Source organism: Chiloscyllium punctatum, chromosome 10 (genome assembly GCF_047496795.1).
Source record: "Chiloscyllium punctatum isolate Juve2018m chromosome 10, sChiPun1.3, whole genome shotgun sequence".
NCBI lineage: Eukaryota > Metazoa > Chordata > Chondrichthyes > Orectolobiformes > Hemiscylliidae > Chiloscyllium > Chiloscyllium punctatum.
Genome location: NC_092748.1, coordinates 5872746 through 5944834, shown reverse-complemented (window position 1 = coordinate 5944834; position 72089 = coordinate 5872746). Strand labels below are relative to the sequence as shown.

General features: G+C 41.1%; 1 protein-coding gene and 1 long non-coding RNA gene across 11 annotated transcripts in view; one reads left to right on the top strand and one right to left on the bottom strand.

The window, feature by feature from the left end:
* hdac4 (histone deacetylase 4) overlaps positions 1-6829 on the bottom strand; it is a 497199-nt gene extending 490370 nt beyond the window's left edge. For 8 of the 10 annotated variants that reach the window (XM_072578377.1, XM_072578374.1, XM_072578379.1 and 5 more), the window contains exon 1: positions 6619-6829. The gene's annotated coding sequence lies outside the window, so the exon portion shown is untranslated. Of the gene's footprint in view, positions 1-5983; positions 6167-6238; positions 6326-6618 lie in introns of those variants that run through there. The other 2 variants (XM_072578375.1, XM_072578376.1) reach the window with 2 other exon arrangements.
* Positions 6830-41800: 34971 nt separating this feature from the next.
* LOC140481839 (uncharacterized) lies at positions 41801-69131 on the top strand. The gene is made up of 3 exons (XR_011961616.1): positions 41801-41905; positions 56589-56837; positions 68545-69131. It is a non-coding gene; the product is annotated as an uncharacterized lncRNA (long non-coding RNA).
* Positions 69132-72089: the final 2958 nt, after the last annotated feature.

Below are 72089 nucleotides of genomic sequence, written 5' to 3'. Positions count from 1 at the left end.
AGATTCAAGAAAACTGAAAACTGCACTGCAACCTAAGCTTCAACTAATGATTTTTTTTAAAAAACAAATCAGTTTACATTTAAATTTAGTTTCAGTTTGTGTACCTCTGTAACAAATGTAACTATATTAAACAATTTACTTTGAAACAGCAGTAAGTTTTTAAATGATCTCATGCTTTCAACTGCACATCTCAAGACCTGCATCAGCAGTACTCCTAAGGAAGAAGCAAATGATAAGAAGCCTGACCCTTAAGACAAGTGTTAGGTCTCAGACCCCTAAGGGAATGTAATGAAGTGGAGGATCATAAAGGAAGACGGCTAGCAGATGGTGATAACTGTGAATGAGACAGAAAGGCTGGCTTGAGACCAGACGATGTGGATTGCTGCTGTGCAAAGGCTGTCAGGGCAAAAACATTCATATTAGAGGCATTAATTGAATTACAGCCATTAACCACTTTAGTTTATCTTCCAATCCTCCCCCTAATAATTTCTTACACTAATATTTAACAGCTGTCAATGTTATGCCACTGTAAATCACAGGTAGGCTCCAGACAAAATTATTTTCATAACAAATAGGACATATTCTAATAAAGTGACCGTTGCCAAAGAAAATAAAGAGGCTCGGGGCACTTACAATTGTTCAATCACTATTATTAATACAGGATCGTCATGCATAAACTAGGTAAGATTATTGACAAGCTGTTAAAACCCAATGAAATTCTGGGCATATTTACTGAAAAAGGATGTATTGTCTTAGCAAGAGGGTGCAGCATAGAATCACCAGAATAATACCAACTGAACGATTAAATTATGAGGACAGGTTGCACGGACGAGGCTTGCATTCCACAGAATACAAAAGATTACAGGGTGATAATTTTGAAGTTGATATGTTAGATAGAGTAAAACTATTTCTCCCAGTAGGTGAGCCCAGATCAACAGGTCATAAACGCAAATAAGAGCTAGGGCATATAGGGATGCTGCCCACATAAAACAATAGTAGAAAGCTGGAACTCTTCAATAAAGCTTTGAATAACATCCTTTTTTTTGATGTGTGCAGACCAACTTGGTTAAGTGTGTAGCCTCTAGACTTTTTTTTTTGCGCTGCTATGCATACTAAGTATCTTCATGGGGCCAAACTTTGTCTGATCTTCTCAAGAACTTGAGTGTGACTAAGAGGTAGCACAGCTTAGAGGAAATATTGCTGTTGACGCAAAGTCAACTGAAATTTTTTTTAAAATTTTTAACAGGATGTAGGTTTGCTCGCTGAGTTGGAAGGTTCATTTTCAGACGTTTCATCACCATACTAGGTAACATCTTCAGTGAGCCACCAGATAAAGCATTGCTGATGATCCCTGCTTTCTATTTATGTTTGGGCTTCTTTAGGTTGGTGATGTCATTTCCTGTTCTTTTTCTCAGGGGGTGGCAAATCGGGTCCAAGTCAACGTGTTTATTGATAGAGTTTCGGTTGGAATGCCATACTTCTAGGAATTCCCGTGCGTGTCTCGGTTTGGCTTATCCTAGTATGGATGTGTTGTCCCAGTCAAAGTGGTGTTCTTCCTCATCTCTATGTAAGGATATTAGTGATCCAGAACCTCAACCCAAGCTACAAATCTTCTCAAAACTCGCTAACATTTTTGATAGATTTATATACTAGAATAAATTCTAAGAAGGCAAGAATATTGAGTGTTATGGAAACAACGTGGGTGTATAATTAAGTTTAGATCAACTATAATCTAAATGCATAGAGGAACAGACTTGAGGTGCTTGACTTGTCTCCTTAACTGAACGTGGTGCATTTAACACCAGTGTTAGAACACATTCAAATTTTGAAATGCTTTAAAGTGTTAACAAGTGTACATATTAAATTTTTGTCACAATCACCAGTAATGTCCCTTGTCAAACTCAAGCCTGAATATTGTATTTTCATAAGTCAGCACTGACCAGTCTTAATTTACATCATGTTCAAATATCTTGAAAAACATCTATGTTAGAGGTAGCAGCACTGGACATATTAAAACACAAAAGGTGGATAAATCCCCAGGACCTGATCATGTATACCCTAGAATTCAAAGTTTGGGAGAAGATTTGTAGCTCGGGTGCTCGTTGTTGTGGTTCTGTTCGCCGAGCTGGGAACTTGTCTTGCAAACGTTTCGTCCCCTGTCTAGGTGACATCCTCAGTGTATATTGGGTCCAGGTCGATGTGTTTGTTGATAGATATGGCACTCATCCACAAACTCTATCAACAAACACATCGACCTGGACCCAACAGACCGGCCACTACAGCGGACAGCTCAAACTGACAACCGGAAGCGGCAGAGACAAGCCACTATAAATGCCGGAGGAAACAGCACAGAAGCGCTTCACAGGAGGCTCCCAAGCACTGAGGATGTCACCTAGACAGGGGACGAAACGTTTGCAAGACAAATTCCCAGCTCGGCGAACAGAACCACAACATACCCTATAATTCCAGGGGAAGCTAGGGAAGTGATTGCTGAGCCCCTTGCTGAGATATTTGTATCACTGATAGTCATAGGTGTGGTGCTGGAAGACTGGAGGTTGGCTAACGTGGTACCACTATTTAACAAAGGTTATAAGGAAAGGCTGGAGAACTTGACATCAGTGGTGAGCAAGTTGTTGGAGGGACAGGATTTTCATGTATTTGGAAAGGCAAGGACTGATTAGGGATATTCAACAGAGCTTTATGTGGGGGAAATCATGTCTCATTAACAATTGAATTTTTTGAAGAAGTAACAAAGAGGATTGAGGAGGGTAGAGCAGTGGACATGATCTATATGGACTTCAGTCAGGCGTTTGACAAGATTCCTCATGGAAAACTGGTTAGAAAGGCTAGATCACATGGAATATAGGGAGAACGAGCCATTGGGATACAGAACTGGGATACAGGTAGAGGACAGAGGGTGGTGGTGGAGGGTTGTTTTTCAGACTGGAGGCCTGTGGCCAGCAATCTGCCACACAGATTGGTACTGGGTCCACTGCTTTTCATCATTTATATAAATGATTTAGATGTGAACAAACTAAGTAAGGTAGGTTAGTAAGTTTGCAGATGACACCAAAATTGGAGGTGGAGTGGACAGTGAAGAAGTTTACCTCAGGAGGAGCTTGATCAGATGAGCTGAGGGGTGGCAGATAGAGTTTAACTTAGATAAATTTGATGTGCTGCATTTTGGAAAGGCAAATCAGGGCAGGGCCTGCAGGGCAGGGCTTATACACTTAACAGTAAGGTCCTGGGAAATGTTGCTGAACAAAGAGACCTTGGAATGCAGGTTCATAGTTCCTTGAAAGTGGAATTCTAGGTAGACAATAGTGAAGGCAGCATTTAATATGCTTGTGTTTATTGGTCAGTGCATTGAGTATAGCATTTAGGAGGTCACGTTGCAGCTGTACAGGATACAGGTTAGGCCACTATTGGAATACTGCATGCAATTCTGGTCTCCCTGCTAATATGAAGGATGTTATGAAGCTTGAAAGTGTTCAGAAAACATTTACAAGTGTGTCACTAGGATTAGAGGGTTTTAGCTACAGGGAGAGGCTGAACAGGCTGGGGTTAGTCTCCGATGCTCCAGGGAAAACGAGAGGTGACCTTAAAGAGGTTTACAAAATCATAAGGGGCATGGATAGGGTAAGTAGTCCTTTTCCCAGAGACGGGGACTCCAAAACTAGAGGGCTTAGGTTTAAGGTGAAAGGGGAAAGATTTAATTGAGAGCTAAGTGGCAAACGTTTCACACAGACGGTAATGTGTATATGGAATGAGCTGTCAGAGGAAGTGGTGAAGGCTGGTAACATAACATTTAAAAGGCATCTGGATGGGTATATGAATAGGAAGGGTTTAAGAGGGATATGGGCCAAATGCTGACAAATGGAACTAGATTGATTTTGGACATGTGGCCGGCATGGATGAGTTGGATTGAAGGGTCTGTTTCCATGCTGTACAACTCTGTGGCTCTATAACCTCTTTGTGCTTTAAAAACTAAAGAACAAGTACTTTTCACCAGCCAGATAGAGGTTGCCTGTTTGCAATCCAAACTCTGGTGCCACATCTAAATGGCGAAACTAAGGGCATAATAATGTGCAGTTTTCCATTGTTACACTTTACATTGTACTTACAGTAGAAGAGAAAATGTGATCTACCTGGGCAAAACCCCTCTCACGTTATTCTTGTGGAGGCTAAGCAATGCAATAGATCCACCGCCACTGAAATCTCTCCCAATGGAGAAATAAATCACATTTTTCATGGGGAAATATAGAATCACTCCAATGCAACATAATATTCCTTATATCTGCCAATGTGTAATTGCACATATTTTGACAATTTGTTCTGCTCAAAATCTATTAATAAAACACCACTGAAGGTACCAAAACATAATACAAACAAAACTGAGCTATAAGAAGATACTTTAAAACAAAATAATCAAGGCAAGCAAGATGATGGAGGGAGTGAAGTTCATTCAAAGATATTTTCACTTATCACAAATTATTTTTCAGAAAACTTTTGAGGGCTGCTTTCCCCAAGTGCGCTTTTTCAGATCTATTGGCTTTTACTGTTACACTCGGTAAAAAAAAGTCTTCCGATTAAGAATTAATTTGATTCCAATGTACATTCAGTTGGAATAACGAAATTAGTAACTTGTTATTGTTTAATTGACTTTACCAGTTCTATTACTCGCACTGGTGCTTCCACCGATAATAGAAGTTTTCAAAATGTAACAATTTTAAATCTTCACATCACGTCCCACGTCTCACAGAGTCTGAACAAAAGCAGTCCGAAACCAAATGAAAGCTAACTATCGCAATAAGCTGATAACTTTGCATTTAAAATTAATTATTTTCACATCTTCAACACAATTAGCGCAAACCTTTCGATGTTGAACTTTAATTACCGAACGTCTTTTAGCAAAGAAGAAAGGCCTTTTTAAAAAAAAGGCTTCGTCTCTTCCCGCTCAAATTAACAAAACGTGCATAAATGAAGATCGAGTAATATACATTACGCTTAACCAATCGGTCATTTTTGCAGATGTACTTTGTTAGCTCAAAGAACGTTATTGAGAAACTCTCTTGTACAATCACTTCGCCCTTACTCCTTATTTAAGTAAATTCGGTAAGACTCAAATGAACATTAATTATTCTCATAGACCAGTTTTACTGACGCTTAATCTGTAAGAAGTTCTCTAGGGCTTTAGAAGGTCCATTTAGTTAGGTCCTATGGGCACACCTAAATAATAAAACAGACATACTCAATCATCCGCTCGCTACGAAAAGAACGCTCAACCGTTATCATTTTCAATCGTCCACTGTGCATCTCAAGTCATCGGTTCCTCCAATCATTCTAGAAGTGTGACACACTGCAAATACCAAGAAACTTTCCATTAGTTTCCATAATCTCCATTAATTTGGAAAGTGTCAGAGCAGGAAGGATCCTGCTATTTAAGCCAACCTTCAAAAAATGTAATGGGCTAAATGTCTCAGGTTTGACTGCTAATCAAAAACGGTTGGAAGCGTACTTGTATGGACACTGATGAGAGAAAACAAGATCAGTGCAGTTGTGGTAGCATGCTCTTAATTAGCATCTAGGGTCACAGAGAACAAAGATACCATAGCGTAACCAAGATCAATATAATGAGAGCTCAAATCAGGAAAGGAGAAAACTAAGCGAGAAACTAAATGCACCTGATTTGTTTTTCCCATTTTTGTTGTCAGTCGTCTTCTATTTACAAGTTCATGTCTAAGTCGAAAAAAAATCGTTCCCTTAATTCCTCCCCACCCACTCCTCAAAATAAAACTCTTTTTCAGTTTGGCTTAATCTCTCGAGTTAGATCCCACATACAGTCTACCAATTGGTTGGATTCGTCCAGCTCACCAAAATTAATTTCTAGAAAAAAGGGTCACTAATTCACATACACAACATTCCATTCCACGCTTTGTTTATTTGTGCTTGCTCAACTTGGAAATAGAAATAGCTGATTCACCAATTTGTGTGGGGCTGCTCGCTTCCAGCTCTCAACCGATTCTGGTTTAATTGGCTCTATTTGCATCCGTCCAAGGCTCTGAGGTTTGGCCTCGCTTTTGGACGACCGGGTGAGGCAAGTTTATTTAATGTGATTTGATGAGGCCGATCCACACTGCTTCAAGCAGCCAGGTTTAAGCCAACACGGTACACAGTAAGAGGTGTGTATATGTCGAAGATCCACGGTTTGGCGTTCAGCCACTCCGTCTCAACCTACCTTGACCTGCCGGAAGCCCCACCCTCACGAGACGTTGATTGGGTACTGCCCGTTAGCAACGTCCTAAACAAACGAACAGCGGGGCTTCTGATTGGTGAAGAGAGCCATCCATCAGTCAGGCATTTCCGTTCATAAAGTTTAGTTGCTGTTAACAGTAAATACTTCAATCGGTAAGCGAGAGGTTAGGAGGAGGGGAGTGAGGGGTAACAAAAAAATGCTCAAACCCAACCACCGACCAAAGACCGTTCATTTCAGAAATCAAGCCGTTGTGAAATACTGTGAGCAGAACCACTTTGCACTATCCGTTTAAAGTCAGGAAAGGGAGGTGGAAGGACAATTGGAGTCGGAGGAGGGGAGCCATTAAAATCACCGTGCCTTACCCGAGCGCTGCAACCAGTGAGCGGTAGATGAGAGCTTGTTGTTTGATGGGGAAGGGATTTATGGGTCGAGTAGATCAGATTTTACCGACGGAAAAAGGGGACGTCCACCGACGTGCTGGAGAGAATCAATGCGGCTCGCCAAGGGGTTCCGCCATGTTTGCTCGCCTCACTGACACTCAGTGAACAACAAGCTTGCGAGACGACGGCAGCTTTGGGGGGGAGGGGGGGCGGGGAAAGAGTGCGGAGACTTGGCTGTTGAGCACGTGACAGATTCCCGCCAATCGCAGCCCTATCCGATCCAACTGTTTGAGCTATTTTTAGAATCTTGTTTTTTCTCTCTTCGATTTGAAAGGAGCGCGAGCCCCCGCCCGCAAGCCCGGTGCCGCCACAATGCGCAGGCGCCCCTTCCTTCGGGAGCTCTCTGCCCCTCCCTGGAACCTCATCACCCACCCCAGCCCTCAACATTCCGACAGGCGATGATTTTCTACAACTCTTGGTATAATTTTCTCACGCCAGCTCGTTATCCATCGCTTTAATATCATGCGTTGTTCCCTGTCTACTGACTTTTCATTACACACTACCTCCTCTCGCAAAAGGGTCGTGCTTTTCTTTATTTTCGTTATCGATGAACGTTTTAGATAATAACCAACAAATTACCACGCCATGAAAGGACTGACAAATCCTTAAATCTCTGTCTCCAACGGTACACATTTTAAGAATGCAAGCTACAATCACGAGTTGCTCCAAGATCTTGTCCCTGCAGAACTGGGCTAATCCAGTATTAAATTCCGCATGTTAATTCACCAACTCATTTGCTTTCACTTTTCCCCTCTTGGGGTTTCCTTTTTCCTTATAGCAAATTACCTTGTTTTCATTTGTCAGTTTTTTTCTGCATTTTGGGAATTTCGAATCGTTTTTCTTTAGAGTCCATTGCCAAAAGTACATATTTTTATATTTTCGACATGTACAGAGAGAGTGGGCTGTGTTTGACAAGTGGTCTCACGTGTACCATCCTTGGTCTGTATTTTAAATGGAGGCATGCACATTTCATTCGCCCAGTGCCTCAGGTGATTATAAAGGTTACTATATTGAGATCCAGACTAACTTTTGTTGCAAAGTGTGCATTCGGTAACTGCTTTAAGAGCTGTTTTTGACATTTGTAGAATACACAGCAGCCAATGAATATATTCGTTGTGCTATTTAGTTCCAAAAGCAAAGGTATTAGAAAAGGGTGATTCGAAGAGTCAAAGGGAGTTGGAGAAGCAAAGTAGTTTAAAGTGTAAATTCCACAACATTTGACTGTTTTTATTTAGATTGGTAGAATCAACCTGGTGGAAACCAAACAGTAATAATTTTAGTATGTGCCCTATGGCACCACTAATATAACTAAATGCAATTTAATGAAAATACTAGAATTTATAATTCAACATGTCAGGAGAGGGAGAATGTTTGAGAGAGCTGTACTATAGTGTTGTGTAATGTGACAAGTACTTGAGAGGCCTGTTCAGCCCCTTGCTTCCAGATCAGTGAGAGCTATCCATGTCAGGAGAGGCCAGCAGTGGGTCATGGACCTGCTATTTGAAGAACAGGTTTTTTAGTTGCACTGCAATAGAGTCACAGCATCACTTCCCATTAAAATGAGGGTCGGAATGGACTTCCTCTGCAAATGTCAGGGACAAAGTTTGAGTGATGGCATTTCAATGTAATGGTGTTCTGTGGTTCTTGGATGCATCACTGGCCACCATGGTACAGCTTAAAGGATCAACAGAGATATTCTGTTCTAAAAAGATGGGAGGAAGAAGTTTGCCTTGGAGACTTATGTGGGTGGAAGGGGCAGAGGGGATGATCAGCAAGAATGTGGAGCCTGGATACAAGCTACAATAAATATAATGATCTTATCAGTGTTTCCAACACCTCCCCCCCCCCCCCAACCATCTGTCATTCTGACTTACCAAACTTTCTGCACAATCCACCTGAGACTGTTACACCTTTGCAGGCCCATCCATCTCTCTCACAATCCTACCTTCTCATGTTCCCATCTGGCCACTGATAGTTTCATCTTATTGGCATATCAAACATATCTTTCATCTTCTCAATATGTTTCTTTTCTTATACTCTGCACACTTCTTGCAAAGAAGGGAGTGTAGAAGAACAAGGAAGAGGCTCTCCAGTGATTGGCCTGACCACTGCAGATTGATAAGCTCTTAAGAAAAACACTGGTATGTGTTGTTGTTGATAATGGAGAAACAGAGGCTGAGCTATCTTTTTCCTGGGGCATGGACAGCACTGGCTGGGCCAACTTTATTGTATCTTGCTAGTTGCCCTTGAGAAAGTGGTTATGAGTTGCTATTTTGAACTGCTGCATTCCATTTGTTGTTGGCACACTGACAATACTGATTGAGAGCGAGTTGTAGGATGTTGACCTGACAATATTGAAGGAACAGCAATATATTTTCAAGTCAGAACGGTGTGTGGCTTGGAGCGGAACCTGTAGGTAGTGGTGTTCCTTTAAATCTGCTGCTCTTGTCCTAGTTGGTAGTGGTTGTGAGCTTGGAAGGTTCTGTCTAAGGAGTCTTGATGAACTTCTATGTGCATCTCATAAATGGTATGCACAATTACCATTGTGTGTCAGTGTCATGTTTGAATGTGGTGCCAATCAGGAGGCTACATTGTCCAAGATGGTAAGACCATAAGATATATGAGCTGAAATTAGGCCATTCAGCCCATCGAGTCTGCTTTTTAGATGAGATTAGATTCCCTACAGTGTGGAAACAGGCTCTTCGGCCCAACAAGTTCACACCGACCCGCCAAAGAGTAACCCACCCAGACCCATTTCCCTCTGACTAATGCACATAACCTACGGGCAATTTAGCATGGCCAATTCACCTGACCAGCACATCTTTGGACTGTGGGAGGAAACTGGACAACCCGAAGGAAACCCACGCAGACACTTGGAGAATGTGCAAACTCCACACAGACAGTCGCCCGAGGCTGGAATCAAACCTGGGACCCTGGTGCTGTGAGGCAGCAGTGCTAATCACTTTGCCATTCAATCATGGTTGATAGGTTTTTCAACACCATTTTCCCACTTTCTCCCCATAATCTTTGATCCCCTTGGCAAGCAAGAACTTATCTGTCTCTGTTTTAAATATATTCAGTGACCTGACTTCCACAGCCTTCTGTGCCAATGAATTCCACAGATTCACCACTCTTTGGCTAAAGAAGTTTCTCCTTATCTCCGTTCAAAAAGGTCTTCCCATTCCTTTAAAGCTGAGCTCTCAGGTCCTCGACTCTCCTGCAAATGGAACATCTTCCTAACATCCACTCTGTCCAGGCCATTCAGTATTCTGGAAGTTTCAATCAGATCCCCCCCTCATCCTTCTAAATTCTATTGAGTATTGTCCCAGAGTCCCCAAATGTTCCTCATATGTTAAACCTTTCATACCTGGGATCACTGTCATAGACCTGCTCCAGGAACAATACAATTTTCCTGAGGTTTAGGGACCAGAATTGCTCACAATGCTCTAAATGAGGTCTGACTAGAGCTTTAAAAAGCCTCAAGAGTACATCCATGCTTTTACAGGAAAACTGTGGACTACAGATGCTGGAGATCCCTGCTTTTCTATTCTAGTCCTCAAGATGAATGACAACATTGTATTTGCCTTCCTAACTACCAACTCAACCTGCAAGTTTACCTTAAGATAAACCTGGACTATGATTCCCAAAGTCACTTTGCACTTCCATTTTCTGAATTCTCTCCCCATTTAGAAAATAGTCCATGCCTCTTTTCTTCCTACGAAAGTGCATGACCTCACACTTTCCCACATTGTATTTTATCTGCCACTTCTTTGCCCACACTCATAACCGGTCTAAATCTTTCTGCAGCCTTACTGTTGCCTGTCTCTGCACCTGTCTTTGTATCAGACTTCTTTTGAATGTTGTTGGAGCTGCACTTATCCAGATGAGTAGGAGTTTCTATCACATTCTTAGCATACCTTGAAGATAATAGACAGGCTTTGGGGACTCAGGAGGTGTGTTTGTCATTACAAGATTCCTCTGAGCTGACCTTGTTACTACTGTATTTATATTGTTGGTCCATTTCAGTATTTGGTAATCTCCAAGATGTTGATAATGGGAGTTTCAGTGGTGGTATGCTTTTGAATGTCAAGGGATGATGGTTAGATTCTTTCACTTTGGAGATGGTAAAAACCTGGCACTTAAGTGGTGCAATTTTTTAAAATTAATTCATAAGATGTGGGTGGCACTAGCCCATCTTGAATTGCCCGGAGGGCAGTTAAGAGTCAACTACATTGCTACCGGTCTGGAGCCACATATAGGCCAGACCAGATAAGGACAAGAGAGACAAAAAAACTACAGATGCTGAAATCCAAAATAGACAGTCAGGAGGCTGGAAGAACACAGCAAGCCAGGCACCATCAGGAGGTGGAGAAGTTGACATTTTGGGTGTAACCCTTCTTCACTGATAAGGACGACAGATAAGGATGACAATTTCAACAACAGTTTCATGGTTCGACTCTTAATTCCAATTTTCATAGAATTTGAATTCTATCTGCCATGGCAGTACTTGAACCCATAAGACCATAAAACATTGGAGCAGAAATTAAGCCATTCAGCCCATCAAGTCTGCTCTGCCCTTCAATCATGTCTGATAAGTTTCTCAACCCCATTCTCCTGCTTTCTCCCTGTAACTCTTGATCCCCTTGACATTCAAGAATCTATCTATTTCCTTCTTAAACAGACTCAATGACCTGGTCTCCACAGTCTTCTGAGCAGTGAATTCTATAGATTCACCACTCTCTAGCTGAAGAAGTTTATCTCCATTCCATGTCTGGGCTTCGGTATTAATAGTCTAGTGAAAATATCACTAGGCCATTGCTCCCCTGCCACCCCCCCAAACCTTGTCAGCTCAAACCTGGATATTGTTCGGGTCTTGCTTCTTTTGGATATAGACTGCTTCAGTATCTGAGGAGTTATGAATTATGCTGAACATTGCACAATTATCAGTGAACATTCCCACTTCTGACCTTATGATGGACGGCAGTTTGTTGATGAAGCACCTGAAGATTGTTGGGCCTAGGACACTACCCTAAGTAACTCCTGAGGCTGAGATGACTTTAATCACAACTATCTTACCTTGTGCTAGATATGAGTGCAATCAAGGTCGAGCTTTCCCCCGATTCCCAAAGATGCTAGTTTTGTTAGAGTGCCTTGATGCCATACTCGTTCAGATGTAGCCTTGATGTCAAGGGCAGTTGCCCTCACCTCCCCAGGTGACAGGCACAACCACATGATATACAGCACTCACTTGTGTTGACATAATGTCAACAGGCATTGAAAAATAAAGAACCCTTTCACCTTGTCAATTTTCGTGCACCTTCCCAGATCCTGACGCTTACCTCATGAGCTGATGCAGGATGAGCATGAAGACACCTCAGGAGATTGCTGATTTTGAGGGAATGCTGTCACAGAACTGATGCAACCTTCTACAAGCTTGGGTATGCATCTTAATAGGACATCTAATATAAGTCATTGGGTTATCACAGGGTTTGGAACACATGATAAGTAAGCAGGAGCAAGTTTTAGAGACAGGAAGAACAATTGAGAGCTTTTAAAATTATTTTTGTGGGATATAGCCAAGAAAGGCAAAACCAGCTGTTCTTGCAGGTCGCTAATTGCTCATGAACTGTGTGGCTTGCTAGGCCATATCCAAGGACAGATAACAACTAACTGCATTGCTATGGGTCTATAGTTACATGTGGACCAGACCACGTGAATAAGGCAGATTTCCTTGCCTAAGGGGCATGAGTGAACCAGATAGGTTTTCATAACAATATCTGATGGGTTTTTTTAACCATCATTATCAAGATAAACTTCCCTTTCAAATGTTTACTAATTAATCAAACATAAATTTTGTGCTGATATGGTAGGATTTACATTCATGTCCCTCAGTATAGTATTTTGGGCCTCTGGATTACTAATCCATTTCTCATGACAATGGATCATAACCTGATAAAGAAGCGTCGCTCTGAAAGCTAGTGTGCTTCCAATTAAACCTGTTGGACTATAACCTGGTGTTGTGTAATTTTTAACTTTGTACACCCCAGTCCAACACCGGCATCTCCAAATCATGATCATACCCCTGGTTTACTTACAGGCACATTGAATCATTATTTAAAGATACAGCTGAAAGATGACTGCAGGTGTAAATTCAGTGTCTATTTGGCAAAGCTGTGAGACGAACCATGGAATATCTGACCTGAAAAGGTATCAAGGGATCTTCAAACAGCAACCCTTTAAAGGGAGAGATTCAATTCAAAACAGGCTGGTCTATGATCTCTTCTGACTATAAAGATAAGGATGAGTTGACTATTGTTCCCAGTAGAAAGCCATCTGCTATGGATTATGTCCCAAACTGAAGACATGGTTCTGTTTTACTCTTCCAGAAATAATTAAATCAAGGAGTTAAACAGCCAACAGCAATCTGTTGACTGTGTGTGTTATAGAGGGTTGATTGCTAATGGGCTGTGAAAATCATTAGACTCTCCTGTGCTGCAAGAACCACTCTAATTTTGAATTCTGGAAGCCAAGTAAACCAGTGAAGTCACCATTGAAAAGAAAGAGGACAGTAGCCTATTCCTGATGAAGGGCTTTTGCCCGAAACGTCGATTTTCCTGCTCCTTGGATGCTGCCTCACCTGCTGTGCTTTTCCAGCACCAGTCTAATCTAGAATCTGGTTTCCAGCATCTGCAGTCCTTGTTTTTACCTGTCAGTTAACTTACAAAGCCAAGACTTTCAAAATCAACTGCTTCACACCAACATAAGCACTGCTTGCATTATCCAACGATCTTGCTTTGATTAGCAAATAAACTTGTGACCAACAGAGAGAGGTGGAACTAAATTAAAGAGAGGGACCAGTTCAGCTCTTCGCGCTTGGCAACAAAACCATTTGGGGGAATACCAACCAGGATCATAAATTGGGGGTCCATTGCCCAGGGACTGGCTGTAACATGTTATCACCTGCATCACTGTTTCCCCATGCAGGACCCTCCATGCTCTTCTCAGCTGAACATAGATGCTGAGCGTCAGATGGTCAAGAAAGGGGAATGTTGTAGAGCAGCAATAGATTTGATTGCATTAGCTTCTGTCAGCATTTCTAAAGACACTGCGTGATTTTAACAACATTAAATGAGTCCATGTCTTTTAAAAAGAGTTCATGATGTTTCAGAACTTTGCATTAATGCTGCCTCCATGGAAAGAATAGCTATCTGCATTGAACATTTAGTCATGGCACACAACCAATGCATGCATAACCGACCACTGGTCTACACATTCAGCCTGTTACATGGAGTGGAGGAAAACCTCATCTTAGCCTTTCAGTACTTCATTGAAATGTAAATAGAGTCATAAAGATGTAGAGCACAGAAACAGAGGTCCAACCTGTCCATGCCGACCAGATATCCCAACTCAATCTCGTCCCACCTGCCAGCATCCGGCCATATCACTCCAAACCTTTCCTATTCATATACCCATCCAAATGCCTTTTAAATGTTGCAATTGTACTAGCTACCACTACTTCCTCTGGCAGCTCATTCCATACACGTACAACCCTCTGTGTGAAAAAGTTGCCTCTTAGGTCTCTTTTATATCTTTCCCATGTTACCCTAAACCTATGCCCTCTAGTTCTGGACTCCCCAACCCCAGGGAAAAGACTTTGTCTATTTATCCTATCCATGCCCCTCATGACTTTATAAACCTCTATAAGGTCGCCCCTCAGCCTCCGACGCTCCAGGGAAAACAGCCCCAGCCTGTTCAGCCTCTCCCATAGCTCAAATCCTCCAACACTGGCAACATCCTTATAAATCTTTTCTGAACCCTTTCAAATTTCACAACATCCTTCTGATAGGAAGGAGACCAGAACTGCACACAATATTCCAAAAGTGGCCTAACCAATGTCCTGTACAGCTGCAACATGACCTCCCAACTCCTGTACTTAGTATTCTGTCCGATAAAGGAAAGCATACCAAACGCCTTCTTCACTATCCCATCTACCTGCGATTCCACTTTCAAAGAGCTATGAACCTGTACTCCAAGGTCTCTCTGTTCAACAACACTCCCAAGGACTTTATCATTAAGTGTATAAGTCCTGCTAAGATTTGCTTTCCCAAAATGCAGCACCTCGCATTTATCTGAATTAAACGCCATCTGCCACTTCTCAGCCCATTGGCCCATCTGATCAAGATCCTGTTGTAATCTGAGGTAACCTTCTTCGCTGTCCACTACAACTCCAATTTTGGTGTCATCTGCAAACTTACTCACTATACCTCTTATGCTCACATCCAAATCATTTATATAAATGACAAAAGTAGTTATTGAACTGGAAGCCAAGCTGCAAACACTGTAGCACATCATGGAAAGGGAACGGCTACTTTATTCTACGATAACTCACGTCCCATAGCATAGGGCTTTCTGAATTGGCCAGTGATCTGGAACAAGGTGTGACTACAAACAGCTGGTGCAGAGGAGAAGGATTCACATTCTTGGATCATTGGAATCTCTTCTGGTGTAGATGTGACCTATACAAGAAGGATGGATTTCACCTGAATTGGAAGGGGACTAATATACTGGCAGGGAGATTTGTTAGAGCTGCCCGGGAGGATTTAAACTAGTATACTGAGGAAAGATAGCAGTCTGACTCAGATACAATTGGGAAAAGGAGTAAGTCAAATCAGGGCAGACAGGTACAAAGCAAACAATGAGATAGGACTGATAAATTAAACTGTATTTATTTAAATGCATGAGGCTAACAGGTCAGGCAGATAAACTGCGGGCATGGTTAGGTTTGTGGGACTGGATTATCATAGCAATTACAAAGATGTGGCTCAGGGATGGACAGGACTGGCAACTTAATGTTACAGGGTATAGATGCTATAGGAACAATAGAAATGGGAGCAAGAGAGGAGAGGAAGTGGTGTTTTTGATTAAGGATAACATTACTGCTGAACTTGTGGAGCACATTCCTGGGAATACATCCAGGGAAGTTATTTGGGTGTAACTAAGAAATGAGAAAGGGATGATCACTTTACTGGGATTGTATTATAGACCTAGGAGAAAGTGAAAACTGCAGATGCTGGTGATCAGAGTCAAAGTGTGCGATGCTGGAAAAGCACAGTGGTTAGGCAGCATCGAAGGTGCAGGAAAGTCGACACCCCGAGCACAAGATCCCCGTCATTCCTGATGAAGAGCCCAGGCTCAAAATGTCAACTCCCCTGCCCCTTGAATGCTGCACAACCAGTTGTGCTTCTCCAGCACCACACCTTCTGACCCTTGTATTCTTGATCCAACAATAGTCAGTAGGAAATTGAGAAACAAATTTGTAAAGACACCTCAGTTATCTGTAAGAATAATAGAATGATGAGAATAGGGGATTTTAATTTTCCAAACATAGATTGGGACTGCCATAGTGTTAAGGGCTTGGATGGAGAGGAATTTGTAAAATGTATACAGGAAAAAGTTTCTGATTCAGAATGCGATGCACCTACTAGAGAAGGTGCAAAACTTGACCTACACTTGGGAAATAAGGCAGGGCAGATGACTCAGGTGTCAGTGGGGGAACACTTTGGGGCCAGTGGCCATAATTCTATCAGTTTTAAAATAGTGATGGATAAAGATAGACCGGATCTAAAGGTTAAAGTTCTAAACCGGAAGGAGGCCAAATTTGATGATATTAGGCAAGAAGTTTCACAAGTTGACTGGGGGCGATGTCCACAGGTAAAGGCATGGCTGGAAATTGGGAAGAATTCAATAATGAGATAACGAGAGTCCAGATACAGACCCTTTGAGTGAAGGGCAAGGCTGTTAGGTGTAAGGAATGTTGAATGATCGGAGAAATTGAGGTTTTGGTCAAGAAAAGAAAGAAGCATATGTCGGGTAAAGATATCAGGGATTGAGTGAATCTCTAGAAGAGTATAAAGGCAGCAGGGATATACTTAAGAAGAAAATCAGCAGGGCAAAAAGGGGACTTGAAATAGCTTTGGCAAATAGGGTTAAGGAGAATCCAAAGGGATTCTACAAATACATTAAGGACAAAAGGATAACTAGGGTCCCTTCAAGGTTAAGAAGGCTGCCTAAGTGTGCAACTACAGAAGATGGATGAGATACTAAACAGGTATTTCGTATCTGTTAACTGTGGAGAAGGATATGGAAGAAAGACAACGTGGGGAAATAAACAGCGACGTCTTGAAAAATGCCATTATTATAGACATGGTGGTGCTGGGCATCTTAAAACACATAAAATTGGATAAATCCTCAGGACCTGATCAGGTACACCCTCGAACTCTGTGGGAAGCGAGGGGAGAGGTGGCTGAGCCCCTTGCTGAGGTACTGGAGGTGACGTGTTGGAAGACTGGAGGTTGGCTAACGTAGTGCCACTGTTTAAGAAAGGTGGTAAGGAAAAGCCAGGGAACTATAGACTGGTGAGCCTGACATCAGTGGTGGGCAAGTTTTTGGAGGAAATGCTCAGGGACAGGATTTACATGTGTTTGGAAAGATAAGGACTGATGAGAGATAGTTAAAATGTCTGTGCATGGGAAATCCTGGCTCACTAACTTGATTGAAATTTTTTGAAAAAGTAATGAAAAGGGTTGATGAGGACAGAGTGGTGGATGTGATCCATATGGACTTCAGTAAGGTGTTTAACAAGGTTCATCATAATAGACTAGTTAGCAAGGTTAGATCACATGGAATACAGAGACAACTAGCCATTTGGATACAGAACTGGCTCAAAGGTAGAAGACTGGGGATGGTGGTGAAGGGTTATTTTTCAGACTGGACGCCTCTGACCAGTAGTGTGCCACAAGAATCAATGCTGTGTCCACTGCTTTTCCTCACAGATGGAAATGATTTGGATGTGAACATGGGAGGTATGGTTAGTAAATTTGCAGGTGACATTAAAATCGGAGGTGTAGTGGACAGCGAATGTCTCTCAGAGTACAACAGGATCTTGATCAGATGGAGTTTAATTTAGATAAATGTGAGGTGCTGCATTTTGGAAAGGCAAATCAGAGCAGGACTTATACACTTAATGGTAAGGTCCTAGGGAGTGTTGCTGAACAAAGAGTCCTTGGAGTGCAGGTTCATAATTCCTTGAAAGTGGAGTTGCAGGTAAATAGGATAGTGAAGAAGGCATTTGGCATTTTGTATGCTTGTCTATATTGGTTAGTGCATTGAGTATACAAGTTGGGAGGTCATGTTGCAGCTGTACAGGATATTGATTAAACCACTTTTGTAGTATTGTGAGCAATTCTGGTCTCTCTCCTACAGGAAGGATGTTGTGGAACTTGGAAGGGTTCAGAAAAGATTAACAAGAATGTTGCCGGGGTTGGAGGGTTTGAGCTAAAGGGAGAAGCTAAATAGGCTGGGGCTGTTTTCCCTAGTGTGTCAGAGGCTGAGGGGCAACCTTACAAAGCATGGATTGGGTGAATAGTCAGTCATTTCCCTGGGTAGGTGAGTCCAAAACTAGAAGGCATAGGTTTAAAGTGAGAGGGGAAAGATATAAAAGGGACCTACAGGGCAGCTTATTCAAGCAGAGAGTGGTGCATGTATGGAATGAGTTGCCAGAGGAAGTGGTAGAGGCTGTACAATTATAATGTTTAAAAAAGATAATGTTTCACTTCTTATGGGAAATTCATGTGTAGTATGAGAGGGCGGATGGAAAAACAGATATGCTCCAGAAATGTTCTTTCAAAATTCCATTACCTTTTCTTCCTCTTTGTTACTTTTCACCTGCTTTTCGGCCAATGGCCTTGTGAAAAATGGTACGGGTGCAGAGGATAGGTGTCTGCGAAAGATATGATTTGTTGACTCTTTGAACTGTTTTGTGCTGAGGGTAGAAGGATTATCAGGGGTTCACTACTGGTCAGTCAGATGGCTGAATTGCCTCAGATTAGCTGAAACATGTCTGAATAAGTCCATAGAAGGTATACTTGGCAGTTAAGGAAATGGCTACAGGTACTCTGACAATGTCAGGTTCCAGTTGTTTTCTTATGAAGATACAAGTGGTCATCATGTTTACCTTTCTGCACCTCTAGTCCTCAACATTGGCTTGTGTTAACACCATTATTCTGGACTTATACCCTTGAAAATGTACTCAAGCTGCAGAATTACATTTTTAGATTTCCAGTTGCTTTCTCAATGATTTCCAGTTGCTTTCTCAATTACTACTCTTGTGTTCATGTGTTTTCTCTTTGATCTTTCCTGTGTAGAATCCACATAAATGATATTGTAGAATGCAATCCTTGTCACCAAGGAGCCATTCACTCTGTCTCTTTGGAACTACAAAATCTAGAAAAGATATAACTGGTACAAAATTAAGGCATTGTTGTGTATACATGCACAATCTTTTGGTGGTAATATACAACTTGAATGTTGAGGGATTGGATACCTTTTGTTTATGAATATTGCTGGTTGTTTTGAGTGTGCCTTGATTGCCACATTTACAATCTATGAATCCCTGCTGGATCCAGCCTGAACAGCAAATTCAAGGACTCTTTTCAGAAGCCTTATAGCAAAGTGGGCATAGTTGCTGTCCTGACAAATGTGTATCTGTTACCTGGGAGACACACGTGTGCATAGCAAATTGTGTGATCTTGCAGATGTCACCAGCAGATCCCTGGAAGGAGCCAAAGATAAAGACATGCCTGTATTGACTTTGATCTCCTCTGGTAATATGGCCCATCAGGTTCTCTTGGTTGGAGGTTTTCTTATAGGGGCTGAAAATGTTTACAACAACCTGACATAAGACTCTAAGCTTCCTGAAGCACTGATATTCAATCATGCCATGAATTTAGAGGACTACGGAGTTAGGACTGAAGAATGGGACCAGCTGGGTAGCTCTTTTAGGAGCTGGTACAGACAAGACGGGTTGAATGGCCTTCTTCTATCCTGCAAAATTCTATGATTCTAAAATCAGAAATCTATTCCTCTACCTGTATACTCTGGACACAGTGTATTATCTTCTGTGAAATGAAGCTGTATGTTCATCCTCTTTCTTCACTGGGCTGACAGGTGGTTGAGGGAAGTATACTGCTCCTTTGTTTTACATTAGATGTCTAAACTAGAACTTCCATAAGCTGCCATGAGTGCTGACAGCTGGGTGTTGTATATCAAAGTCAACATTTTTGAAGAAAGTAGCAATGCCTTCAGTGTCATAGAAATTGCCTCCAAGGCAGTGAAACCACACACTCAGAACCAGTCGTGGGAGTAAATACTATTAAAGGTAAAGAAGTAGCTGTCATATGTCTGGATTTAAAGACTTTCAATTCAGCCCATCAATAATTCAGTCCTGTCAATCTTCACTGTCCTTTCATCTTGTTCAATCTAGTGAAATCTAGGGAACCAAGGACAGTTAAAGCCAGTATCTTGATTTTGATACAGTTCATTGTCCAATGGGGTTTGTTCGTGTGTTCAAAAATGTGCTTACATTAAATGCAAAAGTTGACGAATTTCTTCCAGCTTCCCTCCACAAGTGAAAAAATGTTTTAACTTTCTCAATGCACTGACATCCATCCATGCATTTGACAGATTTCATTTCCATCCATCAGTTCAAATTTCATCACAGCAGCTAAGGAAACAAAATTGTGTTAGATAAATTTTGAATAGAAAGATAGTCTTAGTAATGGTGACCATTGACTTTTGGATCATCATAAAAACACACCTGATTGATTGATGTCCTTTAGGGAAAGAAATCTATTCTCCTTGCCCACATTGAATTATATTAGTGAATACCTACATGAAGAGCCAAAGTGGGCCATTCAGCCTCTCAAACCTGCTCAGCTATTCAATAAGATGATGGCTGATGTGTTTACAACCTCAAATCCCCAGTCTCACCTGCCCTGATAACCTTTCACCTCATTGCTTACTAAGAAATGTTTAATCTCTGCCTTGAGAATATTCAGTCAGAACTCACATGACACCCCTGATGAAGGAGCAGTGCTCCAAAAGCTTGTGGTTTCAAATAAACCTGTTGGACTATAACCTGGTGTTGTGTGACTTCTGACTTTGAGCACCCCAGTCCAATACCAGTAGTTCCACATTTTAAAAATATTTGTAGACTCTGCTTCCATTGTTATTTTGGAAAGAAAATAATTTGCTTCATCTCTGTTATAAATGGGTAACCCTTTATTCTTAAACAGTTCCCCTGTAGCTCGAGGCTCTCCCATAAAAGAAAGCAACTTTTCCACATCTCAAGATGCATCAGGAAAGTATATGTTTCAATCAAGTCGTTGCTTATTTTCCAGACTCTAGTAGCTACAAGTCTAGCCTGTCCAACATTTCCTTGTATGACAACATATCTGTTATAGTTATTAGCCTGGGATACCTTCTCTAAACTGATTCCAATACGCTTACATCCTTCCTTAACTAAGGTGATCTATACTATGAACAGTATTGTGTATAATTGAAGTGTAACCTCCTGACGTTTATATTCAATTCCCCTCAATAAATGATATTCTGTCAGGTTTACTGACATTTGGCCCAAGACAACCAACAATGTGGTTCATATTCAGTTCTCCTCTTTTGCCAGTAAGCCATGCATCTTCTCAAGGAAATTGGGGAAGGTTGATAAGTATTGGCCTTGACAAAGTCGCCTGTATTTCACAAATGGATAAATAAAAATGAACTACAAATTATTCAGTAATTAAGTTATAATAAAAGCCTGGAAAATATTTCTGTATCCTGTGATGTCGATTGCACATGAAAGTCTTCAAGCACACAAACATGTTCTCACTTCAAGGCATTCTGGACATGGGGCAATTAGAGCAGATATCCAGAGCAACTCCCTACCCAAAATGGACTCTGTCCATCCTGGACTTAAACTTTGCAAAGAGTAGGACCTTGGTTTAAAAACACATCTCCTTGTGGTGAAGTGAAGGAAGATGGAGATACACTCAAGGTTAGAATGAAATGATTGGAAAGTTCATGGGGTTGATGAATTGGAGGAAGAGTGGACCATGAAAATTCTGAGTTTGATGCACTAAGATCACTGGAACCTATAGACATTGACAAGTTTGGGATTAATTAGGTTGTGGAGCCGCAGGAGTTGGGGGAGATACTAAACAAGTATTTTGCATCAGTATTTACTGTGAAAAAGGACATAGAAGATATAGAATGTTGGGAAATAGATGGTGACATCTTGAAAAATGTCCATATTACAAAGGAGGAAGTTTTGGATGTCTTGAAACACATAAAAGTGGATAAATCCCCAGGACCTGATCAAATGTACCCTAGAACTCTGTGGGAAGCTAGAGAAGCGATTGCTGGGCCTTTTGCTGAGATATTTGCATCATCGATAGTCACAGATGAGGTGCCGGAAGACTGGAGGTTAGCTAACGTGGTGCCACTGTTTAAGAAAGGTGGTAAGGACAAACCAGGGAACTATAGACCAGTGAGCCTGACGTGGGTGGTGGGCAAGTTGTTGGAGGGAATCCTGAGTGACAGGATGTACATGTATTTGGAAAGGCAAGGACTGATTAGGGATAATCAACATGGCTTTGTATGTGGGAAATCATGTCTTACAAACTTGCTTGAGTTTTTTGAAGAAGTAACAAAGAGGATTGATGAAGGCAGAGCAGTCGACGTGATCCATATGGACTTCAGTAAGGCATTTGACAAGGTTCCCCGTGGGAGACTGGTTAGCAAGGTTAGATCTCATGGAATACAGGGAGAACTAGCGATTTGGATACAGAGCTGGCTCAAAGGTAGAAGACAGAGGGTGGTGGTGGAGGGTTGTTTTTCAGACTGGAGGCCTCTGACCAGTGGAGTGCCACAAGGATCAGTGCTGGGTCCACTGCTTTTACTCATTGATGTAAATGATTTGGATGTGAACATGGGAGATATAGTGAATAAGTTTGTAGATGACACCAAAATTGGAGGTGTAGTGGACAGCAAAGAAGGTTACCTCAGATTACAATGGGATCTTGATCAGCTGGGCCAATGGGCTGAGAAGTGGCAGATGGAGGTTAATTCAGATAAATGTGAGGTGCTGCATTTTGGGAAAGCAAATCTCAGCAGGACTTATACACTTAATGGTAAAGTCCTAGGGAGTGTTGCTGAACAAAGAGACCTTGGAGTGCAGGTTCATAATTCCTTGAAAGTGGAGTCGCAGGTAGATAGGATAGTGAAGAAGGCGTTTTGTATGTTTTCCTTTATTGGTCAGAGTATTGAGTACAGGAGTTGGGAGGTCATGTTGCAGCTGTACAGGACATTGGTTAGGCCACTGTTGGAATATTGCATGCAATTCTGGTCTCCTTCCTATTGGAAAGATGTTGTTAAACTAGAAAGCGTTCAGAAAACATTTAAAAGGATGTTACCAAGGTTGGAGGATTTGAGCTATAGGGAGAGGCTGAACAGGCTGGGGCTGTTTTCCCTGGAGCGACGGAGGCTGAGGGGTGACCTTATAGAGGTTTACAAAATCATGAGGGGCATGGATAAGATAAATAGACAAAGTCTTTTCCCTGGGATGGGAGAGTCCAGAACTAGAGCGTATAGATTTAGGGTAAGAGGGGAAAGATATAAAAGAGACTTAAGGGGCACCTTTTCACGGAGAGGGTGGTACGTGTATGCAATGAGCTGCTCGTGGAAGTGGTGGAGGCTAATACAATTGCAACATTTAAAAGGCATCTGGATGGGTATATGAATAGGGAGGGTTTGGAGGTATATGGATCGGGAGCTGACAGGTAGGACCATTAGGCTATCTGGTTGGCATGGATAAATTGGACCAAAGGTTCTGTTTCTGTACTGTACATCTCTATGAGCAGCACGGAGGCACAGTGGTTAGCACTGCTGCCTCACAGCGCCTGAGACCCGGGTTCAATTCCCACCTCAGGCGACTGACTTGTGTGGAGTTTGCACGTTCTCCCCATGTCTGCGTGGGTTTCCTCTGGGTGCTCCGGTTTCCTCCCACAGTCCAAAGATGTGCAGGTCAGGTGAATTGGCCATGCTAAATTGCCTGTAGTGTTAGGTAAGGGGTAAATATAGGGGCATGGGTGGCTTGCGCTTCGGCGGGTCAGTGTAGACTTGTTGGGCTGAAGGGCCTGTTTCCTCGCTGTAATCTAATCTATGTCTATGACTCTATGACTCAGAGTATGTTAAAATGCAGGTAACAGAATTTTGGATGAAGGCCAGTCAAGAGCAAGTGAGGATTGCAGACCCTGGAGGTTAGAGCCGAAGGTGGTGCTGGAAAAGCACAGCAGGTCAGCCAGCATCTGAGGAGCAGGAGAATCGGCATTTCAGCCATAAGCTCTTCATCAGGATTCCTGATGAAGGCTTTATGCCCAAAATGTCGTCTGTCTTCCTTGGAAGAAATCTGACTACACTAATCTCACTTTGCAGCTTTTGATGTATAGCCCTGGAGGCCATCGCAATGCAAGTGAATAAGTACTTCTTGAATGTTATGAGAGTTTCTGACTGAACAACCCAATGAGATCCAGACTCCCACCATCCTGTGGGTGAACAATATTCTCCACAACTCCCTCTTATCCTTCTACCTCTTACCTTAAGTCCATGTCCCTTGATTATTGATCTCTCTACTAATGAAAAACACATTTTCCTATCAACTCTCATAACATTACACACCCTTATCAGGTCCCTACTCAATCATTGCCTCTCCAAAGAAAACAACCCCAACCTTTCCTCAGGTCTGACTCTTCAGCCCAACAACATCCTGGTAAATCTCTGCACTCTCTCATGCCATTACTTCCTTCTTATAACATGGTGACCAGAACCAGTTACAGTTTTTGTCGCCTAACGAGTGTTTTATATCGTTTCTGCATAACTTTACTGCTCTTGTATCCTGTGCCTTAATAATAAAAGAATACTTTTGCCTCCTTAACAATGTTATATATGTGTCCTGCTATCTGCAAAAATCTGTGGGTATGCACACCAAGGTCCCTCTAATCTACAGTACTTTCCAGGTCCTACCATTTATAATGCAATCCTCTGCTGTGCTAGCCCTTCACAAGTGCATTACCTCGCAACTTTCCGGATTGAATTCCATTTGGTACTTCTCTCCCCTGTTTACTAATCCATTGACATCCACCAGCTGTGCATGGCTCTGCATGCATAAAAATATTGAAATGACAAGTTTTCATTTATCCGTGCAGATATTCTTTATTAAATGTTGCATAAAACAATTATTAGGATTGGAGTTTCCTAATAGATCTATTCTACCAGATAGATCTTCCTGTGCCCAACACAAAAAAATCAGACACCATACAGGACCACACATGTAACGCACAAGTATTCTGGTTACTATTTCCTAAGCAAGTTGTGGACCCATTTATTGTTTAGGAACATTTGGCTTTAACATGCCACTCCAGAAAACAATATCAGACACACCATACAGTTTTGTATGAGACAAAAATAACAAATAGATTACATAGTTTGAATAACAGGTGAAGTCAAAGCCTTAACTCACAGGTCTTTAAAAGTGCCCAATCCTTACATTCAGAAACTCTTTGAGATATAATCCAACTTTTGACAAGCCTATAAATCAGCAGCAGTTTTCTTGTCTATTGCAAAAATATACTTTGTACATAAAAATAATTTTTTACATAAACAGGTACTAAAGCAGTTCTGTACAGTCTTTGCATATAAAGAACAAATAAACATTGGAACTTGACATTCCCTGCAGTTGCAAAAGACCAAAGGTATTTCCTACTCATGCAGGACACTATTTACATATATTGAGGCAAAGAGAAGGTCTGATACAATGGGCCCTTGTTGTATTTTGGTAGAAAGATCTTAAATGATGGTTTTCCCCACTGTGCCTTCCCCAAACTTTAGTCAGTCCCTTAGCACATCCTGGACCTTGGAACGTGCAAGTCTGCAACACTCAGTCGAGGTCAATGTTTAACACTGTTTCAGGCAGACCAAAGAGCATCATTCACCGAGTTGATGGTCCTCCAAACGCAGTTGATGTTTGTCTTGGTGTGCATCCCAGGGAACAGACCATGAAGCACACAGTCCTACATCAGAGCTGCTCGGGTCAAACCTTAACAAAAACTACTACATCTCTCTCCACACCTTCTCTGCAAAGGCACATTCCAGAAGGAGATGAGTGACAGTCTTTTGACCAACACAGCCACTTTGACTTTAGCATGCATTGGCACACAGAAACTAGACATGCGTGAAGGATCTGATGGGCAGCAACCTTCCTACCACCAGCCAAGCTACGTCTTGGTGCTTGTTGGAAAGTTCTGGCAATGAGGCATTCTGCCAAATGACTCTAACAATCTGCCCAAGGAATCATGCAACAAGATATACCCTCTCTTCCTGCAGGATTTCAAGGATGCTATGTACTGACCACTTCCTGAGTGACTTGTGCTCAAATTTCTTTTTTTGCAAATGTTTCCATGAAGTGATACAGAACGATCCAACTACTTGGTCAGCTCAATCAGAGGTAATGGTTGGTCCAGCCTTTCCTGTGTGCTGTCATCTAAGACCTCCATGATAGAGGATGAGAATGGTTCGGATGCTGTGTTACCTGTGGGCTTTGTGTCATACAATCTGGAATAAAAGGATTTGCTGATCTTCAGGATGTCAGATGACATTCCTGAGCTATCTTTTTTCTTCAGGCTGCTGATCCCAGAACTCTCCCTGTGTGCCATCTGGAAGTAGAAACATGAGCACATTTCATTCTGCTCCATGGTACAGACCCTCGACCAGAAGATTATCTTGGAGACCTGTGAGGCAAAAAGCAAAGCTCCACCTCCTGGAGATCCCCCTTGACATTGTTCCCCCACACCAATCCCTCCCTCTCCCCCCTCCCCCCACCACCACCACCATTGTCTGAAGCATGAGTAGGTTCTGCATGCCCTTCTGGAGTTTGGACAGTTTTCCCCAAGTCTTTCTCTCCTCCTGAACATCTTTAAGGATGAAGAGCCTCTTAGTGTTCCTCTTAACTGTTTCCAACAGTCCACTGGAGACTCAAAGAGGGGTTTCACAGTTCTCCAACCTTTTGAGGTCCTTCACTGTGTTCTTGGGTCAACAGTTTTGTGTTCAGCTTCAATGCTCATTTACTGGCCCACTGGTCATCCTGTAGGTGATAATTGATCAGTAGGATGTGGTGGTCAAAGGAGGACACTGGTTTGACGTCAGTGGATCTGACTGAGAATGTTGAGGACACAAACATGAAATCTGTCCTTGAGTGGATAAACCCGTCTGGATGTGACCAAGTGAATTTACGCTATGCTCTGTCTGTAGGGGTACTGAAGACATCATGCAGCTTGGCATCTTTAACCAGTTCCATCAGGAATGTGGACATGGTGTCCAGTTTGTTGTGAGTGCCTCCAGATCATCAAGCCACATGGAAGATACAGTTGAAATCTCTGGTCAGAACAACCAGCCTGGACATTGCCAGTAGCTGCAGGACAGCCAGCTGCTCAGTCTTTACTGCCAGGGTGTAAATGTTAATTTGTCTCAGTAGTTTTTGTACATAATGTCTGCAATGAGGAGCCACTGAATCACCTAATTAACCTCGGAGATGGTGAAGTTGACTCATCACAGTAGAATATCCAGACTGGAGGAATAGTAATTGTTACCCACCCTCGATCCCACCATCCAAACATTTTGGCCCCACGCCTGAGCATTTTCTGTAGCTGTTAACGTACTGTATCCCACTCTCCTGCAGAAACAAGTGGTTGGCCATGTAAGCCAACATGGAAACACATTGCAAACTAGCTTTTATGCTATGCATATTATTAATGGCAATTTTAAAAGAGAGTTTGAGGCTGGTGTAACTGTCCTTGTACTTCTCTGGGGACGTGATCCTGATCAGGTATCACCAGGGCAAGGATAAAGCCAGGAAAACTGGTACTGAATCAGGTAGAGCTGTTGTCGTGCTCTACTCCTTATCTGGAGCATCGCTGCTCCCAGTTGTCCAGATCGGTGGCCATGAGTACCCCTTGGTTCCTGATGATTGTAAGTGGGGTTTCACTGGACTTCTCATGATGTCTGGCATTTCTCAGTTAGGGGTTGCTCATCTCCTCCCCCTTTGTGTTTTGTCTTTATTTTGCCAGTGGTCCATCCCTTCGCACATCTCCGTCTCTGCTGGTGTGTCCTTCATACAGCTGCCTCTTTTGTTTTTATTGTTGGAAACTGGGGTCCCCACTGTCCTTCTTAAATTAACCTGATAATTTCCTTTTCAGGTTCTTCTTCACCTCTGTCAACTCCCCTGAATCCTTCATTGACTCCTCCTCCATTGACTCCATATGTTCAGGTGGAGGTTGAATCAGATGGTACCCTGCTTTATTGATCTTTTTCTCCTCGCAAGCATGCTGGGTGGTCCTTGTGTCAGTGCTCTTGCTAAAGGTTGGTGCGTTACTGTTCTTTGAGGATCCATGTCTCGCATTGCCATTTCTGGCCATTTGAATATATGTTGCCCCCTCTTGGCTAGGCCTTGTACAGGTTGCCTGCTTTCCCACATAGGTTGCAGTTCTTGGACGTCTTACAGATTTTAGTCAGGTGCCCCTCCTTTTTACAGTTCCTGCAAACATTATCTTGCAGTCAGCTGCCATATGCCTTGAACTGCTAAAGGTTCAGCACACTCTAGGCTGCACCATGTATGTCAGGTAGCCTTAGCTCCCTCCAATAGTGAAGCTGAAGGATGGGTGGAGGATGTTTCCTCTGGCGTCCACTTTCAGGGTCACATTGATCTGCTTTTTGCTGGTCCAGATTCCAAATGGCTCCACTCTATTGGTTCTTCCTCCTTCTATTGGCAGGAGGGAACATATTTCCGTTGATGGGGGAATGCCGAACCAGAGGACACAACTTAAAAATACGGGGTAGACCATTTAGGACAGAGATGAGGAGAAACTACTTCACCCAGAGAGCGGTGGCTGTGTGGAATGCTCTGCCCCAGAGGGCAGTGGAGGCCCAGTCTCTGGATTCATTTAAGAAAGAATTGGATAGAGCTCTTAAAGATAGTGGAGTCAAGGGGTATGGAGATAAGGCTGGAACAGGATACTGATTAGGAATGATCAGCCATGATCATATTGAATGGCGGTGCAGGCTCGAAGGGCAGAATGGCCTACTCCTGCATCTATTGTCTATTGTCTATTCCAAATAGATGCACCTTCCCAGGAAAGTCAGGACATCTGCTCCTGGAATGTATCGTCTGGCTGTTATTGTGGGATATAATATATTCAGAAAGAATAGGAAAGAAAGGTGTGAAGCTCATGAAACCAACAGCTTTTCTATCACTCCATGGGGCCTGATGATGTCAAATAGTACTTTAAGTGAATGAGTAATGAGACTTACTTTACAATGTTTAGGACAGTCCTGTGTGCCTGTTATCATGAACATTATTATCATCTCTGATGTAGCCCATTTTCAAATATGTGGGTGGCATGGTGGCACAGTGGTTAGCATTGCTGCCCAACAGCGCCAGAGACCTGGGTTCAATTCCTGCCTCAGGCGACTGACTGTGTGGAGTTTGCACGTTCTCCCCGTGTCTGCGTGGGTTTCCTCCGGGTGCTCCGGTTTCCTCCCACAGTCCAAAAGTGTGCAGGTTAGGTGAAGTGGCCAAGCTAAATTGCCCGTAGTGTTAGGTGTCGGGGAATGGGTCTGGGTGGGTGCACTTTGGCGGGTTGGTGTGGACTTGGTGGGCCAAAGGGCCTGTTTCCACACTGTAATCTAATCTAATCAAAAAGACATTTATCAAAGCCCATCTTTTGACTGGTCACTTATAGTGTCTAACAACAGTTGTCTGCAATCAACCTTTCCTCATTAGACTTCATTATTACTTTTTTTTTGTGATCCACGTTGATCTTGAACTTTAGCATGCTGGATGGTTTCTTTCCCAGGTGCATCTGTATTTGTTGATATTGAGTGTTTCGCTAGACGGTGACTCTTGTGCTGTGTGAAGTGTACCTACCTCTGGACCAGGAAAAGCATGGGTTCAATAACCACCTGCATCAAAGGTGTGTGATAATATCTCTGAACAGGCTGGTCTAAAAAAACGTATTTTTGTTTCTTTCATAAAATACACATCATAAAAAGTGACAAGAATATAAGTCAATATAGCATTCAGTTAAAGAAACTGTCCTTCTTAAATTAACCTGATAAAATAAGAAATGCAGCCAGAAGACAAAAAAAAAGATTTTGTTTCAGAAGTACTACTATGCAAGTAACAGTAGATTATTTTGCTGCATATTACACATCTGTGTCTAACAGAAACTACGTGGCTATAAATGGAATGTTGTTGAGGGAATGAGAAAAGCACAATAATGACCAATGGATTTGTGAACTGCATAACTTCATACTTTGAGGTGCACCAAAAATAATCCATCACCAGGCAATGTTTTATCCATTTTGTTTTGTATTATTTAGGAAAAGGTGCTGGGGGACTGGAGGGTGTCTAATGTTGTGCCTTTATTTAAGAAAGAAATGTAAGGAGAAGCCTGGGAACTATAGACTAGTGCTTCTGACATCAGTGGTGGATAGGTTTTTGAAGGGTTCTGGGAGATAGGATTTACATGCATTTGAAGAGGCAAGTACTGATTAGGGATAGTTAGCATGGCCTTGTGCTTGGGAAATCATGTCTCACCGAGCTGGGAATTTGTGTTGCAGATGTTTCGTCCCCTGTCTAGGTGACATCCTCAGTGCTTAGGAGCCTCCTGTGAAACGCTTCTGTGATGTTTCCTCTGCATTTATAGTGGTTTGTCTCTGTCGCTTCCGGTTGTCAGTTCCAGCTGTCCGCTGCAGTGGCCGGTATATTGGGTCCAGGTCGATGTGTTTGTTGATAGAATCTGTGGATGAGTGCCATGCCTCTAGTCTTATCGCAAATTCAACCCAAACTCTGGGTCAGATATGTAGATGACACCTTTGTAATCATTAAAAACACAGAAATAGAAAACACATACTGGATCATCAATGCCACAATCACAAGAATCCGATTCACTAGAGAGGAAGAAAAGGACAACCAACTCCCATTCCTAGACGTGATGGTATAGAGAACACCTAACGGAGATTTCACCACAAAGGTATACAGGAAAGACACACACACACACCAAGTCCTGAACTACAAAAGCATTCACCCCAACACACACAAAAGAAGTTGCATCAAGACACTGTTCAAAAGGGCCACAACACACTGCAGCACACCAGAACTGCAAAAAGAGGAAGAAGAACACCTCTACAATGTATTCGCCAAAAGCGGATACCCCCGCAATTTCATCAACAGATGCCTAAGGGAAAGACAACGGAATGAGGACATGCCACAACCCAAAGGACTAGCCACGTTACCATACATCAGGAACATTTCTGAACTGACAGCCAGACTAGTACGACCACTAGGACTCATAACAGCACACAAACCAACAGCCACTGTCAGACAACAATTCACCAGGACAAAGAACCAGATACCCAGCATGAGCAAAACCAATGTAGTGTACAAAATCCCATGCAAGGACTGCACAAAACACTACATAGGACAAACAGGAAGACAGCTAACGATCCGTATCCATGAACACCAACTAACCACGAAATGACCAGCTATCCTTACTAGCCACACACGCGGATGATAAGCAACATGAGTTCGACTGGGACAACACTACTATTATAGGACAAGCCAAACAGAGAACAGCCAGGGAATTCCTAGAGGCATGGCACTCATCCACAGATTCAATCAATAAGCACATCGACCTGGACCCAATATATCGGCCACTGCAGCGGACAGCTGGAACTGACAACCGGAAGTGGCAGAGACAAACCACTATAAATGCCGGAGGAAACATCACAGAAGCACTTCACAGGAGGCTCCCAAGCACTGAGATGTCACCTAGACAGGGGACAAAATGCCTACAACACAAATTCCCAGCTCGGCGAACAGAACCACAACAACGAGCACCCGAGCTACAAATCTTCTCACAAACTTTGGACATGTCTCACAAACTTGATTGAGTTTTTTGAGGATGTAACAAAAAAGATTGATGAGGGCAAGCGGTAGATGTTACCTACATGGACTTTAACAAAACCTTTGACAAGATTCCGCATGGTAGACTGATTAACAAAGATAGATCAGATGGGACTCAGGGAGACCTTACCAATTGGATACAAAATTGGCTTGACAGTAGGAAACAGTGGTGGTGGAGGGTTGTTTGACAGACTGGAGGCCTATGATCAGTGATGTTCCACATGGGTCTGCTTTTTATCATTTACATGAATGATTTGGATGAGAATTTGGGAGGCATGGTTAGTAAGCTTGTGGATGACACCAAAATTGGTGGTATAGTAGACAGTGAAGAAGATTATCTAAGATTACAAAGGGACCTTGATCAATTAGGCTAATGGGCTGAGGAAGTTCATATGTGGATTAAACAGATGAAGTGATAGATGCAGGTGCAGTTACAACATCTAAAAGACATTTAGATAGGTACATGAATAAGAAAGATTTAGAGGAATATGGGCCAAACGCAGACAAATGGGACTAGGTTAGTTTGGGAAACTTGATTGGTATGGATGAGTTGGACGAGTTGGATCATAGGGTTTATTTCCATGCTACATGACTCTGTGCCTCTATATCTCAAATGGACAAAAATATTGTACTTTTATCTCAAATTCTTCACTTGTGGAATGCATGTTCAATTCTGCACCTACACTGAGTTATGAAACAACTAAACTTTTTAAAATGTTTAGAGCTCAAAGGAAGATAGTTGGAATTCCTCAGGGTAGGGTTTCCTGGGCCGAACTATCTTCAGCCGCTTCAACAGTGACCTTACCTCCACTGTAAGGTCAGGAGTGGGGATATTCAATGATGATTGCACAATGTTCAGCAATAATTCGTGACCCCTTAGATAATGAAACAGTCAATGTCCATATACAGCAAAATGTGGACAAACAGCTTCTTCAATCCATGACCTCTTCCACCTATAAGGACAGGGGCAGCAGGTGGAAATACACAACCTGCAAGTTCCTCTCCAAGTCACTCACTATCCTACATTGAAACAATACCATTGATCCTTCACTACTGCTTTGTTAAATCCTGGAACTCCTATCCTAACATCACTGTTGGTGCCTTTACACCATTTGGACTGCAGCAACTCAAGTCATTAGTTCACTATCGCCTTCTTAAGTATAATTAAGATGGGTAATAAATGCTGGTCTAGATACCAAATCCCATGAATGATTTTTAAAAAGTGAAGCAAATGGTGGATATACCTTTAATGTGCATGGAATTGCAAAATAATACTATAACTTTACTAATTAACAGCTGGGGTTTGTATGTACTTAGATTTTTCCTGCTTTTTCAGTGTAACATTTTGGCACTTAGAAGGTGGAATGCTGCAAAGTACCTAAAATAGCAGAATTTAATGAACACAACAGGGGTCTTGCCTATCAGCTGGAGAGGCAGTGAGAACCCCTTAACAACCATTGAGAAGGCAGAAGTCTTGCCACCTACCAGCCATAATTACCACTGGGGGAATGGAAGGAGGTGTGATAGTGCACTGACAACCAGCAAGAGAGCCAGGACACAGATGAAAGAGAGCAGGATGGAAACTTGTAGAGTTGGGATCTTGGGAAAGAGGTGTTGAAGGCAAGATCAGGGGTTTAGCTTTCAGTGGATTCTCCTTTTCACAAATGAGGACCCTATATGTTTGAGTTGCAATCTTCCATATAAACTTAATACAGAGATGCGGCTCCAGGATTGGGCTCATTTACCATGTAAGAATCCACAGAACCCATGACCAATGACATGGAATTTCCTGGCAATTTTAACCACATCATATCCACTGGCAATTTTATATTGAAATGTAGTTAATTCTTCAAAATATTTCCTTATGTTCTGCTTTGCCTTCCAGTCTTTGTCCTGACTGTTTTATAATTGCCTGATTCAGGACTCTCTCAGATATTATTTGTTGTCCTCAAGTTCTTGGATATGGTTACTGTATCTATGGAGTTTCCAAAAATTTTAGATAAAGCTTCATACACCATGGTTCTCATTTTCTTGAGTACTCTAAGATACTTGGCATTTGGATTACATGCTCCTTGAAAACTAGCACTTTGAGCTCCTTCTTAACACACAAATTAATTTAGTTTCTGGTCATTAATAAGACCTGGATGTCGATACTGGGGATTCACTAATAGTAATGCTATTGAATGCCAAAGGAAGTTTGTTAGATTCATGGCTGTTGTCATTGGTCATTGCCTATTCCTTTTGTGGTATGAATATTACTTGCCACTTATCAACCTTTAGTCCGCATATTGTCTTGCTGCATATGAACACGCACTGTTTCAGTAACTGAGAAATCGCAATTGGTGCTGAACATCTTGCAATCATTGGAAACACCTCCACTTTTGATGTTATGGTGGAGGAAAAGTCATTGATGAAGAAGCTGAAAATGGTTGGGATTAGGGCACTACCCTAAGAAACATCTGCAAAGATGTCGCAGAGCTGAGATGACTGATCAACAACAACCATGTTCCTTTCTGCTGGGTATGACTTCAACCAATCATACAAAGTCAATGTTTACTTTTCATGTAACAAACTGAAGACAATCAGGACAATTGACAAACACAGATTTTGTTTCATATCTCAAATAAATTGTGTCCTCAAGTGGATACATAACATAAATACATGTTGCTGTGGGTTGCTCATTTCATATGCCAGTAAACCAAATTATCAGCTACTTCATCTGCACTTCTCTCAACAGCATGATAATACTTTCTAATAACATTTATGTCGTGTATTGGTCTAGGGGAGCTAAAACAGCTTGTAAAATAGGGTGGAGTAACAGATTAATTTAAAACCTTACCCTGATGGAGACAGGTCGAAAGGAAGTACATCAGTGAAAAAGGTTTCTACTGAGTCTTGACATTATCCTTCGAATTATTACAATAAAAATATTGGATGAGATTAAATACTATTACATTGCTTACTGTACACTTCATAAGAAAATACTTGAATGGGCCCAGCAGTTTATGTAATGTATTGAAGAAATTTTGCTGTAAGGTGGACTGGTGACACAGCAGCATGTCAGGTATAACTGAACATCAGATGAACAATATGAGAGTTATAAATTAAGCACTTTGTGCCTCATTAAGGTGTACAATGTACTGCTTGTTCCTATCAAATACAGTCACATCAAATACAGCATGGCTAGATTTAGCACTCGAACAATGTGCCTCAGAATAGCACTACAAAGTAGAGATATCAGGGCCATATAGTGACTTGATTTAGATTATCTAAACTCACTTTAATCACCAAGTAGATAAAACATTTTTTTTTTGTTCATGGGATATAAGTATCTCTAGATAGGCCAAAATTTATTTGCCTATCCCTAACTTATCTGGAGTAAAGATGGTTCTTAAACTGCTGCAGTCCAAGTTATGTAGGTACACCTACAGTTCTGTTAGGAAGGGAGTTCCTACACTTTAACCCAGTAATAGTGATAGAATGGCAATATAATCCCAAGTCGGAATGCTGTGTGACTTTGAGGGGAACTTGCAGTTGGTGGTGTTCGTTTGCATCTGTTGTCTTGTTCTTTGAGATGTTAGAGATGGCTAGTTTGGAAGGCGTTGTTTGGAAGAGGAGCCTGGTTGGGTTGCTGTACTGTACTTTGCAGTTCGTACACATTGTTAAAAAAATGCATTGGTGGTGAGGGAAATTAATGTTGAAGGTGATTGATGGCTGCCACTCAATCGGGTTGCTTCACCCTGGCTGGTATTAAGCTTCTTGAATGTTGTTGGAGATGTGTGCATCCAGGTAAACAAAGTGTTCTGTTATTGCTGAGTACGTTAGCACTGTTGACAACCTTTTCCATCACTTTGCTGATGACTAAGAATAAACTGATGGAACAGTTTTTGGCCAGGATGGATTTGTCTTGCATTTTGTAGACATGACATACCTTGGTAATTTTCCATATTGCAGGGTGGATGCCCGTGTTGTGGGTGCCTAAGGGTTAGCTCATTCTGAAACCACAAATCTTCAGTACTACTGCTGGGATGTTCTCAAAGCCCACAAACCTTGCAGTATTCAATGTCTTCATTCTTGTCTTGATATCACATGAAGTGAATTGAATGAATTTGAGACTATCATTTATGGTACTGGACATGTCAGAAGGAGGCTGAGATGGATTGTTCACTTTTGGCTGAACTTGGATGTCAATGCTATAGCCTTGTCTTTTGCAGTGATATACTGGACTACCCTATCACAGAAGATGGGATATTAATTGAGCTACCTCCTCCTGTTAGTTGTTTAATTGTCCACTGCCATTCATGAGTGGATATTGTGTACAGTTACTGGAAGGATCTTGAACAGCACTGATGTACTGAGGGATCTTGGGATTCAAGTTCATAGTTCCCTGAAAGTGGTGATGCAAGTAGTTATGTTGGTAAAGAAGGCATACAGCCTGCTTGCCTTAATTGGTCGAGGAATCGAGTACAGGAGTCACACTATCATGTTGCAGTTTTATAAGAATTTGGTCAGGCCATACTTAGAGTATTGTGTTCAATTAAAGTTGCCACATTACAGGAAGGATGTGGAGGCTCTGGAGAGGGCACAGAAGAGGTTTACTGGGTTAGAGGGTATGAACTATAAGGAGAGGCTATAAACACTTGGGTTGTTTTCTCTGGAGCGGCGGAGGCTGAGGGGAGACTTGATAGAAGTTTATAAAATTATGAGATGAATAGGTAGGGTTGATGATTAGAATCTTTTTCCCAGAGTCGAAATGTCTAAAACTAAGGGGCATGCATTTAAGGTGAGAGGGGAAAGTTCAAAGGAGATGTGAGGGGCAAGTTTTTTTGAGAGTGGTAGGTGTTTGAAAAATGTTGTCTGGTTTGGTGGTAGAGGCAGATATGATAAGAGCGTTTGAGAGACTTTTAGATAGGCACATGAATATGCAAGGAACGGAGGGATATGGACCAATGGCAGGCGGAAGGGATTAGTTTAGATTGTCGTCATGTTTGGCAGAACATCATGGCCGAAGGGCTGTTCCTGTGCTGTACAGTTCTATGTTCGATTGCCTCCAGCAGCTCCTTTATGCCAAAGCCAAATGAACACTTTCTTGAGCCACCTTACATAAGGTCAGGATTGATTATGTGCATGGGCATGGGTATTGTCAGGCTGAAAGGAAATCTTACTGTAGTAACTGCCTGCTAGATCCTGTGAGGTTCTTGGTGTAGTGCTGTTGTCTCAACATACACAGAATTGAATGGAAGCCTTGTTTGGGGCCTTGTCCAGGTGCAACACTACCCCTTGTAAGGTCATAAACTGAAGATTCTCGGAGAAGGATGACAGAGATGAAGATGTCCTCTTACTTAGTCTGTGTTCTTTCTCTTACTGTTGACACAGATCTGCTGCAAGTTAAGAAAGAATGGCAGAGGCTCGTTCTGTAGTTGTAAAACTGCAAAGGATCCTCCACAGAACACAGCTCAGCCAATTCAGTTTCAACAAAGCAGACACCATTGCTCCTTGCATATCCTTCAGAGGAAGAAGCAGTAGAGCAAGATCAACCAGAGAGGAAGAGAGCTCTGATACAGAACACGATTTACTCCGTTTGGTGCAGCTATCTGAAAATGACCGAGAGCCAGTGCGGCAAGAAATAAAGGATAACTCACAATACCATTTTACACCTGGGCCAGCTGCTGTGTGAGGTCCTGTACTTACAAGAACTGGGTGGCAATCCCATCCCAGGAACCTAAAGATAACGGCTGCTCTTAATTTCTTTGCCAGAGGATCACTTCAGGAAGACACTGAGGACTTCTGTGGTATTTTACAGCCCATAACTCATAAATGTATCCAAGAGATCACTGATGCTGTCTTCACAAGAGCTCACCTATTCGTCTTGTCACCATTTGTCAAATAATGAGGGCACTAAGATTCCTGCCATTGTTTGTAATCTGCAGAGGCAGAGGGCAATTCAATTGTATTCAATGTACTACCTACTTGGGAACATGTGCTGGTGCTTGAAACCTCACCACTCCCAAGGTTGCCTCAAAGTTAATGATTTAATCAAAGTCTGCATTGTTCCCAATTTATTTGTCTAATGGAACTAGGTTAACAGAAAACACTGACCAGATTCTTGCATTTAATAACAGCTGCTGTTTATTACTAATAAATAAACAGTAGTCACAGATATACAAAACTACGATCGATCAACATATACCTCTACTCGATTCAACTCTAACCCTCTTTTAAACCCCCACACATTCATATTGACAGACAGACAAGAAAGAAATTGGCATCACGGGTAGAGGGAAGAAAAGCAAGGAAGAGTTCAATAGCACCAGTCCACAGGATTCAATGAGATGTTCCTTTTGCTTGCCATGACCTCCTGTTCTTTCATGTCTTTTTTTCCAGGTTTTTCACTTCTTTTAAAGAGGCACAGGGTGATTGTTACAGTAATTATAAAGTTTCTTACTTACTGGTTAAAGATGCACCTTACAGCAACAGGTGGGAGAAAGTGACTGGCTTTCTTCAGGCTTCAGGTACTTTTACTAAAGAGAGAGGGCACACAGAATTTGATCTTTCAGCAATCCAGATGCTTCTTATCATCTATTGTAAACATCCAAGCTGTCGTCATTCGAATGACTTCCAGCATCTACTGCTGGTCATTTACATAAACCAATCAACAATCTGTTGCTAGTGAAATGAAATGATTGATTGAAGTAGGAAGAACAAGAAAAAAAACAATCTAAAAACTCTAAAGAGGGCGTAGAAGTGGAACAACTTGGATATATTTGCGCAAGGATTATCGAAGGTAGCAGGGCAGATTAAGAAGGCAGTTATCAAGGCATTCATGGTATTGGGCCGAATAAATAAAAATATAGAATATGAAAGCAAGCTACACTGAACATTTATAAAACACTGGTTTATTCCCAGCTCGGGTTTTTTGTCCAGTTCTAGGCATTGCATGTTTGGAAGGATGTGAAGGCATCGGAGGGGGTGCAGCAAAAATTCACAACAAGATTGGTTAAAAGGCCTTAGTTACATGGATAATTTGGCAAAATTGGGGTGCTTGAGAATATGGCAGAGACAAAGTCAATTTGGCTTTCAAAATGGAATTGGATAATTACTTGAAAAGGAGAGATTTGCAGATTTATGAGGAAAAGGCTTGGAAGAGAAGCGAGTTGAATCATGCTTGGAGAAGTTCTGCACAAACTTTCCCAAAGGAATGATCTTCTGTAATGTATTCACTCTGATTCTATAGTTACTGCACTACTATCCAACTGACAAAACATTATTCAGCACATCAATGATTAAACCTGTTCAATATCATGTAGTGCATTTAATCATAGAACCATTAGGAGATAGTCTTTGGTTCCTTTTATCATGATTTTTAAAATCAATCTGTTCAGATGTGTTATGGCACACCAAAGTGTTAATTGCTACTTTTTAAAATAGGACAACAAGAAAATCAAATCAAGGTGGAAGATGCTTATACTTCTGAATTTGTTCTGTGCTTCAGTTGCAAAGGAAACCGCATCTGTAATAATATTTCTTTACCACTTCTTGAATAACTAAATTACCACTGAACCACTTGTTAGCTGACAAGCATTTGTTCATTATTCCATGGAGGAAATGAAGAAAAGACAGCCCAGTGTGAAATACAGGTCACTGGGTATGAAGGAAGCAAAGGAGATGGATTCTGGGAGGAAATGAAGTGTAGGGCAGAGATACTGCGAACTGTATGTCCACTGTTGCGCTCAATACATATAAACATGGATTAACAGGTTTGTGCACAGTTGTGTAAGATAATGGTGCTGAAAAATTATGAGGACAAAGAGGGAATAGGGGTGAATTTGATTTATGATTGCATTTCGTCTCTTAATTCCAAGATAGTGGGGTATTATTTGATTTATTCCTTTTCTTTCCTTCATCATGCCCTTTAATGAGGTAGACCAAAAGGTATTCCCCAAACCCTGATTTTTCAATTCTTATTTTTGACATGAAGCTGCAGCAACAACATTTAAGATGAAATCAAAGATAGGGTTTATTAACAAAACACAGGGAAATTTCTTCACTACTTCATCCCACGCACATACACACACAGAGGAAATTAAGGAAGTCATGAGAGGAGATGGGTTAGAAACTACAAGTTTTGATAAATTCAGAGGTTTTAAAAATAATTTCATGTGAGTCACAACTTCCTGGAGACCAGTGTCCAATAATAGTTTCCTCGGCCAATGAACCAGCAGGGGTCTCCTTCTGGCCTAGCAGGTAGTGGCCATTTTATCAGAGAGCAACTTGAGGACATGGAGATCCAGGACAGGCTGCAAACTCAGTCTGGAATCTTGTTTTCCCTTTGATGGTCAATCAGCAACTGACCTAGAATCCCAGAAAGGTGTACTTGAAATTCAACAAATTCCATCTTCAGTCATGTGCCAAAGAGAAGCATTTTGGCTGCTGATGGCCCACCTCAGTGGGCTAGTGGTAGCTTGTTAAACTAACACAACAGGTCTGCCTTATCCATTAAAATTTACATTATGTGGTGATGAGGTAATTGTAAAAGCTTTTGTCCTCATTTAGCATATTTGGCCTTGATGTGGGTCTGGGCTGGCTGGAAGCAGATAACTCATCTCCAAGCCCTTTGTGTCAACTTTAACTGGTATATGTAAACAAAATAGAGACTACAGGAACTTCTACAAATATGATCGTGTGGTCAGCCTTAATCATTTGTAAAGTGCAGAAAGTTGGTCCATTTTTAAAAGAAACAAATTTAAACATAGAAATACATAAAATAATGCAACTTTCTTTGGGATTTCTGTCATACCTTTGGCCATGACAAGCACATGATGTTCTTGTTCTATTGAGCTTTACCCATTCTACTGATGTCACACATAGTCTTTGGGTAGTATGAGTAGTTCTGTTGTAACTTTTGGAGTGGACAGATGTATCAGTACCAGTGCTGAGGTCTTAGCAATTGTGCCTGATCTAATTTAGTTGTACTAATTGATATCATGCATTAAACTTCCTTATTATCTAAGAACAGTGCCTCTTCCACAGATACACTATGGTGGTGTACTCTCTACCAGTAATTACTAGATAGATCCAAGACAAAGAAAAGACAAATGCAGCCTCATCAACACTCCTTATAGTTGTAGCAAAACTTACCCATTTTTAAACTCCAATCACCTAGCAACAATGACCAAAATTCCATTTGTCTTCATAATTACTTGCTGTACCTGTATGCTAACATCTTGAATTCCATGCACAAGAACACCCATATCTCTTTGTTATGCACTTTTAGGAATCTCTCTGCATTTAAGTGCTAGTCTGTCATTTTATTTTTCACTGCCAAAGTGCATGATCTCACACTTTCCTATACTTGCCAACTTTTTTTTCAACTCAACTGATTTATATCTTGTTGCAGAATCCTTATACCCTCATCACAACATGTCTTCCCACCTATTTTTAATAACATCAGAAGATATCAATACATTACACTCTGCCCCTCTTCCAAGTCATTAGATAGATCGTAAATAATTGATGCCTTGGGTCTTATTGTGGCACTCCACATATTTCCAACCTGAAAATAAAACCATTACTCCCAACTGTCTGTCTTCTGTGTGTTAACCAATCATCAATCTATATTAATACATGCAATCTTTGGCAATAACCTTTCTTATTGGATGCCAGCTGGGAATCCAGTTTACTGCATCTACCAGTTTCCTTTATCAACTCTGCTTTGTACACCGAGTACATTTGCCAAATATGATATATTTCACAAAACTGTTAACTCTGTTTGATTTTGTTAAGTTTCTGAAATGTCCTACTATTTCATGTTTAATGATGGACTCCAGCATTTTCCCAACAACAGACATCAGGCTAACTGGCCTACAGTTTCCTGTTTTCTGTCTCCTTCCCTTCTTGATTGGAGGTGTCACTTGAGTAATTTTCCAATCCTGAAATCCAATGAATTTGGAATAGTTCACTGAATGCTACACTATCTTGGGATCACCTTCCACCAAGTCTCATGCTCTCCTGCTCTCACTATTACCTGTAACATCTTCCTTCACTTGCTGTCACCCACTGCAAATCCTGACAGCACTGACCTTGCATGCCCTTTGTTGCCTATTCACTTACTCAGGGTGCGTCCCCACCAGCACCAAAAATAACAGCTGTGCCAACCACTCCTTTCCTTTAATACCTGTCTTTCTCTTATTCCAGGAGCATGGTACCCATGTTGGAGCAAGCAGCAAGATCAAGTTGCCAGTTACCTGAAATGATTTCTACGTTGAGAATTCTCATTGTCTAGCTTGTTTGACAACTTTGGTAAGGATGGAATGCTGATTATTAATTAGATGAGTTGATCTGCTAACAAGGCACTTAACAAGTTATAATCCTCCTTAATTGGCAGCTTGTCATTGCTGAGCAAGAAACTCACCTTGCTAGTTGGTAAAAGCATAAAAGATGAAATGAAGTGCTCTTGATGTGGAGATAGGCCTTGTCTTGTCCAATTTTGCTGAAATACCATCAAGATCACATGGCTCAGACTCCTAAATAATACTGTGTGTGGTTATTGTATCCAAACCCAATGGCTCCATCAGAATATGTGTTGACTGAACATATCTCAACAAAACTATAGCTAGGGAAATCCATTCTATGTTAGCAGTCAATGAGAGTTTAGCCAAATTGCCTAATACCAAACATAATGTCAACAATGGATTCTGGCATGTGCCACGAAATTAACAATCAAGACTGCTTATGATATTTATCACTCCATTTGGGAGATTTTGTTTCAGCAGACTTCCACTCAGGATCACTTCAGCTGGAGAAATTTTACAAAGTAGAATGTCCAATGTATTATAAAGTTTAGGAGGGTTCTTACACCAGATATATGACAAATTGATGCATGGAGAGATCATTCGGGAACCTGCAGCATTTTATAAATTAATTGGGTGTCGCTGGCTGGACCAGCATTTATTGCCTATTCTAGTTGCCCTTGAGAAGGTAGTGGTGAGCTGCCTTCTTGAACCATGGGAGTCTACTGGCCATAGATACTCCCACAATGCTGTTGAGGAGGTGGGGAGTGGGGGAATTTCCAGGATTTTCACCCAGTGACACAGAAAATACAGTGATATATTTCCAAGCCTGGATGGTGTGTGGCTTGGAGGGTTACTTGTAGGTGGTGGTGCTCCCATGTATCTGCTGCCCTTGTCCTAAATGATAGTGGCCATGAGATTGACAGATGTTAAGAAGTCTTGATGATTTTAAAACACCTACAGACTGAAGGTCTTCGAACTGCATCCAAATTATTCTCTTAAGAGTCAGTTCTTCGTCATACAATAAATCTGACAAAGATCCATCAGCAATTCTGACAACCAGTTTGGTTCTTATAGCACTTTACGTCACCATAGTCACATTTTTTCTGCTAATCACTGATGAAATTATCCATGGATTCTCTGGATGCTGAACTACATCCTGCTCTTACAAGGATTTTATTTCTGCTAAAATTAAAGTAGTTGTCAAGGGCTATCAGTACATTTTCAAAAATGTTCATTGTTTCCTTAACTGTTGGCAAGCTATAAGTTCATCTGTTTTACTTCCAATTGTAAGGAGAACGCTATTTATTTGTCAGATTCTGATTTAAAATCAAATTCGGAAGCTATTCTGTATTTTATATATTATTTTCTCCAAAATGTCTGATTCAGCATTTTATTTGGCCCATTTCTGGAAATAAATCATCCTGACAATATTATTTCTGTTGTAATGTTTGCCTAATTTGACATTTTTAACATTCAAAATCAATGCTGTTGCTTGATGCTGTTGTACTGGAGATTCCCACATTTAGCGACTAATTTCCCTGGAGAATCAGAGGCTGAGGTGACCTTATAGAGGTTTATAAAAACATGACGAGCATGAATAGAGTAAATAGTCAAGGGCCTTTCCCTGGGGTTGGAAAGTGCAAAACTAGAGGCCATAGGTTTAAGGTGAGAAGGGAACGATTTAAAAGGGATCTAAGGGATAACTTTTTCACGCAGAGGGTGGTGTGTGTATTGAATGAGGAAGTGGTGGAGGCTGATACAATTACAACATTTAAAAGGCATCTGGATGGATACATGAGTAGGAAGGGTTTAGAGGGATAAGGGCCAAGTGCTGGCAAATGGGACTAGATTTATCTAGGATATCTGGTCAGCATGGACGAGTTAGACCAAAGTGTCTGTTTCTGTGCTGTATATCTCTACAACTCCATAACATGGCCGAATCTTTCTTTCTCATGGCTTCCCTGGGTGAATCTTGCTATTTGCAGCCTTCATTAATGATTTCTGTTTCCATAAAGGCTTTACTGAATGAGTACACTTTAATCACTGTTTTACTAAATTATTCCTGCTCTTTACAGCTTAAAGCAATGAAGCTTGCTTTTTTCTCACAGAAGGTTCTTGCTGTAATATTCAACATTTCTTTCAGTTTTCCTGCAAGATTCACACATCCTGTGGTTTAAACAAGTGGTTTTAATGAAGGATCTCCTGCCTTTCAAGTCTCTTACCTTCCCTTTTCCATTAAACCAAGGCCACTTAGCTATCTAACTTCTCTCCTTTTTCAGTTTCATTCTGTCTTTGCGATGTCCCCAAGTCTACAACCTTGGTTTAACTTGCCCATATGGCTCTTGATTTCCTTTTTTGTAGGAGTTATGAAGGTGTAAGGGGTACTGTACCTTTAAGAGAGTTAAAAGCTAGCAGAACTACCTGACAGCTCAAGTGTTCTGGACAAGATATAATGTAACTACTAGCGCAGTTACTGGTGGTGTTCCGCAGGGATCTGTTTTGGGACCATTGCTGTTTGTCATTTTTATAAATGACCTGGAGGAGGGGCTAGAAGGTTGCGTGAGCAAGTTTGCGGATGATACAAAAGTCGGTGGAGTTGTTGACAGTGAGGAAGGATGTGTCAGATTACAGCGGGATATAGATAAGCTGCAGAGCTGGGCAGAAAGGTGGCAAATGGAGTTCAATGTGGGTAAGTGTGAGGTGATTCACTTTGGTATGAGTAACAAAAAGATGGGGTACTGGGCTAATGGTTGGACACTTGGTAGTGTGGATGAACAGAGGGATCATGGTGTCCATGTACACAGATCTCTGAAAGTTGCCACATGGTAAATAGTGTGGTGAAGAAGGCATATGGCATACTGGCTTTTATTGGTAAGAGGAATTGAGTTCCGGAGTCCTGAGGTCAGGTTGCAGTTGTATAAGACTCTGGTGCAGCCGCATCTGGAGTATTGTGTGCAGTTTTGGTTGCCATACTATAGGAAGGATGTGGAGGCACTGGAATGGGTGCAGAAGAGGTTTACCAGGATGTTGCCTGTATGGTAGGAAGATCGTATGAGGAAAGGCTGAGGCACTTGGGGCTGTTTTCATTGGAGAAAAGAAGGTTTAGGGGTGACTTGATAGAGGTGTACAAGATGATTAGGGGTTTAGATAGGGTTGACCATGAGAACCTTTTTCCATGTATGGAGTCATCTATTAAAAGGGGGCATAGCTTTAAATTAAGGGGTGGTAGGTATAGGACAGATGTTAGGGGTAGATTCTTTATTCAGCGAGTCGTGAGTTCATGGAATGCCCTGCCAGTAGCAGTGGTGGACTCTCCCTCTTTATGGGCATTTAAACAGGCATTGGATAGGCATATGGAGGATAGTGGGCTAGTGTAGGTTAGGTAGGCTTGGATCGACGCAACATCAAGGGCCAAAGGGCCTGTACTGCGCTGTATTTTTCTATGTTCTATGTTCTATGTAACCTTTTGGTCCAGCAACTAGAGTAGCTAGTAGCAACTAGAGTGGTTGCCTGGAGACAAAAACACATTCAAATTAGGCCAATCAGTTCAAATTATACCCCCCAAAAAAACTCTAATCAAATTTAAATTTTGAATATTGACAATATTAAAAGCCAATGACACAATCCGATGCTTTGAGGGTATAAGACCAGGAAACATTGAACAGTTGAGGGAGAACTGCCAAAAGACCAACAGGTGTAGGCTGCCAGTCAGAACTATTTGAGAGATACCTGTCAAAAGAAAGAGTTTGCACAGAGAAAAAAACATTGCCTCAGACCTGGAGAGAAAATCTACAGAGGAAGATATGACAGCTGGCTGGTTTTGAAATTTGAATTTTTTTGGTAAATCTTACTCAGGGGTTTTATTGGACAAGTATTATAGAACAGTAAGTAAAAGATAGAGAAAGGAGTTGTATATAATTGTTAGTTAATTATTCTCTGTTATACTTTATTTCTTAAAGTTCTTAATTTTTACTTTAAATAGTTCTTTGTCTCTCGAATTTTCACAGATTACTGCATAGGATAAATCTTTTCTGTTTCTTGGTTTAAAGTTAACAGAGGGGTTTTAACCTGTGTCATTACTGTTTGGGGGCTTGTCTGGCATTTGAATGGTTTGGGTCTTGGATTTAAGATTTTAACTGGTTAGACAGATTTGAATCGATTTTGAGTATGAAAAATTCCAGCAGATTTAAACACTTGCAGGTTAATGCCCTAGACCTTTAAATAAAACATAGGTGAGGCAATTTATTTAATTTCAGTGACTTGTAGTTGATTAAATTAAAAGTGAGAGAAATGGCTCTTAAAATTGCTAAAGAAGTTCTTGGATTTGAAGATGATTCTCAAATTTGCCAAGAAAGTTTAGAAGGAAAGAAACAGGTCATACTTTTAGAACTGGCAAAGAAATTAGATTTGGGTTTAACCAAGGACAAAAGTAAAGCTAAAATTGTAAGCGCATTACTCAAACACTCCTTGTTGTGTGTCAGAGAAACAGACAAGTGCAGTAGAGGTAGAAAAACTTAAATTACAATTGAAGAAAATGGAGGTGGAAGATAAACATAGAGAGAGAAAAAGGGGAGAAAGAGAATAAAAAGAGAGAGAGGGGGAAAAGAGAGAGAGACAGTTCTTGGCTGAGCAAAGAGAGAGAGAAAGAGAGAGAGAAGAAAGGGAGAGACAAAAAGAGAGAATTTGAACTTGAGTAGTTGCGACTTAGCAAAGTCAGGTTAACAGAATGGAGATTAAAAGAGAAGGTAGTGATATATACAAAAATGTCAAAACTCTGCCACATTTTGATAAGGAAGATGTTGAAGCCCTCTTTGTTTCATTTTAAATATTGATTAGGCAGATGGAGTGGTCTGAGCATTTATGGGTAATGCTAGTTCAGACGAAGCTGGTAGGCAGAGCTAGTGAGGTATTTGCCGCACTGTCAGGTGAGGGGTCAAGAGATTATGAAGATATTTTAAGAGCCATTTCTCTCACTTTTAATTTAATCAACTACAAGTCACTGAAATTAAATAAATTGCCTCACCTATGTTTTATTTAAAGGTCTAGGGCATTAACCTGCAAGTGTTTAAATCTGCTGGAATTTTTCATACTCAAAATCGATTCAAATCTGTCTAACCAGTTAAAATCTTAAATCCAGGCTATTTTAAGTGCTTATGAATTGGTACCAGAAGCATAGAGATAGCAGTTCAGAAACACAAAGAAGGAACCAGGTCAGACTTATGTTGAGTTTGAAAGAATTAACCATAGTCATTTTGATCGATAGGTGCATGCTTTAAAAATAGATAAGACTTTTGAGGCTCTACAAGAGATTATTCTGCTGGAGGAGTTTAAAAACTCACTTCCAGAGATGGTAAGAATTCACATGGAGGAACAGAAAGTTCAGGAAGTGAGAAGGGCAGAAGAATTAGCATGTTTGTGCATAAGACAAACCTTTGGCCAGAATTTCATCCTGTGAGGGATAGAAGTTGGGAGAAAGGGAGATCCTACACTATGAAACCAAGAGTAGAGAGCACTGGTAAGAATTTAAATAAAAAATAAGTCTAAGAGGGTGGAAAGGAGGTGAAAGACCTCAGGTGTATCCACTGTGGTAAAGTGGGACACGTAAAGTCACAGTGCTGGTCATTAAAGAAAGGCGCTGTGGGAAAAGATGTGGTAAAAAACAGCTAAGCAAGTGGCATTAGTGAAGGTAGTAAAGGAGATGCCAAGAAGAGCCAAGGAGCTGCAGGAGAGTGCACGGCCTAGGCAGGGGCTGGGTATGGAGTTAGTACTTAATCTCTACAAAGAATTCACCTGCATGGGTAAAGTTTACTCAGAAAGAACGGGGGGAGAAGGACACATGGTTATAATTTTGAGAGATACAGGATCTAACCTATTGCTGATAGTAATGGATGAGTGAATATGCACTCTTTCTGATCTGTTACCCAAGAGTGTGGTAATTTGTGGGATAGACAGACAGAAATTTAGCGTTCTCCTATGTAAGATCAGGTTGGAGTGCCAACTTAAGACTGGGGAAGTTATAGTGAGAGTGATTGACAGAGTGTCAGTTCCAGGAATTTAGTTTGTTCTTGGGAATGATTTGGCAGGATCCAAGGTGGGAGTGACACTCCTTGTTGTGGAGAAGCCCAATGAAGACCAAGAAACTGAGGAGTTATAACAGAAATATCCTGGTGTTTTTCCAGACCATGTGGTAACCAGATCCTACTATCTTAAGTCATAGCATGAAGCGAAAAGTAAAGAGAAAGATGAAGGAGTTGAGGTTCAGTTAGCAGATACCCTGTTTACTTAATGGTGCAGGAAAAAGCTGAACAGGCAGTGGGTCAGAGAAAAGTGTTTAGTTCTGAAAGGCTAAGGGATTTGCAACATCAAGACAAGATGATAAAAGGTATATATGTGGATGCGTACTCCAAAAAGGAGACAGCAAATATTCCGGAGGGTTATTATCTGAAAGATGGAATCCTAAAATGGAACACAGCAGGTTAGTGTGGAGGAGAAATGAGCCCAGGAGGTGTTATGGGTAGCACATGAACTACGTTTAGGAGGTCACCTAGGGGTATGAAAAACTCAGGATAGGGTACAAAAACATTTTTATTAGCTTGGAATGCACACAGATGTGGTTAACTTGCTGAACGTGTCATACATGCCAAATGGTAGGTAAGATACAAGCGGAAAGAGAACCAGCACCTCTGTTGCCAATTCCCCCATTTGAAGAACCTTTCACGCGGTTTACAATTAATTGTGTAGATCCCCTCCTGAGAACTAAAATTAGGAATCAGTACTTGTTAACCATAAAGATGTGTCTACCAGATTTCCGGAGGCAAGTTCATTATGGAGTATCAAGGCATAAAAGGTGGTAGAGGAGTTAGTAGCTTCCTTCACATGGTACGGGCTATGCAAAGAGATTTAGTCAGACCAAGGGTCTGTTTAAGGAGGTTATGGATAACTTAGGTATCTAGCACTTCAAATCCAGTGCGTATCATCCTGAATCCCAGGGAACCTTAGAAAGGTGGCATCAGACCTTGAAGTCCATTTTGAGAGCATAATGTCAGGGTTACCCAAATGATTGGGATAAAGGTATCCCATTTGTATTGTTTGCCATTAGAGATGCCCCAAACTAATCTATTCAGTTCACACCCTTTGAGTTAATATTTGGGCATGAAGTGAAAGGTCCTTTGAAATTAATTAAAGAAAAATTGCCAGGACCAAAGTTAGAGATCTCACACTTCAATTATGTATCTGAGGCGAGGGAGAGACAAAATCAAGTAGGTGAGTTAGCTAAACAGTACCTAAAGAGGGCACAGTATGGAATGAAACAGGTGGCAGATAAAAGCTCTGAGACTTGGACATTTCCCCATGGGGATGATGTGTTAGTACCATTAATAGTGATAGGAGATCCCTTCAAAGCCAGGTTTAATCGTTCCTATCAAATTGAGAAAAAGTTGATTCAGGTGAATTATCTAGTAAAAATGCCAGATAGAGAAAAGGGTATCGGCTATGTCATGTGAACATGTTGAAACATGTTAGTTACTACTGCGCAGAATGAGGAATCAAATCCAGATGATGTGGATTTTAATGTGCCTCAAAATAGATTTAGAACTGAAGAAGTCCTTGAGGAGTAGGATAGGTTAGTAAGCTATCTCTTTCAGGAGCATAGAATGCAGTTGAAAGATTTGTTACTGCAGTATAGGGACATATGTAATAATCAGTTGGGGTGGATTAATGCTATTGTATGTGAGTAGACATAGGGGATCCTGCTCCGATAAAACAAAACCCCTATTGGCTTAATCCTTTCAAAGCCAGACAGGTCCAGATGGAGGTGGAGGCCATGCTCAATGAGGACATCATCAAACCAAGCCAGAGCGAGTGGAGTTCACTGATCGTCTTAGTTCCCAAATTGGATGGGACTCAACAATTCTGTGTGGATTATGGAAGGTCATGCCGTTACAAAATCGGACTCATATCCAATTCCTAGATTGGAGGACTGTATCGAGAAAGTCGGACAAGCCAGTTACATCACCAAGTTGGACTTTATGTGTGGTTACTGGCAGGTACCTTTATCAGAGACGGTGAATGAAATTTCTGTGTTTGTAACACCAAATGGGCTATACCAGTTTAAGGTGATGCTCTTTGGAATGAAGAACGCACCTGCCACATTCCAAAGACTCATGAACAGAGTTGTGGCTGGATTAACAAACTGTGCAGTCTGTTTGGACGATGTAGTGATCTTTAGTAAATCCTGGAAAGGTCACATGGTACAGTTGGCAGAGCTCTTTGAATGACTGTGAGAAGCAAAACTGGTGATAAACTTAAATAAAAATGTAAGGAATAAAACTTAAATAAAATAGGAATTTCCACAACCAACCTTGAAGAAAGAGGTGCTTCAATTCTTAGGACTCAGCAGTTTCTATCGGAAGTTTGTTCCAAACTTCAGCAGTCTAGTGGCACCATTACCCAATTTGCTGAAGAAGAACACAAAGTTTGGGTGGACAGAACAATGGCAGGAGGCATTTGACCATTTGAAATCGATATTAACCACCAAATCAGTTTTAGCTACACCAAACTTTTCAAAACCTTTTAAAGTCGCCATTGATGCTCGTGACATAGGAGTTGGAGCTGTACTCCTACAGGAAGATGAGGATGGGATTGAACTGCCAGTTGGTTACTTTTCAAAGAAGATCAACATCCACCAGAGGAAATATTCCACTCTCGAGAAAGAAGTACTGAGTTTGGTACTGACCTTACAACATTCTAATGTGAACGTCATGAACAATATGTCGGAGACACTTGCATACACGGATCGCAATCATCTTACATTCTTAGAACACTTTAAAGACAAGAATATGAGACTATTTCGTTGGAGTCTTATGTTACAGACTTTTAATTTAAAAATCATACATATTGCGGATCGTAAGAATGTAATCGCAGATATATTGTTGTGGATTTAACTGATAAAGTTTGGATGAGTTTTGTATTTATTTAATGTTATATACATACATACAGTTATATAGGAAGAAGTTAAAGTGAACAGATTAAGGTCATCGGTATGTGAGGGTAATGTGTTTAAACAATAGAAGAAAAGAATGAAGCTGTCTTTTCATTATGATGGTTCATTTTTTCTGAAGGGGGTAGGTGTTATGAAGATGTGGGTGTATTGTACCTTTAAGAAAGTTAAAAGCTAGCAGAACTATCTGACAGCACTAAGTGTTCTCAATAAGATACAATGTAACATGTGGTCCAGCAGCCAGGGTAGCTGGTTACCTGGAGATAAAAACAGATTCGAATTAGTTTAAAGTATACCCCCCAAAAAAACCAAACTCCAATCAAGTTTGAGTTTAGTAAACTGACGATATTAAAAGTCACTGACACAATCTGATGCTCTGGGGGTATAAGACCGGGAAAAATTGACCAGTTGAGGGAGAACTGCCAAAAGACCAACAAACGTAGGCTGCTAGTAAGAACTCTCTGAGAGGTACCTGTCAAGTGAAGGAGATTGCACAGAGAAAAAACATCGACTCAGACCTGGAGAGAAAATCTACAGAGGAAGATACGACAGCTGGCTGGTTTTGAATTTTTTGGTTAAACTTACTCGGGTGTTTTATCAGCCTAGTATTATAGAAGAGAAAGTAAAAGATAGGTAGAGAAAGGAGTTGTATTTCGCTAAAAATCACACAACACCAGGTTATAGTCCATCAGGTTTAATTGAAAGCACTCGCTTTCGGAGCACCGCATCAGGTGACAACCACCTGATGAAGGAGCAGCGCTCCGAAAGCTAGTGCTTCCAATTAAATCTGTTGGACTATAACCTGGTGTTGTGTGATTTTTAACTTTGTCCACCCCAGTCCAACACCGGCATCTCCAAATCATAAGTTGTATATAGTTATTAGTTAATTGTTCTCTGTTATACTTTATTTCAAAAAGTTGTTAATTTTTACTTTAAATAGATCTTGGCCTCTCAAATTTTCACAGATTACTGCATGGGATAAATCTTTTCTGTGTTGCTAGTTTAAAATTAACAGACAGGGTTTTCCCTATGCCATAACAGTACTTCGTGACCCACCCAATGTGATGGTAATGTCAATCTGAGGTTGAAGTGCTTCCCTTTTATTTTCCCAGCCTACAACACTGCACTGCTTTTTTATGGCAATCAAACTTTATTCATGGAGTCACCGATATTCATTTGTTTTCTGGCTGAACCCTGACTCAGGACTGTTCCTATAGACTATTATCACATGATGCAGTCTGTATCAGCTTTGGAGAACTAATTCCTTTTTTCCAGAAAGTTCAAAATCCTCTGATGCAGTGTGTCTCTTACCAGGTTTGAAATGCTTTTACCATTGATTGTAGAGTCTTCCTTGTTGAATCTTGCCACAAAAGTTTCTTTTGTAAGGACCTTAAAGATTCAACTCTTCCTTGCTGCTGACTGCATGAACAGATGACTAAAAGCTGAGTCTGAAGACGCTCATAAACCTTGTCAGTATGCTGTATATGACAGCCAAGTAAAATCTGCCCTGTTGATCACCTTGTTGTACATGCAGTCAAATTAAGTTTGCACCTCACTATGTGGTATGTTTGCGCCCACCATTTTCTTTAGTGCTGTAATCTACACAACCTGCTTGATTCAGTGTGGTAGAGGAAAGTTACTGACTGATCTAACTAAAAGATGCTCTGTGTTGAACAAGAGTAGTTTATTGCATGTTAAGCACGAGTTACTGGTTACATTGATATAGAACGTAGAACAGTACAGCACAGGAACGGGCCCTGTGGCCCACCATATCTGCACCAACTTTGATGCCATTCTAAACTAATCCCATCTATCTGCACATTGTCTGTATCCCTCTATTCCCTACCTGTTCATGTGTCTGCCTAAATGCCTCTTCAACATTGCTACTGTCTTTGCTTTTACCACCTCCTTTGGCAGAGTGTTTCATACACCTACCACCCTCTGCGTAAAAAACTTACCTTGTACATTGCCCTTAAACATTTCCTTCTTACCTTAATCCTTTACCCCCTAGTATTTGACTGCAAAAAAAAAGTGACTCTTCACCCTATCCATGCCTGTTATAATTTATATACTTCTATCAGGTTGCCCCTCAGCCTCTGATGTTCCAGCAAAATCAATCCAAGTTTGTCCAAACTCTCCTTATGGTCAATGCACTCAATTCAGGCAACATCCAGTAAACCTCTTTTGCACTCTCTCCAAATTCTCCACATCTTTCCGAGAGTGTGGGGACCAGAACTGCATTCAATACTCCAAATGTGGCCTAACTAAAGTCTAAGACAGTTGCAACATGCCTTCCAAACTTTTATATTTAATGTATTGACCGATGAAGGCAAACTTGCTGTTTGCTTTCTTTACTTCCTTATCCACTTTTGGGGAACTATGGACTTGGACCCTAAGATCCTTCTCTGTATCAATGCTCGCAAGGGTCCTTCCATTAATTGTATAATTTCCTCAAGTTTTTGGCATTTTCAAAATACATTACCTCATACCTCTCTAGATTAAACTCCATCTGCCAATTCCCTGGCCAAATTTCCAAATGATCTGTATCCTGCTGTATCCTTTGAAAATCTTCCTCACCATTCATGACTCCACCAATTTTTGTGTCATCTGCAAACTTACTAATCAGACTACCTACATTTCCACCTAAGTCATTTATATACAATATGCACAACAGAGGTTCCAGCACTGATCTTTGCAGAACCCCACTGGTCACACACCTCCAGTCTGCACAGCTATCCTCACTCTTCCAAGACCAAGCCAATTTTTTATCCAATTTGCGACTTCATCTTCTGGAGCAGACTACCATGAAGGTCCTTGTCAAATGCTTTCTTAGTTACAATTGATATTGCAACAAAGCCCAAACAATGATGGATGTTTGGTCCTATTGTTTGAGATCCTAAGGTGTTCTGCCTACAAGTCCAAATGACGTCATCAGAGTGGATGGTGCTTAAAGCATGCCACAGTATTAAACCTTTCAGACTCCTACACCCTTATACACCAAACTGGTTTAGATTTTTCTCTTTCCTTGATTTATAGTTCTTTCAATTCTAGTGAGACTTTCTGAACAATTACTACTTCATGTTGACTTGTATCACTTCAAAAATTTCATGGCTAGGAATTGGAATGGACTGCCTGAGAAGTGGGGAAAACAATTCAATCAGAGAATTCAAAAGGAACTTGGATAATTATCTGAGAAGAAAATGTTTACTGGACTAAGGGGAAAATTCAGGGGGGTGGGACTTGATAAGTAGCGCTAGTAGCTAGTGTAGACATGGCAAACCGAATGGCCTCCTTCTGTAAATCATTCTATGCTTCAATCAGCAATGGAAGCCATCAAAATCACTCCTTCTCCTTTCGAGGATGGGACAGTGCTTCAAAATCTTACAGTTTTCATTTATCCATCATTTTTAACAGAATCACTTCGGGACATCCACTTATCTCTCCTTCACTCTTCCTGGTATTCATTTTTTAACCAAAGGAATCATAACTGAATGGTTATTATTCTCTGGTGATTATTTATGGTGTCCATTATTTTCAAAGAATTATACCTTTTCATTATCTGTGTGCTCATTCCAGCTATCCATTATTTATTGCTGAAACTTGAATCTTGAAGTGAAATGTGCTTCAAATAAAACAGCGCAAATGAAAGTTTGATCATACTCTTCTCAAACACAAAAGGCTGTGCCAAAGCTGTTGGAGCCAGTTATTACAGAAGATGTATAAGTCAAAGCAACAGAATTGTTTTCTGATTTAACTGTTAAAATCACTAAAATCAAAATTCAAATGACAAAGAATAATTTTAGAAATTGATTTTAAATTATGGTGTAAGTAAGATTAAAAAATGTAGCTCAATGGAAATACATATTAGCAGGTCACTGTGAGCCATGGTGGACCAGGCATCATGGATCTCACTCAATAAAATACTGTAACTGAAAATGGGAGAATTCTGCCTCGTGTTATATATATTTTAGAAGTCCGATAACATATACACGCCAGTTTCAGCCAAAATGCATTGTTCCAGTATCAGCTGGGAAGACAGAAAGGCAGCAAAAGGAGATTGGCATTGGAGGGGTGGGGGGCAGGAAAACCATCAGAAAGGACAATAGGTTCATGAACCACAGTGCAACTGCCACTCCTTCAGGACTTCACTTTATCAATCTTAATGATCCATTGGAGAGTAGGTTGACCCGACATTGCAGTAATGCTTTGGAATTCTCTTTCCCGGTGTCCAGTGGAAACTTTCACTTCAGCACTCAGTTTAAAGCTGTTTGTACTGCAATGAAAGCTGTAACATCTGCTACTGGGACTGACTGCATCATGGTGAGTTCTGCAGGTGTGCTGACTATGTTAGAAAGGCTGGGTTCCAAGCTCTATCTAAAATCCTTGACCTTTGTTTCTATGTGTTTGTGTCCAGTACCTCACCATACACTGGTACCTCTTCTATCCAGACCGGTAGAATATATGTAAAGCTGAATTTTCCCAGCCCATTGGCAACAGGTTGGAGGCAGTAAGACTGGTATAATGATTCGGAAAGTCAACAGGAGCAGGACAATGCCAACTTGGCATCATGGCATATTGTCAGTTGCATAAATATAAGTGATACAACCACTTGTTGAATGGAGGATTGAAGCATTTAAGGGCTCACTTAAAGACCATTTCCCATCCCCAGTAACACTGTGTCAGCTTTCCAGCATCAAAGCTGCCTCATCTTGTCTTCTTCATTCACAGCATAGGTTCCAGTCCTTGTTGCAAGGGTTGGAGGGTTTGAGCTATAGGACGAGGCTGAATAGGCTGGGGCTATTTTCCCGAGAGGTCAGAGGCTGAATAGTGACCTTATAGAAGTTTATGAAATCATGAGATGCATGTTTAGTGTGAATAGTCAAAGTCTTTTCCTCTGGGTAGGGGAGTCCAAAACCTGAGAGCAATGGTTTAAGGTGAGAGGGATAAGATTTAAAAGGGACCTAAGGGGCAACTTTTTCACACAGAGGGTGCTGTACAAACTGCTAGAGTAAGTGGTGGAAGCTGGTACAATTACAATCTAAAAGGCATCTCGATGTGTATATGAATAGGAAGGGTTTAGATGGATATGGACCAAATACTGGCAAATGGGACTAGATTAATTTAGGATATATTGTCGGCTTGGATGAGTTGGACCGATGGGTCTGTTTCTATGTTGTACAGCTCTATGACTCTCTGACAAGGGTTGGGGGTATAAGGAGAAGAGAGAAGAAAGTGAGAAGTGTGTGCTCACTGCACTGCAGCTATTAGCCAGAAGAGATTTAACAGTTGAGGTGGACTGGGATGGGAGAAGGTGGCTTAGATATGCAAATTCCCTAATCATCAACCACTTCAGCTCTGCCAATGACTTACAGCCTCAACAGTGTTCCTTTCCATAATGGCCATATTGCCATCTTAATTGCTTTTAAAACTAGTAGGTGTGCTCTTAGTCCTCCAATTCCTTTCTGTTGTTTCATGCTATGCAGAAACTATTCCTGTATTAAAGATAGATGTGCATCAATGAGTTTCCTCTAATGTGTATGGTGATGTGAATGTCATGGCTGAATGGCTGCTAGTACTTGTGAGCTCAGAGTTGTGGGGTGAGAGTCCAAACATTGCTAAGTGCGTGAGGATGCAGAATAAAGCGAATTAATGTTGGGTTTGAGTACTGATTTTTTTTTCTATTCATTTATAGGATGTGGGTGTTCTTGTTAGGGCCAGCACTTATTGCTCATCCATGACTGCACTTGAGAAGGTGGTGATGAGCTGTCCTTTTGAACTGCTGCGAACATCCCACATCTGACCTTAGGATGGAGGGAAGGCCATTGATGAAGCAGTTGAAGGTGGTTGGGCCTAGGATACTACGCTGATGAATTCCTGTAGAGATGTCCTGGAGCTGGGGTGATTGACCTCCAACAATTACAACCGTCTTCCTTTGTGCCAGGTATGACTTCAACCAGTGGAGAATGATTGATACAGAGCGTTGTTAGGTGTGTGGCAGGGATGTAATGAATTGAGCAATGGATGAGCTGGTTGTATGGTTGGTTAGGTAGCATAAAATTGTGCAGTCCAGAAGGAGGCTATTCTGCCCTTCAAGTCTGCTGGCTCACTTAAGGAGAAATCCAGACAGTCCCACTTTTCCAAAACTTTGCTCACATCTCATCATTTGTTTCTCATACAGACATTCTTGCAGTTCTCTTTTGAAAGCAACTACTAAGTTTGTATCCACCGTCCTATCAGGCAGTGCATTTCAAACTTTAATCACTCAATATGTAAATAAATCTTCTCCTTGTACCACTTCTGGTTCTTTTGTCAATCACCCGATGCCTGTTATTGACCTTCAGACATTGGAAATAATTTATTTGTATTTACTCTATTTGAATTATTCATAATTTTAAAGAGGTTTAGCAAATTTCCTCATAGCCTTTTTTGCTCCAAAGGGAGCACTCATCTTCAAGAACATATTCATTTTACTCTAGACCCTCAACATTGGGATAATTTTAGTAAATTTCTGTGCACGTTTTCCAAAGTCTTAAAGTATTTTTCTAAAGCATGGCACCCAGAATTTGGCGCAATGTGTCAGTTGAGGCCAAAATAGTATTTTACATAAGTTTAACCTAATCTTTATGAACCACATTAATGACCTATCCTACCACCTTTGAAAATTTGTCCACAAATACTCTCTTGGCATTGAAAGCACATGTAAGATCATTAAATCTTTTCTTGCAAAGCATTCCACTTTGTTAACCTGCATTCCTAACAATGGTCACAACCTTTACATCTTCCCCTGCCTCCTGAATAGTCTGGAGGACGTCGCGTCCCAGTAAGAATGTGACAGCATTTTTAAAAATTTATTCATCTTGTGGGATGTGGACATGGGTGGCCAGCATTTATTGCCTGTCCCTAGTTGCCCTTGAGAAGGTTTCCTTTCCACATCTTGCACCTAGATTTCCAATGCAGTGTTGTAACAGTTGATGCTCACCCCCTATCACATGTCGGATAGTAGGTTCAATGTATCAGAGCAAAGATGTTTTTCAAGTGACTCTCATCACTTCTTGCTGCTATAGTGTTACTCCCCTTTAAAGGATAAAGGCTACATTTAAGCAGCACTGGCCATTCAGAACATCGGGTTGTCTGGTCATGTATACAATCTAAATAATGTGGAGAGTGCTGGTTGTAGTAAGCAATCATTTAAAACAACAGGCACCAAAATTTATCCTGCCTCCTGCAACACATTGACCTGCCATGTACTGCAATTCCCACACCCATATTTGGAGCAGAGCCAATGTTTCCCAACCCAATCATTTCCTCACTCTTTTATGTACACACCTGTGTGAAAGTCGCACACACCGCAGTCAATAAAATGTGAAGGGTCTGCTATATCCAGACATGCCTGAAAATGGCATACTTCTAATCAGTATTGAAGCCAGGCACAAAGCCAGTAAACTATAGGAACAATTACGACTGCAGTAATTACAGGCTAGAAGTGTGGGAGGAGGAGCAAGACAAATGCTGTGGAAAACACCATCTTTCACAGTTGCAATCATTTACAAGCAGATGTGCTTGTTTTCAATCTTGCTATCAAACACAAATCATCAAATTAAATGGTGTACATCCTGGTGTTACAATATTTGCCTGACTGTTCACCTGTCAATTATGTTCTTTTGGTAATGTGGGTACAAGCTTACAGGTGGTGAAAGATGAAATGGATATAGATGATTAACTGTCTTCAAGATTGGTCATTTATTTATTACAGCAAAATTACCTTCCTTTGTCATACCCTTTAACAGAGTAAATGTCAAAATTTTAACAAAGATTATCTGAAAGCCTTAATGTGTTACAAAATAATGTCCTGTCTTATTGCAACCCAATAAGTATTAATCTGTGAGTAATGCTATTACAAGCTTTTACCACAAGTTATATTTTGCTTGATCATTAACCTAATAAATAGAAATTTTGCCTCCTCACTCCTTTTATTCTAAGGCTGTCTGTTTATAATGTTTTTTGCAATTCTCCTTTCCTATTCCAGCAGTCTCCCCATAGCTGAGATAGTAGACAAGTAACTTCCTCTCAGTTCTGTTAATACCAATAAGACCTGTGAGAGTTACTGAACAGAGGGTGGATTGAGTATTATGTTAGGAGTGATGAGGTCATACCTTTTTTTTCTTGTAATATATGGATGAAACATAACTGCAGGCTTCCCAAATCAATAAAGCTGACTAGGACTGTGGTTATTCCAAATGGGAGAAAAGTATTTGCCCAATTATAGATTTCCATCAGCAACAGGGATTGTAAACTTATGGTGAAAACAATGCACTGATAATTAAATAGGATTTTATGCTTCTCAGGCAATCAGAGCTTGAAATATTTTTGAATCGACCTGTTCAGAAATGTTGTTACACACCTCTGGAGCAGGTGGGACTTGAACCCAGGCTCCTGGTTCAGAGGTAGGGAGGGACACTACCATTGCACCACAAAAGGCCTTAAAATCAACCTTTTTGGGACCTGAATGTAAGATCTTTCAGTCCAGCAGCAGGAACACTACCACTACACCACCAGACCCCCTTCAGCATTGGAGATTTTAAAAAATTTAACCTCATTTTCTAATCAATTTGTTCAGAGATGTTATTACACACTCCCGGAGCAAGTGGGATTTGAACCTAGGTTTCCTGGTCCACTAGCATTTCACCAGAAGAGCTCCCAGCATGAGAGATTTGCCTTTGAGTTGATTATGACAGACATCTGAAGACTGTTTATGACATACATTAAGGGAAAATTACCTACACCTTGGCATGTTTATTTGCTGCCATTTTCCATCTGTAATGTGGGGTGGGGGGCATTGCACGCAGAGTCCCTTATAACCATGTATTGTGGCAGTTCACGGACTCCCAGCCCAACTGCTTATTTTGAGGAGCTGTGGAGCCCTTGTACCATATATATATATAGGTTGTAGGCAATTGTACCCATTTTAGTTATTTGAAAAGCATCTTTTGTTGTGTTTTTGGTTGCACTTCTGTCCTACTCACCTGATCTTTGCGCTACCGGTGTGGAAGGGTGTGGGCAAATCAAAGGAACTCCTCATGGGCCTGCTGCTGGGCCTGGCAAGGCTGGCTATAAACAGGTTCAGACAGCTGGCTGTGGAGGAAGTCATATCTGCTGAGTGTCCCTGTTCTACAGTTATGTTCATGTCCAGATGTCATTAGAGAGGGAGCACATGATGTGCACTAATGCTCTTGATGCCTTTAGAGGGAGGTGGGAACAGTGGGGGATACAATGCTTTATTTGCCCCTACAATTAGAGTCATACAGCCATAGAGATGTACAGCATGGAAACAGACCCTTTGGTCCAACTTGTCCATGCCAACCAGATATCCTAACCTAATCTAGGTCCCATTTACCAGCACTTGGCCCATTTCCCTCTAAACCCTTTCTATTAATTAGATTGCTTAGTGTGGAAACAGGCCCTTCGGCCCAACAAGTCCACACCGACCTGCCGAAGCGCAACCTACCCAAACCCATTCCCCTACATTTATCCCTTCACCTAACACTACGGGCAAATTAACTTGGCCAATTCACCTAACCTGCACATGTTTGGACTGTGGGAGGAAACTGGAGCACCCGGAGGAAACCCACGTAGACACGGGGAGTATGTGCAAACTCCACACAGAGAGTCGCCTGAGGTGGGAATTGAACGCAGGTCTCTGGCGCTGTGAGGCAGCAGTGCTAACCACTGTGCCACCGTGCCGCCCATATATTCATATACCTATCCAGATGCCTTTTAAATGTTGTGATTGTACCAACCTCCACCACATTCTCTTTGATTAAGCCCTTTCCTACCCTTCCCTTCCCTTCCCCTTCCTTTCCCTTACCTCACGTTTGATGGTGTGCAATGCCTGTAATGAGATTTATATGCAAATATCTAATTGGCTACACAGGTGACTTTCTGGTGGTGGTTAATAGATGAAAAAAATACATGGATGATTTAGCAATGGGTGAAAAAAGCCATTTAGTTGTGTGTGATAACACTTCTGGATAGAAAAACAAAAGGAAAATTGTCTCTTTGCTTTAATTTATTTGTAAGAATTAACCCTGCATCATAGTTCTTTTGCAAACAATTCTCCTTGAGCAACTATATCAGATCCATAAATCCTTCTTCAAAATAATCTAGACTTCTCAAAGGACTGAGGAAGGGTCCATTCTGTGGAAGAGTCACTTGACCTGAAACATTAACTCTGATTTCTCTCCTCAGACGCTGCCAGACCTGCTGAGATTTTTCAGCAATTCCTGTTTTTGTTTCTCAAAAGACTTGTTTTGGAATAGAATTTGAAAGAATCTTTACAAATATGTCAAAATGTGCCTTCATTGTTTTCTGCTGTTATTGTTTTGAGAACTTATTAAAAAATAGCACAGGGTCAGAATGTCAGTGTTTCAGCTTCTAGTATAAAATTATTTAACCTGATGGGATCTGAATTATTTCTGCAGGTCTATTCCAATTATCAGTTGGTTTCTAATTGTGTTTCACATGTAGGCTACAACTCATTGCTACTTTTCATGCACAACACCACAGGAGATCAACTAATATCTGCAGTTAAGATCACTCTGGCTACAAGTCTTAATTCCCTTTATAATTTCGGTTATACTTTTAAGTCAATACTTACCATTGATGGTGCTTGTTATGGGAAATTTTTGATGTTAGTCAGTACTTGTCATTGTTCATTGATAAATTCATTGAATTACTCAACATGAGTTTTCAAAGAAAGAAACATCTACCAGTTTTTTTTTTCTGTCTTAGTAGAATATAAGAATAGTACTGTAGAATTGGCTTTGGCTGATCATGCCTTTGCTGGTTCTTTGGTGGAACAATCCACTTAATCACATTTCCCCAGTAACCGAAACTTAGAATGTTTAAACTCAAAAATATACATTTTCTGCAATAATGAATATATGAATATATTTTCTCTTCGGCAAGTAGGTGTGGACTTGTTGGGCTGAAGAGCCTGTTTCCACATTGTAGGGATTAACTTCCCTGCAACATTTACTAAAACACCCAATTTTTCATTTCATGTCTTTGTTAATAATGTTTCTTAAGTCCAATGCCTTAACTTCTATGGAAGATCAATGCTTTTGGTCGAAGGCTTTAATTCATCATGGTCATTGAGGATTTTCAGACGCAGTATTCCGTTCTAAATGTGTTCATTTCAGTAATGTTACTTTCTTTAATGTGTTGCTCAGCAAATGCAAGCAAACAGCAATTTTTTTTTATTATTGTGGTTTCTCTGTTAATTGTTAGAAAAGAACATCAACAGATTATATATATTGCTATGACAATTTAATTTTAAAAAAAACATTCTATTCTGAATCATTTTTGAAGCTAGACTACTTTCTCTGTATAAATGATGTAGAAATTCCATAAACAAACTGTTCAATGGTTTAGGAAATCATTTTTGTTTGTGAAAATTTATCTTTATGGGTAATGGGGTCAGTGATAGTGCAGAAGGAATCTAAGATACAATAAATGGGCATGAAATGTGGAAGACAGTGGGATACATGGAAATGTCCTAATTCAACATAAATGACTTATGATAATTTTATTTCTGGATGTCTATGTCCAATATTTGTAAGTAGGCTTGGTGCAGATCTATTTATTTTATCTTGACTATTTCAAGGGGCATTGATGTGCAAGGATGGATGAAAAACAGAGGTCTTCTTGAAACATTTCCATGACACAACTACTTCTGAATCATTCTGAACCAGTGTCTGACTTTCTGTCTTTATCTCCTGCTAGTCCAGTATGCCCCTTCATGGGTGAAAATGGAGCATTCAATGACGAGGCTCCCACAGAATACAACACCAGGAAGTCTGTGAACAGCTCAGAGCATGGATTAGCGGAGTCTGTCAATACCTCGATGGGGGCAGGGGGGATTTCAGTGTGCAGTTGGGCCAAAGACAGAGAAATAAATGCTTTACAGGTGCACGGTGTGTTTTAGTTTGTTAATATGATAATTTTCTTGTGCCATAACCTTATGATTTTCTGCATTACTTCAGTGGTGTGACCTGTCATTATATAACTTACTTGTCTCAGAACTGGGGGTTGTTTTAGCTCATACTGGATTAGTGGTGCTGGAAGAGCACAGCAGTTCAGGCAGCATCCAACGAGCAGCGAAATCGACGTTTCGGACAAAAGCCTTCATCAGGAATAAAGGCAGTGAGCCTGCAGCATGGAGAGATAAGGAAGAGGAGGGTGGGGGTGGGGAGAGAGTAGCATAGAGTACAATGGGTGAGTGGGGGGGGGGGAGATGAAGGTGATAGGTCAAGGAGGAGAGGGTGGAGTGGATAGGTGGAAAAGGAGATAGGCAGGTTCGACAAGTCCGGACACGTCAAGGAGACAGTGCTGAGCTGGAAGTTTGAAACTAGGATGAAGTGGGGAAAGGGGAAATGAGGAAGCTGTTGAAGTCCACATTGATGCCCTGGGGTTGAAGTGTTCCGAGGCGGAAGATGAGGCGTTCTTCCTCCAGGCATCTGGTGGAGAGGGAGCGGCGGTGAAGGAGGCCCAGGACCTCCATGTCCTCGGCAGAGTGGGAGGGGGAGTTGAAATGTTGGGCCACGGGGCGGTTTGGTTGATTGGTGCGGGTGTCTCTGAGATGTTCCCTAAAGCGCTCTGCTAGGAGACGCCCAGTCTCCCCAATGTGGAGGAGACCACATCGGGAGCAACGGATACAATATTAGTGGATGTGCAAGTAAAACTTTGATGGATGTGGAAGGCTCCTTTAGGGCCTTGGATAGAGGTGAGGGAGGAGGTGTGGGCACAGGTTTTACAGTTCTTGCGGTAGCAGGGGAAAGTGCCAGAATGGGAAAGGGGTGGGGAGGGAAATATATCCCTGGTGGCGGGGTCTTTTTGGAGGTGGCGGAAATGTCGGTGGATGATTTGGTTTATGCGAAGGTTTGTAGGATGGAAGGTGAGCACCAGGGGCGTTCTGTCCTTGTTACGATTGGAGGGGTGGGGTTTGAGGGCAGAGGTGCGGGATGTGGACGAGATGCGTTGGAGGGCATCTTTAACCACGTGGGAAGGGAAATTGCGGTCTCTAAAGAAGGAGGCCATCTGGTGTATTCTATGGTGGAACTGGTCCTCCTGGGAGCAGATACGGCGGAGGCAGAGAAATTGGGAATACGGGATGGCATTTTTGCAAGAGATAGGGTGGGAAGAGGTGTAATACAGGTTCCTGAGGTATGGTAGCACTCTGGTTAAATTGCTATCAGCCGTCTCTCTCTAATGAGAGAGCAGTCCTATGGTCTGGTAAGACTACGCCGATTTGACTTGACTTGAATGCAAAGATAGTTCTAGTTTTAAGAAATATCTTTACATTACTCTGAGAGAAATAAGAGATGCAAAAATTCAATCCGAACACATCAGGATAAAAAGCTAGGTGGGAATTAATGCATAAGATGGGAAAGGACCATTCACATTAGATTGTTGATTTTCTAGTTTATGTTTTTATCCAGATGTAATTGCCAATCCAATTCATTGAGAATGGATCTTAGCACTTGCACCTTCCCACACCCCCTCCTCATCCACCATTTAATAGTGGTTTAGAATGCAAATGATTTGGTGATGACAGGATAACATTACACGTCATAATTTCCATCATTTTCAGATTTCCCCCAGCCTGCCTCAGTGTGACTTGTGTAAAATGGAGGAAATCCTGGGTATAGTAAAAAGCCATGAGTCTTTGTCCCTACTTTCTGTCATTAGAGCCAAGTAACAAATATTCCTCCACACTGCTGACCAGAAAATTGAACTCTATTTTTGGGGTCCATTATGTTTTGTGGTAAACCAAAGACAAAAAATGCACAGGCACTCTATTGTGGAGCTTAACTAGACTATTAAACAGGATAGGTACTTCAATCAAACAGGATTATGTCCTGTACTAAATCCTGTTGCACCCAACTAGTTCCAGTCTGTAAGACGATCCACTTCAGAATGTAATTAATATTCTGTTCAGCTAAAGTCGAGAAAGTCGATTATCTATTTCAATGAGATGTAATGAATAAGTGCCCACTTAGCAGTACAGAATTGGAATATTATTGAAAAGACAAGTATTAGTCAAAATTTTTGTATTGTGATCACCAGATCAAGCACAAGAACGCCAAATTTCAAACAATCATAATAATTTATGCTACAGTAGGAAGGGGATGCTGATTAGTTGCTAGGTTAAAAGCTGAATGATTGAGCTGCTACCATTATGAAACAAAGAAACTAGGCTCTCCAGTTCCTGGGAAATTCAAGAAAAGCACAAAGTTTTAAGGTAGTCTTTTTATTTGCAGATAACAGGCTCCCATGGATGAATATATGTCACTTCCAGCAAGCATAAATAGCTAGTTTACAAACTTAACTGATGATCTTAAATTGATTATTATTAGTGCACTCAGGATTATTTAACAAATGCAACTAATCTCAGAATAATTGTGTTGAAGAAAAAAAGCCATATGATATACATGTAAACAAGGACCGATGAAGGGTCACTGGACCTGAAAAGTAACTCCGCTTTCTCTGCACAGATGTTGCCAGACTTGCTGAGTTTCTTCAGCAAGTTTAATGCTTGTTTTAGATTTCTAGCATCCGTTTTATTTCAGCAAAGTATGCATTTGACATAGGAAATAAATAATTTAACCTGCATTTTGCTTTTCTTTTTGGGAGAAAGAGCACCTTTTATGAATTAAAATGGATTGTTTTCATGATTTACTCTGATTTTGTTTGAGAACAAGAGTGAGAAAAATCATTTCACCATCATCATCACATCATTTTGCAAGAATTAGGACTTCAATCTAATTTAGCAATGGACAAATAGATAATGACCAAATTGCCCACCCAATGGCCCAATGAGTTTAATCAACGTCTAGCTGAGATTTACCAACTGTAGTTAGTTCCTTACGCATTTTGTGAAAGGGCATTGGTCCAATACTGTATGTCTTCAGGACAACTGAATTTTATAAGAAGGCTCAGAAACTGGCATTTAGGCATATAGTAGAATCTGCAACTGTTTCAGATTTGAACTAATCAATATGACAGACTAATGATGCATAATGATTGTCCTGGCCTCTGTTTCTATTTTTCACACTAAGAGATCTGTGTGGTGCTTGAGAAATAGGCATGATGCTATTATCAAATTTCTAGGCCTGATCCTCTGATTCCAGCAGTTCTTCAGCAAGAGAGCAGTTAGCAAATACATTACAGCCCCAGCTTCTCAATACGTTACTACACCATGACATATCCTCCAGTATTTAAAAACTCCACATTAATAAATATTCTAATATATGTTTTCTTTTTAAAACAAGATCCTTATTGAGAGACATCTTCGGCATTAGTTGCATTTGACATTGACTCACTACAAACACTTGTTCATGCAATGTTTGCAAATAGATTAATTTATTATACTGACTTATTGATACAGCTGTGTGTGATTAGAGGATATTATAATTTGGTGATGACTTTCTGATGATTCAGTATTGCTGTGATCATCAAGATTGTCATGCACAGGAAGGCTAAGGGTACTAAAGGCTAAGTGGTGGAGGGTAGGGCAAATTAGTGAGCACAGCATTATCATTTCTCCTCCACATTTTGGCTTGGAATCCATGGGACAACAAACAGGATGCCAGAATTTCATCCTAAAACACAGGCAAGATCTCAGAATCCCATGTAATAAAAACACATATCAGTGACTCTAAAGAAGGAAGCCTCGTTCAGATTTCTTTCCCGAGTTTCTAAGGAAACATTATAGTGAAACATCATAACCTGTCTCCTTTTTATACATTTGGATTGAACCACTGTGGATTTCTACTGTTTCCTGTTTTTTGTTTCGTTTCCAGCATTTGGAACTTTTTTTATAGCCAGTGCATTAATAAGTGTAATAAGTACATTAATAAGTATCCTTTCAGCACTTTTGTTATAATAATGTTCTGTGATTTGTTAAACCCTTCATTTGGTATGGAAATGGTATTATAACCAATTAATAGAGGCACAATAGTGAGACCCCTCTATAAAAGCGATCCCTGTGGTGAGACTGCATTCCAGTATCTAAACTGCCTACGTCAAAGGGCCCTGAGCAGTCTAAAACGGATTGTAATGCTGTAGCTTCAGCCACAATGTCAATCTTGTTATTGAAGGTCTAATTTTCCCAGCCCTTAAACAACATGGACAATAGTGAATTAGTTGAGAAAATATGGTGAGATTGGAAAAGTGAGATTCGCGATCTTGAGAAAAATGTCTGATTTTACACCCAAGATTTGAATGGTGTGATGAGAATCTTGCTGATGAGTGGTGTAAGGTCTATTTGCATGCATTAACATCACAGTAGGACCTAACTTTCCCGCATGTGTATGCATTTTCCTATTCTCTCATGCTGTGGAGAGAAATTAGATGGCAACAATTCCCAACATGAAAGTCAGAGCAGGTGCCATGTGGCTCCAGCTTGCCACATGGTCCTGTAGGTCTCCATGTTGGCCAGCATTTCCCAACAATTCGGTCTGACTGCCTGCATCCCCAGTCCATGCATGTTGGCATTGGACGAGCATCAGCTGTATGGCGCATTTCAGATTAACATGGAACATGGTTTAATACTTCAGTGCTGCACTTTGGAATGCACACACCTTGCATTGTGATGGTGCTGCCAGATTGACCTGTATTCAGGGACAACTAACAATCTCATGCATCAGAGTAAGGAGTATCTCAGAGTTCTTAGCTTGTTTTCTTTGTGCTCATTCATTTTGAGCCTGTTTAGATGCTCACAGCATTTGTCCCTTCCCATGACTTGCCTTAGCTTTTTGTGCTTTGCTGTTTCATTCAGAACTTAAAGACTGAGAATACTCGTATTTTGTCTTGTCGTTTAACACGGACAGAAAGCCAGGCAGATTGTCATGGTTGTCAGTAAAAGGGCCTGTATGTGTTGTTGTACAGCACCATGTTTTCCCAATGCCATACTTGCACCATACACCAGTAGCTAATGGAACATATAAACCTCAGTGCTTCAGCCAAACAGCCATGTCTCAATGACTAAGGGCAGTAAACATCAGTCAAGTCAAAGGGGACCACCATCAGTCTGGGAGCATTGTTATAGGGTGGTGTCTGCTCTCAGTCTAGATGCTTTGACACAGTCAGTCAACCGCTTGGGATGGTCACTCTTTGGGTTTCCATTTCACTACAGTCCAGGGGATAGGCCATAATCAGATCCACACAGTTGGTCTCAGGATTAGTGATATGGCAACTGGGAAGCAGTACAGTGATGACTCATCAGTGGGTCTGTCTTCTAGGTCAGTCAGGGCATTGGGCCATAGTCAGCCCTGGGAATCTGCTCAGTGAAAGTCAAGGCAATTTATCAGGGACCAACTTGATGGTAGGGAAGTTGTGGAAGTCAATTGTGGGAGTTGGAAGCAGCTTGCTAGGATGAAGAGCAAACAATAATTGAGAAGGGAGGCAACTCAGTATCCAAAGGAGGGAGATGCTGAAGGACATGAGTTTTTGTGAAAAGTGGAGGGAGGAATGGAAGATCATAACTTATTGGGTGGCCAGGGAGTGCAAGGAAGGAGGAGAATGAAGGTTTTTTTTGGGGTGACCCTAGATTGCCTGACTTAACCTGCAAATCTCTCTCTCTACTGCAGAGCTATCCACCCTCAACTGAATCACAAAAACACATTGGGAATGGAAAATGGCTGCAACACAGCTGGAGAGTACAGAATAAATGGTTTGCACACATGTTCTGCTTGTGAGCCATGTCAAGCACTTCAAGGAGCGATTGCATCAAGAAAGATCTGACACAGCACAGGTTGAAGACATCTGTAATAATATCCTGCATGTGAAATGCAAGCTGTGTTCAACTATGTGGGATTCAAATCCTGGTCACAAGCAATCTTGACCACATTATTGGTGATCTTTGTGAGTCAGAAGGAAAGACATTTTGAGCAACCTGTTCTTGTGTTATTACACTCATTTTGAGCAAGTGGGATTTGAATTCAGACATCCTGGCTCAAAGATAGAGACATTAATGACCTTACAGGGGTCACCTACAGGCAACAGTTCACAGGTCAGCAGTCCAAAATCTCATTGTCTGCACAGGGGCACAGCCTGATTTTCTTTCATCTTCAACTGTAAATATTTGCTTGCAGGCTCTAATATATACTGCTCCCTTCCTTGGGTGATGTGTGGGTTGGGTGGTCAAGGTTTCAGCAGTCCTGCCACCGACAATATATTATCGTCACAGAGAATAGCTTGTACTGTATATGTTGGAAAAAGTTCCACTTTTGTCAATGATTCATGTAGGGACACATCATGGCCCTCGTTGTCAGAGTCCTTGATGTCCTAATCTACAGACAGAAATGCTAAATTGTTATTTGTGTGTGATTCCCATGTTGACAAGTCATATTATTAAGGGCCTGTCTGTCCATTATATTCCACACACATTTTCATTGGAAGCAACACCAGTGGATGCAACCACACAAACATCATTGTTGTTGTGGCCAGAGTGCAACAGAGACCCAGAAAAAGTGAGGAAGAACAGATATACCAGCAAGACGAGGGCCAGCAGCAATCTCAGACAGCTGATGAACAGTCTCCAATTGAAGAGATTGTAGATGAAATTCCTCTCAGAATGTGGAGGAGGTACAGGAGGTATTTCTATTGTCATGAATGCCGTTTCCTCTAGGTGAGTGAGGTGCATTACCACTGCAAACTGAGAATGACCCAAGATCCCATCAGAGAATTATGCCATCTGCTGCAACAGGACTTGGCACCTGCAGGAATGTGTGGATATCATTTCCTAGTGGCCATCAAGTTGATAGCTACAAAAATATTTTACGAAACTGCCTGCTTCCAAAAGATCCACTGTGGCCCTATATGTCATATAGTCATAGAGGCGTCCAGGTCTGGAAACAGACCCTTCGGTCCAATTCATTCATGTTGATCAGATATCCTAAATTAATCTAGTCCTGTTTAGTCATAGAGTCATAGAGATGTACAGCAAGGAAACACCCTTCGGTCCAACTCATCCATGCTGACCAGATATCCTATCCTAATCTCGTCCCATTTGCAAGCACACATTTCTCAACCATCAAAGTTGTTACTGATGGAACATGTGTCAGATCACAAAGTTTCATCTTGTTTTTCCATGACAAGGTCAGTATTGTATGCCAGGCACAAGTTTTGCCAACATAGTTGGCTTCCCTTAGGTGCAGAATGCTGTAGACATCTTGCATTGAGAAAGCTACATCATAACACGGCTGACTCCATCATCAGAAAAGTGTTCCATTCCATCAATGTGCATATCATTTGTGGTTATTAGTACCACATTCTCAAAGTCTACACCAGATAGCCTGAAAGCTTCTAGGATGCTCACATCCTGACAACACTCTCATTCTTGATACCAGAAGCCTTACAAGGATGGGTTACTGGGAAATGAGGGTATTTTCTGGAGCCATGGCTGATGAGGCTATAATGCAGCACTCGTTGACTACAGGTGAGACCAGATACAATACAACCTATTCTTTCACTAAGGCCCATGATGGAGGAGACAATTGGACTCTCAAAGATGAGGTTCCAATACTTGGATTGGTCTGGGGCATTGGTGTTGTGAACCTTGCAGTATTGTCCTGGCTGACTGTGCTGCATAATACTTGCATGCTGTGGCCTACACTACTGAAACTGGCAAAGTGGTGGTGATGGATGCTGAAGAGTGGCAGCAGTCTATCAAGGAGGAAGGTGAGGGCATTGTGTGGAGGACATCACCATTTAAAGGATAGAGCAATGCATCATTGGGCACAACAAGCCAAACAGGATTTAATTGACATTGGTTCTAATCGATGTGAGTTGGGTGAAGTGATCATTCATTGAGTGTGCAAATGCAGCATTCTTTTGTTTGTCATTATGTTTTCTGTTTTTAATAAAAGAATATTTTCCTTGGATAGGGTTTGAACATGGCTTGGTGATAAGAACTGGTAGTCTATGCAGCTTGATTCTTCTTGCTACACTTGCAATGAAAGTCAAGTAGACAAGTGATGATGTAAAGTAGCAATACACTTATGAGAGCAAGATTCTATTTCCAATAAAGAGTCACTTTGGCACCATACGTATTCTAAGAAACTGTAGCATTTTAATTTCCCTCCCATTACTGTACTGTGAAGAGCTATTCCTGGCTGGCAGTGGTATACTGCTAGGCTTTAAATGTGGCACTGAGGATGGAAATCCCAGGAGGTCCAGGCATTGGTGAATACCTCCACACTAGTGAACAGAAGATTGCATGAAGGTGGTATCATAGAGACATGTTGCACAATGAGGTAAACAATGGAACATTTTGTGAGATAACTTGCTACAACTCACAGAGCGAACCCCTCCATGAAACTTCCTACAATTAACACTTGGTCGATTTCTGGTGTAAAACTCAGCACTGAGACTTTGCTTATGAAAGGGATCTTCAGAAAAAAGGGCAGAAAGTTGAAAACAAATTATTATGAAATAATATGGGTATACCAACTTATATTTATATTTAAAAAAAACACAGAGAATGCTGGAAATGCTCACTCAGAGCTGAAAAAGATTCATACTGGACTTGAAACATAAACTCTATTTCTCTCCACAGGATGCTGCTGAGTTTGTCCAGCACTCTGTGTGCTTGTTTTACATTTTCAGCATCCGCAGTATTTTGCTTTTATACTTGTATTATTATAGCACCTTTATCACAGTAAAATGTCATGATGTGCTTAACTTTGTAGGTCATCAGACCTGAGCAGAAATCATAAAGGTTTAAGCAGATGTTCAAAAACTCAACAAGATGGGCTGAGATTTTCTCTTTTTTTTCTAATGGTGGGGTGCTATCTTAACATGTCACCCCCACCACCAGGATAGCATTGCCTGTTGCCCACCTCATGGCTCATTAAGAGGCATGAGTTTCTTAACCTATTCAGTGCCTCAGCTCCACTGTGCCTATTGCCAGAAGCTACTGGTTAATCAGTGGCCAGCAGTTTCTGAAGGACTGCTCTGAAAGGGACCAAGTGACAAGAAGGTAGATGATTTTTACATTATTACGTAGTGGAAGTTGTGGGGAGAGGGGACCAAGGCAGACAGATGCAAGGGTGGAGATTGGCTTTCAGACACTGTACTCTTGCTTGTCATCTGTTCTTTCACTATCCCCTAACTGAGACATCCAGGCACATTG